The sequence below is a fragment of the Salvelinus namaycush genome, chromosome 40 (assembly GCF_016432855.1).
Source record: "Salvelinus namaycush isolate Seneca chromosome 40, SaNama_1.0, whole genome shotgun sequence".
NCBI classification, from domain to species: domain Eukaryota; kingdom Metazoa; phylum Chordata; class Actinopteri; order Salmoniformes; family Salmonidae; genus Salvelinus; species Salvelinus namaycush.
Window position 1 is genome coordinate 790,599 of NC_052346.1, and position 72,089 is coordinate 862,687.

Consider the following 72,089-nt stretch of genomic DNA (forward strand, 5'->3'; position numbering starts at 1 on the left):
TCTTGTGGCTTTACCTGTCACGTTTGTCTACTTCGTCCTCCTCCTCAGACGAGGAGAGGCGAGAAGGATCAGTGGACCAATATGCAGCGTGGTAATTTGACATAATGATTTATTTGACAAGACGAACACTGACACGAAATACACTTGATAATTTACAAAATAACAAACGCACGTAGACAGACCTGAACTAACGAACTTGCATAAACACGAAGAACGCATGAAACAGGTACAGACTACATAAACGAACGAACAAACCGAAACAATCCCGTGTGGTGCAACATACACAGACACAGGAGACAACCACCCACAACAAACAATGTGAAACAACCTCCCTATATATGGTTCTCAATCAGAGGAAAACGTAAAACACCTGCCTCTGATTGAGAGCCATACAAGGTCAATTAAACCTGACACTTAACATAGAACAAACAACACAGACTGCCCACCCAGCTCACGTCCTGACCCACTAAACACAACTATACAAAAGGAAAACAAGGTCAGGAACGTGACATTACCAGTGAAAGAGTTTATTTTCCACATTGCACAGTTGTCTCCCTTGGATTTTTATGGAGCAGCTGAGTAGTAGTTTTTATTTTCCTTCCTTACTTCAGAAGTTACGTTGTTTTTGAGACATCAATAATATTCAGTCATGTTCAGCCTTTGTTATCTAACCTTAAACATAACCGGAATAAATTGGACCCCTATGGCAAATTTAAAGTTTTCGGTCTGCTGGCAGAATAAACAGCTCAAAGGCAAAGAAAATACACTTGACGTGTATGTTCAAAGTCTACAAACAGAATAAATTCCCAACAACCTTTTAGTTGTGTATTGGTTCGGTAACATTTAAGAATTTAATGGTATGTAGCCTGAAATGTTTTGGGACAAATATGGTTGTTCTGTGGAATGTATCATTAACGTTAGTTCTGCACAGTCACGGTTTATGTATACAATCGGAATGTTTTTGTTTGTCTACATGGGCTGTCAGGTGATACATGTCAAATAGAGCTATTTTACACTGCTCAAAAAAAGAAAGGGAACACTTAAACAACACAATGTAACTCCAAGTCAATCACACTTCTGTGAAATCAAACTGTCCACTTAGGAAGCAACACTGATTGACAATAAATTTCACATGCTGTTGTGCAAATGGAATAGACAAAAGGTGGAAATTATAGGCAATTAGCAAGACACCCCCAATAAAGGAGTGATTCTGCAGGTGGTTACCACATGCACATTTGTGGCCTGCTGGAGGTCATTTTGCAGGGCTCTGGCAGTGCTCCTCCTGCTCAAAGGCGGAGGTAGCGGTCCTGCTGCTGGGTTGTTGCCCTCCTACGGCCTCCTCCACGTCTCCTGATGTACTGGCCTGTCTCCTGGTAGCGCCTCCATGCTCTGGTTACTACGCTGACAGACACAGCAAACCTTCTTGCCACAGCTCGCATTGATGTGCCATCCTGGATGAGCTGCACTACCTGAGCCACTTGTGTGGGTTGTAGACTCCGTCTCATGCTACCACTAGAGTGAGAGCGCCGCCAGCATTCAAAAGTGACCAAAACATCAGCCAGGAAGCATAGGAATGAGAAGTGGTCTGTGGTCACCACCTGCAGAATCACTCCTTTATTGGGGGTGTCTTGCTAATTGCCTATAATTTCCACCTTTTGTCTATTCCATTTGCACAACAGCATGTGAAATTTATTGTCAATCAGTGTTGCTTCCTATGTGGACAGTTTGATTTCACAGAAGTGTGATTGACTTGGAGTTACATTGTGTTGTTTAAGTGTTCCCTTTATTTTTTTGAGCAGTGTATTTGCACACCTCCTTTTCTTAATAAAGGCCTATATTTGCATAGCAAATTATCATTTGTTTACCTATTTACCCATCTTATGTAAATGTAGTCTACTTAATACAGGACCAGGTAAAGGCAGAGCATTAATAAACAATGTTAAAAAGCGAAGAGAGAAACTTCAAGTTATATCTGCTCTTTTTGTAAGATTCCTTTGGATGCCCCCATTTTCTGATCAGAAAAACAACCTGACAAAGGGTAAGCTCACTGTTCGTTCTTGGTATGTTATGGTATTTTACTGCTATCACGTTTCAGGAGAAGACCCAGATACAGACAGTGTCGAAGTAACAAAAGTTTATTACTAGACAGGGGGCAGGCAAAGCGATAGGTCAAGGGCAGGCAGAGGTCAGTAATCCAGACCAGAGTCCATAAGGTACAGAATAGCAGGCAGTCTCGGGGTCAGGGCAGGCAGAGGTAAATAATCCAGGGTGGTGTGACAAGGTACAGAATGGCAGGTAGGCTCAGGGACAGGGCAGGCAGAATGGTCAAAAACTAGAAAACAGGAACTAGAACAAGACAGGAGCAAGGGGAAACACTGGTAGGCTTGACGGACCAAACGAACTGGCAACAGACAAACAGAAATCATAGCTATAAATGCACTTGGGATAATGGGGGATATGGGTGAAACCTGGAGGGGGTGGAGACAAGCACAAGACAGGTGAAACTGTCATGCCTGCTCCCGCTCCCTCTCTCTGGCGCTCGAGGGTCTCAGAGCAGCGCGAAACGGTGCTGAAATAGTTGACCACGCACTGATGGGGTATTGCTTCAAATCATATTGCTTCTAAAGTGAAATATGCTTTAACCTGTTTGGGCTGCAAGGGGCAGTATTGAGTAGCCAGATAAAAGGTGCCCATTTCAAACGACCTCGTACTCAATTCTTGCTCGTACAATATGCATATTATTATTACTATTGGATAGAAAACACTATCTAGTTTCTAAAACCATTTGAATTGTTTCTCTGAGTGAAACAGAACTCATTCTGCAGCACATTTCCTGACCAGGAAGTGGAAAGTCTGAAATCGATGCTCTGTTCTTCTTCCTGCCTATAAATGGGCACGAGACCTATTAGTATACATGCACGTCATACACCTTCCCCTGGGTGTCAAGAGGCTGTGAGAGAAGAAATGAGGTGATTATCTTGGTCTGAGATGGAACACATCATCTTGGAATGACGTGTCCCCCATTTTCGGTACTCTGAAGAGCGAGAGGTGGACAGTGGGATTGCCTTTTGTTTAGCTGCCGTTATAGGCGACTATTATCTCCGGCTTTGATTTTATTTGATACATGTCACCATATCATCGTAAAGTATGTTTTTTCAATATAGTTTCATCAGATTATTGAAATTTTTTCGGGAGTTTTGCCGTGTTCCGTTCTCTTCCGTTTGTTGACATGGAGAGCTTTGTGCCATTAGGCTAGCGCGCTTGCTAAATGAAGAGGGAAAGTTGCCGTTCTAAATCCAAACAACGACTGTTCTGGACAAAGGACACCTTGTCCAACATTCTGATGGAAGATCAGCAAAAGTAAGAAACATTTTATGATGCTATTTCATATATCTGTCGTAGTCGTCGGCGCCCAAGTGTTTCTGGCTATTGTGCTAAGCTAATATAACGCTACATTTTGTTTTCGCTGTAAAACACTTAATAAATCGGAAATATTGGCTGGAATCACAAGATGCCTGTCTTTCATTTGCTGTACACTATGTATTTTTCAGAAATGTTTTATGATGAGTAATTAGGTATTTGACGTTGGTGCTTGTAATTATTATGGCTGCTTTCGGTGCAATTTCTGATTGTAGCTGCAATGTAAACTATGATTTATACCTGAAATATGCACATTTTTCTAACAAAACATATGCTATACAATAAATATGTTATCAGACTGTCATCTGATGAAGTTGTTTCTTGGTTAGTGGCTATTTATATCTTTATTTGGTCGAATTTGTGATAGCTACTGATGGAGTAAAAAACTGGTGGAGTAAAAAAAGTGGTGTCTTTTGCTAACGTGGTTAGCTAATAGATTTACATATTGTGTCTTCCCTGTAAAACATTTTAAAAATCGGACATGTTGGCTGGATTCACAAGATGTGTACCTTTCATATGCTGTATTGGACTTGTTAATGTGTGAAAGTTAAATATTTAAAAAATATATATTTTGAATTTCGCGCCCTGCACTTGAAGTGGCTGTTGTCATAAGTGTACCGACGCCGGGCTGCAGCCATAAGAAGTTAAATGCCACAAAGTCACAAATAATTGAACACACACACACAATTCTTAACTCTAAAGCTTTCATATATAATAATTTCTGCCCCCTCGAAATCATATTCATTATATAAATAAGCCCATGTGCACCTTGATATTGGTGTGCGCCATGAGGCCGTGCCTAATGGGGAAAAAGGGTGCACCATAAGGCCGTAACTAACGGGGAAATATTTTAGTAATAATAAAAATATTGGCAATATTGATTTAAATAAGTCATTGTTTATTTAGTGGCACCACAAATGTGAATGAATATTTACAAAACACAAGACAAAATTGCACCAAAAATATCACCTTTATTTAACTAGGCAAGTCAGTTAAGATCTAATTCTTATTTACAATGACGGCCTACCCGGCAAAACCGAGATGACTCTGGGTTTTGTGCGCCGCCCAATTGGACTCCCAATCACGGCCGGATGTGATACAGCCTGGATTTGAACCAGAGATTATAGTGATGCCACCTGCAATGAGATGCAGTGCCTTAGACTACTGCGCCACTCACGAGCCATGACCAATATGATACGTACAGTGGGGCAAAAAAGTATTTAGTCAGCCACCAATTGTGCAAGTTCTCCCACTTAAAAAGATGAGAGAGGCCTGTAATTTTCATCATAGGTACACTTCAACTATGACAGACAAAATGAGAAAAAAAAATCCAGAAAATCACATTGTAGGATTTTTTATGAATTTATTTGCAAATTATGGTGGAAAATAAGTATTTGGTCAATAACAAACAAGCAAGATTTCTGGCTCTCACAGACCTGTAACTTCTTCTTTAAGAGGCTCCTCTGTCCTCCACTCGTTACCTGTATTAATGGCACCTTTTTGAACTTGTTATCAGTATAAAAGACACCTGTCCACAACCTCAAACAGTCACACTCCAAACTCCACTATGGCCAAGACCAAAGAGCTGTCAAAGGACACCAGAAACAAAATTGTAGACCTGCACCAGGCTGGGAAGACTGAATCTGCAATAGGTAAGCAGCTTGGTTTGAAGAAATCAACTGTGGGAGCAATTATTAGGAAATGGAAGACATACAAGAGCACTGATAATCTCCCTCGATCTGGGGCTCCACGCAAGATCTCACCCCGTGGGGTCAAAATGATCACAAGAACGGTGAGCAAAAATCCCAGAACCACACGGGGGGACCTAGTGAATGACCTGCAGAGAGCTGGGACCAAAGTAACAAAGCCTACCATCAGCAAGGGCATTGAAGATGAAACGTGGCTGGGTCTTTCAGCATGACAATGATCCCAAACACACCGCCCGGGCAACGAAGGAGTGGCTTCGTAAGAAGCATTTCAAGGTCCTGGAGTGGCCTAGCCAGTCTCCAGATCTCAACCCCATAGAAAATCTTTGGAGGAAGTTGAAAGTCCGTGTTGCCCAGCAACAGCCCCAAAACATCACTGCTCTAGAGGAGATCTGCATGGAGGAATGGGCCAAAATACCAGCAACAGTATGTGAAAACCTTGTGAAGACTTACAGAAAACGTTTGACCTCTGTCATTGCCAACAAAGGGTATATAACAAAGTATTGAGATAAACTTTTGTTATTGACCAAATACTTATTTTCCACCATAATTTGCAAATAAATTCATTAAAAATCCTACAGTGATTTACTAGAAAAATGCCCTTTACTTTAAGATTGTGAAATGTCAGAATAATAGTAGAGCGAAATATTTATTTCAGCTTTTATTTCTTTCATCACATTCCCAGTGGGTCAGAAGTTTACATACACTCAATTAGTGTTTGGTAGCATTGCCTTTAAATTGTTTAAATTGGGTCAAACGTTTTGGGTAGCCTTCACACAATAAGTTGGGTGAATATGGCCCATTTCTCCTGACAGAGCTGTAGTAACTGAGTCAGGTTTGTAGGCCTCCTTGCTCGCACACGCTTTTTCAGCTCTGCCCACAAATTTTCTATGGGATTGAGGTCAGGGCTTTGTGATGGCCACTCCAATACCTTGACTTTGTTGTTTTTAAGCCATTTTGCCACAACTTTGGAAGTATGCTTGGGGTCATTGTCCATTTGGAAGACCCAATTGCGACCAAGCTTTAACTTCCTGACTGATGTCTTGAGATGTTGCTTCAATGTATCCACATAATTATCCTTCCTCATGATGTAATTTATTGTGTGAAGTGCACCAGTCCCTCCTGCAGCAAAGCACCCCCACAACATGATGCTGCCAACCCCGTGCTTCACGGTTGGGATGGTGTTCTTCGGCTTACAAGCCTCCCCATTTTTCCTCCAAACATAATGGTCATTATGGCCAAACAGTTCTATTTTTGTTTCATCCGCCCAGAGGACATTTCTCCCAAAAGTACGATCTTTGTCCCATGCGCAGTTGCAAACTGTAGTCAGGTTTTTTTATGGCGGTTTTGGAGCAGTGGCTTCTTCCTTGCTGAGCGGCCTTTCAGGTTATGTCGATATAGAACTCGTTTTACTGTGGACATAGATACTTTTGTACCTGTTTCCTCCAGCATCTTCCCAAGGTTCTTTGCTTTTGTTCTGGGATTGATTTGCACTTTCGCACCAAAGTACGTTCATCTCTAGGAGACAGAACGCGTCTCCTTCTTGAGTGGTATGACGGCTGCGTGGTCCCATGGTGTTGTACTTGCGTAGTACAGATGTACAGATGAACGTGGTACCTTCAGGCATTTGGAAATTGTTCCCAAGGATGAACCAGACCTGTGGAGGTCTACAAATTATCCCACGATGTCAAGCAAAGAGGCACTGAGTTTGAAGGTAGGCCTTGAAATACATCCACAGGTACACCTCCAATTGACTCAAATTATGTCAATTAGCCTATCAGAAGCTTCTAAAGCCATGATGTCATTTTATGGAATTTTCCAAGCTTTTTAAAGGCACAGTCAACTTATTGTATGTACACTTCTGGGCCACTGGAATTGTGATACACTGAAATAATCTGTCTGTAAACAGTTGTTGGAAAAATTACTTTTGTTGTGCACAAAGTAGATGTCCTAACCGACTTGCCAAAACAATGGTTTGTTAAGAAGAAATTTGTGGAGTGGTTGAAAAACGAGTTTTAATGATTCCAACCTAAGCGTATGTAAACTTCCGACTTCAACTGTATGTTTTCATGGAAAACAAGGACATTTCTAAGTGACCCCAAACTCTTGAATTGTAATGTATATGCAACCGGTCAAAAGTTTTAGAACACTTACTCATTCAAGGGTTTTTCTTTATTTCTACTATTTTCTGCATTGTAGAATAATAGTGAAGACATAAGCTATGAAATAACACACATGGAAACATGTAGTAACCAAAAAAGTGTTAAACAAATCAAAAAACAAATGTTTTATATTTGAGATTCTTCAAATAGCCAACCTTTGCCTTGATGACATTTTTGCACACTCTTGGCATAACTTTGCAGCTTTGCACACTCTTGGTTACTAAATGATTCCATATGTGTTATTTCATAGTTTTGATTTCGCCAGTATTATTCTACAATGTAGAAAATAGTAAAAATAAAGAAAAACCTTTGAATGAGTAGGTGTTCTAAAACTTTTGCCTGGAAGTGTGTGTGTGTGTGTGTGTGTATGTATATATATATATATATATATATATATATATATATATATATATATATATATATATATATATATATATATATATAACCCCTTTTGGGGGGGGACAAAACTACCTCCACACTTCCATTCATTTGTATGTGTTTCCTTCAGACTAGTCCTGTGACACTTGTTGGGGTCATAGAGCAAAACGGAGAATTTCCCCTTTTCACAGCCGGTCACATTAGCTTGTAGCCCAAACGGTTCGGATGCTACAAACAAAAGTTGGCACATCAGCGGTACCGACTTCAGACGAGTCCTGTGACATTCCAAAACAAAACCATCCATGCAGGAATCACAAGGCACTGTCAGGCCTTCAGTCTGATTTTCCATGGAGGTCCACACAACACAGAGTAGGGTGACGTTGCCCGTAAATGCTGATCTTGGGTCATTTATGCATTTCCCCCACTAATGGTTAAGACTAGGATTGGGGGAGGGGAAGCTTATCCTAGATCTGTACCAGGTGAAACTTTACCTCGGTACTGTCAGTACCAATATCAGTTTGCATTTCCTTTTAAAGCCTACATAAAGTTCCAGGTAGACACACTTGCCAGTAGGCTGCCCTTTAATGTAGGACCTGGTGTTTTTCTGTGCTGTCTAAACTATTAAAACAAATTCCAATTATAACTGGTATAATGTCAGGTGTCAGAGCAGTGTGCAACAGCCAGAGATATGGATGGCTATACTCAGCACCCTCAACAGAACACTTACTTTAAAGATTTAATATTGGCCGAAATAGAGCAAGTGAAGTGTCATTGCAAAGCAACCAAACAAATCTAAATTTTCGTTCCACTTCTTCTTATTGAAATAAGTGAGTTTAGTGAGTGCTGTTTCATCTCAAAGCAATAAAACAACATCTAATGCACATTGTTGTTCTTGTTGTCCTTTTTCTCCTCCAAGTGTGTCTGAGGTGGAGCTGTACTATAAGGAAGACACAGAGGAGATTCTCTATAACCTTGGCTTCGGCAGAGAGGAAGCTAACATAAATTCTAAGATCCCCCAGCGCTACTTCAGCCCCGCTTCCCGCACCACAAGGATAGACATCACTGTGTACAGACTGATGAAAGCGGCTATTTTTACCTGCTCTTTCCCTGCAGGTTGTTTCCATCAGGCCGTAGGGATGGACAGCATCTTCTCCCTCTAAAGACACGTCTCAGGCCTCGATGTCCATCTGACTGGGGGCTGTGAACTCACCGACTCCTCTCTCATTAAAGAGGCAGCCAGGAGCGTAAGCTAGCCCAACTGACATGGACTCAGGACCACACCCACTGCCCTGGGTCTGTGTACACAGAAAGGCTATGGCAAGGGAGAAACCCACATGACAGGGTATATAGATAAGGACAAAGATCATGGCTGGATGGACAGTCTCACATCTGGGAGTATGTTTGTGGAGAGAGGTGTCGTGTCTTTGGCTATGCCGGATTAAGTAATACAACATGCTATTCTATAAAATCATTTCTCTGTAATTAATATTACCTGATTAAGCTAATCAGGTAGAAAATTAACTAGAAAGTTGGGGCACCACGAAAGACTGTTTATAGAGCTGTTATCTTCCGAATAAACTCTTAAAGACCTGGTAATTTTTTACGTCAATAGCAGTCAATTCCTAATCATCACCTTGTTTAGTCTCATCTGAAAGTGGTAAATTCTTGGTTATCTTCACAAACCCTGGCTAACAAGTTGAATCAGCAATACAACATTGGGTTTAATCATTTATTTACTAAATACCTAACCAATCACACAGAATCACATATACCGAATGGATCATACATTGATAACAAATTGTCATAAAGAAAACGTCCCTGGTGGACGGAACAGATACGACGGCTGGCTACACAAAGAGAAGGGGTTGGGTTTGAGTGAAAGAGTGGGAAGACTTGAGTAACAAAGGGAGAAGCTATGCTATCATAGATAAAGTATCTTATGCATTCTAAATTACCGCCCATTTGGAAAAGGAAAATGCAATAAATATTTACACTGAGCTGCGCTTCAATAGATTGGTGGTAGATGGAAGGCCGTGTTGCCCAACAGAGATTTTCCTTGTCCTTTGAAGAGTGTCTCTGGTGGTAAACTGGATATGTTGTAGTAATGTCATTGTGTGGTGGACGGGATAGGTCGTCTGTCCTTTCCTAGCCCACGTTTACAGCGGCCGCTGCTAACTCAACGGCTAGGAGGTATCACTTCTGGAGTGAATAAGAGTTCAAAGTTCATACCAAGTTGCCATGCTATATTCTGGCTGGTATAGTCAAAATTCATCCTTCCGGCACGTAGGTCGTCACCTTCGCATTGAAATTCTATGCTAATTTCGTGAGGACTTGCTGAGGTTGGCTTAGTTCTGTAGGTGGTCTTTGTCCTTCTAACATAGGGCTCTCACCCTAATGTACCCGGAACAGCTTATTATCTGAACACTTTCAACATAGGATTGTCGCCCTAATGTCATCGGAACAGAACATTATATTTTCGTAAAGGGCTTATATAGTGGAGGGAGAGAAGGGTGTGTTTCATAGTTTATAACCAATGTCTCTTCACTGGGGCGGGCTACTGTTTGAGCAGAGCTTTAACCTTATGAAAACCCAATTCTCTCATTTGGAAGCTAAAATTACATTTTCATCTTTTCACAAATATTTAAACATCTAAATTGCACAACAATTCCATGTGAATCTGATAACAATTATGTGTAGAATTCCAAGATACAGTTTGTCATCCTATCATTAATAAGAATGTCTCAGATGACAACCTAACTGACATCATATTCATTAAGTACCAACGCATATTTTCAACTTTTTATTTATATATTTATTTCACCAGGTAGGCAAGTTGAGAACAAGTTCTCATTTACAATTGCGACCTGGCCAAGATAAAGCAAGGCAGTTCGACACATACAACAACACAGCGTTACACATGGAGTAAAACAAACATACAGTCAATAATACAGTAGAAAAATAAGTCTATATACAATGTGAGCAAATGAGGTGAGATAAGGGAGGTAAAGGCAAAAAAAGGCCATGGTGGCGAAGTAAATACAATATAGCAAGTAAAACACTGGAATGGTATATTTGCAGTGGAAGAATGTGCAAAGTAGAAATATAAATAATGGGGTGCAAAGGAGCTAAATAAATAAATACAGTAGGGGAAGAGGTAGTTGTTAGGGTTAAATTATAGATGGGCTATGTACAGGTGCAGTAATCTGTGAGCTGCTCTGACAGCTGGTGCTTAAAGCTAGTGAGGGAGATAAGTGTTTCCAGTTTCAGAGATTTTTGTAGTTCGTTCCAGTCATTGGCAGCAGAGAACTGGAAGGAGAGGCGGCCAAAGGAGGAATTGGCTTTGGGGGTGACCAGAGAGATATACCTGCTGGAGTGCGTGCTACAGGTGGGTGCTGCTATGGTGACCAGCGAGCTGAGATAAGGGCGGACTTTACCTAGCAGGGTCTTGTAGATGGCTTGAAGCCAGTGGGTTTGGTGACGAGTTTGGTGACGATGAAGCGAGGGCCAGCCAACGAGAGCGTACAGGTCGCAGTGGTGGGTAGTATATGGGGCTTTGGTGACAAAACGGATGGCACTGTGATAGACTGCATCCAATTTATTGAGTAGGGTGTTGGAGGCTATTTTGTAAATGACATCGTCAAAGTCGAGGATCGGTAGGATGATGGTCAGTTTAACGAGCGTATGTTTGGCAGCATGAGTGAAGGATGCTTTGTTGCGAAATTGGAAGCCAATTCTAGATTTACCTTTGGATTGGAATTGTTTGATGTGAGTCTGGAAGGAGAGTTTACAGTCTAACCAGACACCTAGGTATTTGTAGTTGTCCATATATTCTAAGTCAGAACCGTCCAGAGTAGTGATGCTGGACGGGCGGGCAGGTACAGATCGGTTGAAGAGCATGCATTTAGTTTTACTTGTATTTAAGAGCAGTTGGAGGCCACGGAAGGAGAGTTGTATGTCATTGAAGCTCGTCTGGATGGTTGTTAACACAGTGTCCAAAGAAGGGCCAGAAGTATACAGAATGGTGTCGTCTGCGTAGAGGTGGATCAGAGACTCACCAGCAGCAAGAGCGACATAATTGATGTATACAGAGAAGAAAGTAGGCCCAAGAATTGAACCCTGTGGCACCCCCATAGAGACTGCCAGAGGCAAAGACAACAGGCCCTCCGATTTGACACACTGAACTCTATCAGAGAAGTAGTTGGTGAACCAGGCGAGGCAATCATTTGAGAAACCAAGGCTATTGAGTCTGCCGATGAGGATGTGGTGATTGACCGAGTCGAATGCCTTGGCCAGGCCAATGAATACGGCTGCACAGTATTGTTTCTTATCGATGGCGGTTAAGATATCGTTTAGGACCTTGAGCGTGGCTGAGGTGCACCCATAACCAGTTCTGAAACCAGATTGCATAATCCAACAACTGGTTGGATTACCAAAATATGGTTCCTTTCCCCCCACCTTTTGATGTTCCCAGACTCTATATGTTTAAAAAAGGCTCTTCAAGAGTCCTTCTGCAGAGTCAAGAGAGAGAGGGAAGGGAGAAAGGTATTTATGGGGGGGGGGGGGGGGGGGGGGTGTCATAAACCTACCCCCAGGCCAACGTCTTGACAGTCCCCCCATGTTGGGTTCAATCTTGCGATTAACCTGCACGTTTCAAACTAACATAAAAATGGCTGTGGGTTGTCCTGGTTGTGGACCATCGTTGGGGTCCCCCCTCTGGTGGTTGACCCGGGTGGTCTCTGCGAATGAAGAAGTCCGCTCCAAGCATGGCAGCGGATGTCCAGTTGGTGATCGCTGTTGCAGTCCCCCCTCTGGTCGTCGACCCGGTTAGGGTGTCTGCAAATGAAGAAGTCCGCTCCAAGCCTGGCAGTGGATGGCCGGAGTGGGATAACCGTTCTGGACCCCTCATCTGGTCGTCCAGACTGGAAGATCTGGGCAGTAACTTAGGCAGATGTTAACAACGCACGCACGCACACTCATGAAATATATCATTACATTTCCTCCTAAATGAGCGGCGTTGTGGCACTAACTGATGGTTGTATGGGGAAGTTGTTTATGGCTCTATCACATTCTACGTGCCGAAGAAAATGTAACAAAATGAAATGAAAGCATAAACAAAACAATCTATCTACGTCCATGGTCTTGGCAAAATGACCCTATCATGGCATTGTCTAATGTCATATCTAGGCCTTTCCTACTTGGTGTGTTGCTTAGGCACTATCCTAAATTGATAACTATATGATAAGTCTACAGCTGTAAGGCACTAGTTTTGTGCAGTCTACAGGGATGACCTATGGACTTCTGGGAAGGAAACTGGTGAGTGCTGTAGCTGTAGAGTCAAAGGCCTCAAAATAAATGTTAAACTTTACTAAGGCTGGTATTTTGCTCGGACCCTTAAGTGATCCTAGCATAAATCCTAATTGGATGTTCTGTTGTGCATGTGCTATCTGCAGCATTAGTTCTAGGCAAATATTGCAATTCTTCAGCCATTCCTGGTCCTGTGACCAAAAACGAGCTACATATGGACAGTACCAAAATAAATGAGCTAATGACTCTGCCTCCTCACAGCTAAATCTGCAGAGCTGGGAAGATTGTATCCCCCATATATATATAAAAAAAAAGCTCTGACAAAGGCCGTGAGGCCGATACGTAAGCTTATTAAAGATCAGTGATACTATCAGAGCAGTGTTCGATTTCCTTTTTACTTCCTGTTACCATGCACCCGCAAAAAAGATTGTTCAGATGTGTGGATTTAAGTATAACTTTTGTATGACTGATGCCTTTAGTGAGAGGTCTAACGGTTTAATATATAATAATTTCTGCCCTCCGAATTCATATTCGTTATATAAATAGGCCCTTAAAAAATGTTCTGGCTTGCCATTCCAAATAAAATTGAATATTTTTTGGTTCATATAATTTAAAAAAGAGGTCACTAGCTGTAGGCAAAACCATAAGCAAATAGATAAACTGTGATATGACTAAAGAGTTCATCAGGGTGATTTTTCCACAAATAGACAGGTATTTTCCTTTCCATGGTAGCAAGATCTTATCTATTTTTGCTAACTTTCTATAAAAATGTATTCGAGTGAGATGTCTTTCTATTGGGATTTTATACAGAGTACGTCCACATCCCCGTCAGACCATTTTATTGGTAAACTACATGGTAATGTAAAATGTGAATTTTTTTGTGATCCAATATGTAATATAGTAGATTTATCATAATTGGGTTTTAATCCAGAGGGGTTAGCAAAAGTATCTAGATCCTCTAAGAGGCCGTGGAGGGATTCTAATTGTGGTTTTAGCGTACAATGAACACCCCCTAGTCACGCCCTGACCTACAACACCATAGAGAACCAAGGGCTCTCTATGGTCAGGGCGTGACAATCACAGAGAAACTGAAATGAGCGTACAATGAAACCTTTGTTTTTAAACCATGGATTTCTAATCCCTTAATATTATTGTTGGATGTCATTTTAACAGCTAACATTTTGATGGCAATAATAAATAGATATGCCGATAGTGGTCAACCTTGTTTTACTCCTCTAGACAGTTTAAAACTTTCTGAGATGTGGCCATTATTTACTATTTTACACCTAGGGTTACTATACATAACTTTAACCCATTTTATAAGAGGCAAAATCCCCAAAATTGAAATATTCTTGGCATTTATATATAAACTCCAGTCGTACTTTATCAAAAGCCTTTTCAAAATCAGCTATGAAAACCAGGCCTGGTGTCCCCAATATTTCATAGAATTCTACTGTTTCTAGTACTTGTCAAATCAAATCAAATTTTATTTGTCACATACACATGGTTAGCAGGTGTTAATGCGAGTGTAGCGAAAAGCTTTTGCTTCTAGTTCCGACCATGCAGTAATATCTAACAAGTAATCTAACAATTCCACAACAACTACCTTATACACACAAGTGTAAAGGAATGAATAGGAATATGTACATAAAAATATATGCATGAGTGATGGCCGAACGGCATAGGCAAGATGCAGTAGATGGTATAGAGTACAGTATATACATATGAGATGAGTAAGGTAGGGTATGTAAACATTATATAAAGTGCCATTGTTTAAAGTGGCTAGTGATACATTTATTACATCAATTTTATTATTAAAGTGGCTAGAGTTGAGTCAGTATGTTGGCAGCAGCCACTCAATGTTAGTGATGGCTGTTTAATAGTGCTCCGTGGGATGCTCAAAGTTTCTGATATTTGTTTATAACCCAACCCTGATCTGTACTTCTCCACAAATGTGTCCCTGACCTGTTTGGCGAGCTCCTTGGTATTCATAGTGCCGCGTGCTTAGTGGTGTTGCAGACTCTGGGGCCTTTCAGAACAGGTGTACATGTACTGAGATCATGTGACACTTAGATTGCACACAGGTGGACTTTCTTTTACTAATTATGTGACTTCTGAAGGTAATTGGTTGCACCAGATCTTATTTAGGGGCTTCATGGCAAAGTGGGTGAATAAATATGCACGCACCAATTTTCCATTTAAAAAAAACATATATTTTTTTGAAACAAGTCATTTTTTAAATTTCACTCACCAATCTGGACTATTTTGTGTATGTCCATTGCATGAAATCCAAATAAAAATCCATTTCAATTACAGGATGTAATGTAACAAAATAGTAACAACGCCAAGGGGGTGAATACTTTTGCAAGACACTGTACCGTGGGTCAATCAATCCTCAGTCACTGATTAAAGGGGAAGTTCAATATTATACAACTTAAAGGTCACAAACAGTCAAAATCATGTATTTCATCAGATTGGATGACATTTGGATGAAACCAGATCATAGTACGATGACAAAAGAATGAAAAGTGACTGTTGCTGGTACATCGATAATGTTTGACCATACGGTTACTGGCTTCCTCGAAAAGCTAAGGCTTTGTGAGAGACCACATAAAGCCGGTCATTTTAATACACCAATGGTAATATCTTATACTCTTACCTAATTTAAATAAGTACTGCCTTGTAGCCATCATTGCAGAAGGCGTGTTCGCAGAAGGGTGTGGTTTACATAGCTAGCTAGCTAGTTAGTCTACTGGTGCCAAAATGTGACTGCAGGGTGTCAGCAAATACAATTAATTTTAGATGATTAGACTACTTTCAGGTTGAGGAACCATCTAACATTATGTTGTACTGAATTTCCCCTTTAACTATGATATTGTGTCATATATTTGATATGAATCAATGTCCGTCCTCAGTAGTCCCAGCTGTGCCTTCGTATATTCTCCATCTTTCCTCCAACTCACTCTTAAAGAAGCCGCTCTGTGAACAAAGTCCTTGATTTAGTACACAATTAAAACAGACATGCACAGGTCTAATTGTTAGCAATAAACAATTGTTGAATGTTACTTTGTTAAAATATACTGATATTTAAAAAAAAAAAAACGTTTACCTTTATTTAACTAAGCAAGTCAGTTAAGAACAAATTCTTATTTACAATGACGGCCTAGGAACATTTATGTTGTATGGTCTTAAAGACTGTAGATGAAAAGCAGCAGTCGCTTAGTCTAACATAATACACATTCACAAGATGCTTAACAATTACATAAAGAACAGTAAGACCCAGAAGATGAACCAGTAAGAACCAGGAAATGTACCAGTAAGAATCAGTAATTAACAAGTAAGAAGTAATAAATTAACCAGTAAGAACCAGGAAATCAACTCGTTTTTAAGAACTATGAAATGTACCGTCCACAAGCAGATGACCAGCAAGGCAAGGATGAGGAGGCCTAGTAAGAGACTGGCCACGATGATGGACAGCTCAATGACTGGTTTCAGTTTGTGGCTATGATGGGCCTCCAGGACAACCTGGAGAACATAGATCCAATTATGTAAGTGATAAACAATGCCGTGGATGTTATTCCTAGTGTACCATGAATGAAATGCTTTTTGAAATTAGTGCCTATTTTAAGTAGAAATGTAATTTAAATGTACAGTGCCTTGCAAAAGTATTCACCCCTTGGCGTTTTTCCTATTTTGTTGCATTACAACCTGTAATTTAAATAAATTTTTATTTGGATTTCATGTAATGGACATACACAAAATAGTCCAAATTGGTTAAGTGAAATTTCAAAAAATTCGAAACAATTTAAATTGGAAAAGTGGTGCGTGCATATGTATTCACCCCCTTTGCTATGAAGCCCTAAATAAGATCTGGTGCAACCAATTACCTTCAGAAGACACATTAGTTTTTAAAAAGTCCACCTGTGTGTAATCTTGGTGTCACATGATCTGTCACATGATCTCAGTATATATACAACTGTTCTGAAAGGCCCTAGAGTCTGCACACCATGAAGCAAGGGGCACCACCTAGCAAGCGGCACTATGAAGACCAAGGGGCTCTCCAAACAGGTCAGGGACAAAGTTTTGAAGAAGTTCAGATCAGGGTTGGGTAATAAAATAATATCAGAAACTTTGATCATCCCAAGGAGCATCATTAAATCCATTATTAAAAAATGGAAAGAATATGGCACCACAACAAACCTGCCAAGAGAGTGACGCCCACCAAAACTCACAGACCAGGCAAGGAGGGCATTAATCAGAGAGGCAACAAAGAGGCCAAAGATAACCCTGAAGGAGCTGCAAAGCTCCACAGCGGAGATTGGAGTATCTGTCCATAGGACCACTTTAAGCTGTACACTCCACAGAGCTGGGCTTTACGGAAGAGTGGCCAGAAAAGAAGAAGCAAACATGTCTGGTGTTTGCCAAAAGGCATGTGGGAGACTCCCCAAACATATGGAAGAAGGTAGTCTGGTCAGATGACACTAAAATTGAGCTTTATGGCCATCAAGGAAAACGCTATGTCTGGCACAAACCCAACACCTCTCATCACCCCGAGAATACCATCCCCACAGTGAAGCATGGTGGTGGCAGCATCATCCTGTGGGGATGTTTTTCATCGGCAGGGACTGGGAAATTGGTCAGAATTGAAGGAATGATGGATGGAGCTAAATACAGGGAAATTCTTGAGGGAAACCTGTTTCAGTCTTCCAGAGATTTGAGACTGGGACGGAGGTTCACCTTCCAGCAGGACAATGACCCTAAGCATAGTGCTAAAGCAACACTCAAGTGGTTTAAGGGGAAACATTTAAATGTTTTTGGAATGGCCTAGTCAAAGCCCAGACCTCAATCCAATTGAGAATCTGTGGTATGACTTAAAGATTGCTCTACACCAGCGGAACCCATCCTTCTTGAATGAGCTGGAGCAGTTTTGCCTTGAAGAATGGGCAAAAATACCAGTGGCTAGATGTGCCAAGCTTATAGAGACATACCCCAAGAGACTTGCAGCTGTAACTTCTGCAAAAGGTGTTTCTACAAAGTATTGACTTGGGGGGGAGAGGGGTGAATAGTTATGCACTCTCAGGTTTTTTGTCTTATTTCTTGTTTGTTTCACAATAAAACATATTTGTATCTTCAGTGGTAGACATGTTGTGTAAATCAAATGGTACAACCCCCCCCAAAAATCTATTTTAATTCCAGGGTGTAAGGCAACAAAATAGGAACAATGCAAAGAGGGTGAATACTTTCGCAATCCACTGTATATTGAATTAAAAGACTGTTATATTCAATAATGTGCCCTTTAATATAGACCACATGGAGAGTTCAATGAATCAGATTTTGTTTATATGAGGAAAGACTTGCTAAAGTGGCTAAATTAATTATTCTGACATGTCCCTCTGAGCACCCTCTGTGACTTCCAGGCAGATTGTAACACAATTAACCCCAACATTTCTCCAAATTGTCACCATCATTGTAAAGCCTTAGTTATTTTGTTGCTTTAACAAAGTTATTTCTGAAGATTATTATTATTAATTTAGTGTGATTAGTGATACATTTTAAGGTAAAAAAAACTATCAACCTGTCCCTCATTTTAACCTCTTGAGATTGGAAAACATGTTGAACATGTGCTCTTTATGACAAAACGCTAAAATCAGGTGAAGTCTTTTTTTTTTTTACCAAGTTACACATTTCAAAAGGCACCAAATTGGTAGAATGTCCAAAATACCTTGAAGATAACAGGCTAATGTATGTACAGTATTGTACTGTAGCAACCCTAGCCTAGCGAAGATTACGATCTCTTGCAAGTGGGTTTACCCTATTGGAGCAGTGGTTAGCAAGTTTGCCTATGGTCTGGGAGACCTGGGTTTGACACCCACAAGGGACATTTCACAGTTGCCATTCACTCATTAGAGTTGGGGATTCTCATGAAAATTAAAAAGTGTTTGACTTACCACTGTGATGGGATCTTCTTTTAAGAACCAAATAAATGGGTCCTTCTTGGGTGATATGACAGCAGTGGTCTCTAACAGCATGACACTATGTCTTCCCTTGGAGAGAGAACACAGGGAAATGTCACCACAATACTTATTAATTTATGTAAAAACCTATACAATTAGTATACACTGCACAGTCCTCACCGGTGAGATGTCTAAAACTCCCGAATTCATTTCGACCTCCATTTCAATGGTGACATCTTTCCCAATGTCCATGTCTCCAAGCTCACACACCGCGTACAGACACAGAGCATCCTCTTTCATACAATACTGGACAAAAAGACAACGTCCTTACAATTGTTCATAGTTTTGCTCATCAATGGCCCAGTTCTGATTTGAAATATGTACACAGTTAAATCCACATTTGTCCCATTGACATGAATACATGTTTTCAACATACTGTAAGTTTGAGTTTCAGCATTCTGGTCACAAAGTGGCTTCCAAGCAAAGCATTGTAACAAACGTACTTACCATATGTCTTCTACTTCTTTTCGAGAAGAAGTAGGAGAAAAGTTCATTCAAGGGATTGGAGTCAGGCAGATCACACTCATTCTCAAGAACACTGGTCCAGTTTCTCACATTGGCCATATAGGATGTACTAGTCCAATTGGTGTCAGTGGTACTGGAAGTATTAGTCCAATAAGGGTGAGTGGTGCTGGACCAATTCGTCCAATAGCTGTCAGTGGTAGTTGTCACATTTAACAAAACACTGTCAACAGTACTTGCTCTCTGGCTTCCATACATGTTGCCATGTGTACTGCTGGTCCCATCAGTGGAGTTTCGAACGTAACACCACCCAGAAGATGACTGTATGTGAGAGACAAAGTAATGTGAACACCAGGATAAGTCAATTCTAAACATAAGAGACATGGATCATGTTCATTAGGATAAGCAGGGGTCTTTAACCTTTCTTGCCCAGGGACCCCCACCTAGGCAAATCAGCAACATAAGGACCCCCATCATCTGTTAGCAAACAAAAATCCTCACATCTTTTCTTATCATCAGGTGAATGATACTGGCAAGGAGAAGTAATCAACATTTAAATATGAATTGATTTAGTAGACAGTTTTTCATTATTATGACCTCCCTACACAGTGCCGAGCCGAATTAGGCAACTGCCTATGGTGGCATTTTCTGAGTTAAACTGGCCAAAACGCACCTACAACAACACATAAAACATCACAAAATTCTGCCCCCAAAATATTTCTCAACCACTGGCATATGGGCTTTTTAGGCGAGCGCTGATGCCAGCCTGTGATAAGCCGTGTCCACTGTACTAAGGAGGGGCTTGCGAAAGTGGATTGCGAAAGTACTTACCCACGTGGCATTATTCCTATTTTGTTGCCTTACAACCTGGAATTTAAATTGATTTTTTGGGGGGGTTTTGTCATTTGGGTTGTATCATTTGATTTACACAACATCCATACCACTTTGAAAATGCAAAATATTTGATATTGTGACGCAAACAAGGAATAAGACAAAAAAAAACGAAAACTTGAGCATGCATAACTATTCACCCCCCCAAAGTCAATACTTTGTAGAGACCCTTTTGCAGAAATTACAGCTGCAAGTCTCATGGGGTATGTTTCTATAAGCTTGGCACGTCTAGCCACTGGGATTTCTGCCCATTCTTCAAGGCAAAACTGCTCCAGCTCCTTCAAGAAGGATGGGTTCCGCTGGTGTAGAGCAATCTTTTAGTCATACCACAGATTGTCAATTGGATTGAGGTCTGGGCTTTGACTAGGCCATTCCAAAACATTTAAATGTTTCCCCTTAAACCACTCGAGTGTTGCTTTAGCAGTATGCTTAGGGTTATTGTCCTGCTGGAAGGTGAACCTCCGCCCCAGTCTCAAATCTCTAGAAGAATTTCCCTGTATTTAGCGCCATGATCATTCCTTCAAATCTGACCAGTTTCCCAGTCCCTGCCGTTGAAAAACATCCCCACAGCATGATGCTGCCACCACCATGCATCACTGTGGGGATGCTGTTCTTGGGTTGATGAGAGGTGTTGGGTTTGCGCCAGACATTGCGTTTTCCTTGATGTCCAAAAAGCTCAATTTTAGTCTCATCTGACCAGACTACCTTCTTCCATATGTTTGGGGAGTCTCCCACATGCCTTTTGGCAAGCACCAGACATGTTTGCTTATTTTTATCTTTAAGCAATGGCTTTTTTCTGGCCACTCTTCTGTAAAGCCCAGCTCTGTGTAGTGTACGGCTTAAAGTGGTGCTATGGACAGATACTCCAATCACCGCTGTGAAGCTTTGCAGTTTCTTCAGGGTTATCTTTGGTCTTTTTGTTGCCTCTCTGATTAATGCTCTCCTTGCCTGGTCTGTGAGTTTTGGTGAGCGGCCCTCTCTTGGCAGGTATGTTGTGATGCCATATTCTTTCAATATTTTAATAATGGATTTAATGGTGCTCCGTGGGATGTTCAAAGTTCCAGATATTTTTTTATAACCCAACCCTGATCTGTACTTCTCCACAAATTTGTCCCTGACCTGTTTGGAGAGCTCCTTGGTCTTCATGGTGCCGCTTGCTAGGTGGTGCCCCTATCTTAGTTGTGTTGCAGACTCAGAGGCCTTTCAGAACAGGTGTATATATACTGAAATCATGTGACACTAAGATTGCACACAGGTGGACTAATTATGTGACTTCTGAAGGTAATTGGTTGCACCAGATCTTATTTAGGGGCTTCATAGCAAACGGGTGAATACATATGCACACACCACTTTTCCTTTTTGCATTTTTTAGAATTTTTTGAAACAAGTAATTTTTTTCATTTCACTTTACCAATTTGGACTATTTTGTGTATGTCCGTGACATGAAATCCAAATAAAAATGTATTTAGATGACAGGTTGTAATGTAACAAAATAGGAAAAACTACAAGGGGGATGAATACTTTTGCGAGGCACTGTGCAATACCCTCCAAACAGATCCATGCATCTTCAAAGTGGTAGGCATGTTGTGTAAATGAAATGATACATCCCCCAAAATCCATTTTAATTCCAGGTTGTAAGGCAACAAAATAGGAAACATGCCAAGGGAGTGAATACTTTCGCAAACCACTGTAACTGACATGTAACATTAGCTAATGTTTCATCCCCTCTCCACTGAGGTGTATGAATTAGGTACGCTAGCTAGTAGCTATCATAGCCAGGTCAGCTCTAGCTATCTGTCAGATAGCGATATGAGGTGCATATTTTTACTAACAGCTGTTGTTTGTATGGAAATGTTTTGTAGCCTTTGGTCTGGTCAAAAGTGTGCCAACGTTAGCTATAACTTTTGCCTCAATCTAACTAGACCAGATTCAAACGTTGAAACCATCATATTGTGACGTTTTCTTCAGTGCAATGTGAGTTTTTATTAGTCAGTATGGCAAAGTAATGTTATTGATCTGTCAGTTTCCCTAGCTAATTCCCTACTTTACACTGACAAAGTAATAAACAGCTCTAACGTTTCAGGCTTCACTGTCATGGTGCACAGTTGAGGTCTGCGCCAGACCGATTTCTTTATCCTGCTCCTTTCTGCACCTGCAGCTTCTCATACCACACCCTGCTCGCATCAGCTGGCTTTCTGTCTGACTCCCACCCGCTACCGCAAGGACTGGCCCCAAACCCAACTGCAGTCCAGTAATGTTATTTTAGGCTTATGTGACACAGCTCACTTGCCAGCCATGGTCCCGGCAATATGAAATGTGCAAAAATAACATTACCTGAGATTCTCTTATAGCCTAATATGAGGGCCATCTTTATTACTGGGCTAGATCAGCCAATATGCTAGATGTAGTTTGAAGAGAGCAAAGTTGGAGAGACTTTCACTTTCTCTTGAGATATTTTTATAGCCTACCTTTTAGGAGTGGGAAGATTTTCAGATGGAGAAATATGGGTGATCAATTAAGGAATTTCTGGGCAATGTAGTAAACTATAGCCTAATCATAAGCCTATTTAGGAAGTACATTTCCTTGGAAAGATAACTGCCCCGTGCTTCTCTGAAAAGTGTGTGGCCTTTTCTGTAGCCTACAGGCTGGATTTAAAATGTATGACAATGTCATGAGATGGAAACTTTTCACATCATGCAGGTTTTTTCCTGAAATAGCCTAACCTAAATAGCGCCCAATCTACAAAAAAATGCTCTGACATGTTAAACTTCTTATGGCTGCAAGGGGCAGTATTGAGTAGCCAGTTAAATGGTGCCCATTTCAAACGGCCTCGTACTCAATTCTTGCTCGTACAATATGCATATTATTATTACTATTGGATAGAAAACACTCTCTAGTTTCTAAAACCGTTTGAATTATTTCTCTGAGTGAAACAGAACTCATTCTGCAGCACATTTCCTGACCAGGAAGTGGAATGTCAGAAATCGATGCTCTGTTCAACTTCCTGCCTATACATGGGCATGATACGTAAGAGTCTACGTACACTTCATACACCTTCCCCTGGTTGTCAAGAGGCGGTGAGAGAAGAAATGTCGTGTTTATCTTGGTCTGAGGTGGAATTAAAGCTCTTTGTATGACGTGACCGTCCATTTCCTGTTTCTGGAGCGCGCGAAAGGGGACATGGATTTGCCTTCTGTTTAGCTGTCGTTATGGACGACTAACATCTCCGGTTTAGATTTTATTTGATACATGTGACCATATCATCGTAAAGTATGTTTTTTCAATATAGTTTAATCAGATTATTGAAATTTTTTGGGAGTTTTGCCGTGTTCCGTTCTCTGACTTTGTTGACGTTGGAGAGATCCGTGCCACTTGGCAAGTGCCCATGCTAAATGATGAGGGAAATTTGCCGTTCCAGATCCAAACAACGACTGTTCTGGACAAAGGACACCTTGTCCAACATTCTGACGGAAGATCACCAAAAGTAAGAAACATTTTATGATGCTATTTCTAATATCTGTCGTGCATGTGAACTGGTCGTCGGCGCCCAAGTGTTTCTGGCTATTGTGGCTACGCTAATATATATAGTATTTGACGTTGGTGTCTGTAAATATTATGGCTGCTTTCGGTGCAATTTCTGATTGTAGCTGAAATGTAAACTGATTTATACCTGAAATATGCACATTTTTCGAACAAAATATATGCTATACAATAAATATGTTATCAGACTGTCATCTGATGAAGTTGTTTCTTGGTTAGTGGCTATTTATATCTTTATTTGGTCGAATTTGTGATAGCTACTGATGGAGTAAAAAACTGATGGAGTAAGAAAAGTGGTGTCTTTTGCTAACGTGGTTAGCTAATAGATTTACATATTGTGTCTTCCCTGTAAAACATTTTAAAAATCGGACATGTTGGCTTGATTCACAAGATGTGTACCTTTCATATGCTGTATTGGACTTGTTAATGTGTGAAAGTTAAATATTAAAAAAAAAAATCTTTTGAATTTCGCGCCCTGCACTTTGAGCTGGCTGTTGTCATAAGTGTACCGACGTCGGGCTTGCACGCCAAACAGGTTAACAAACAACTTATCCTAAAAACAGGACAGGTCAAAGTAAAATGGACAATATGGAATGGACAATCAGGCTACTCACAACTACTGTTCAGGAGTTTCATCCCTTGGTCGAAAATGCCATGATCAGTGGTTTCAAGTTTGTATCCATCAATGTTTTACGAACTGATCATAGACAAAACGAAAATACTTCTGCATTTCCCGCTGTGTAAACACATTGCAAATAGGCTCTGGATAACTCCTCCTGATAAAGTTGGGTAGTTGATATTCAGAGCTTAAATAGCCAAATTGATTAGTTACAGGAATCAGGACTAACAAAGCCAATGCAATGGCCTGTTTTACAAATGGTTGGCATACCACATGGATCGGCGTTCATAAAATTCCATTGTGCTATGACATGGAAGGCTTCACCCCAATAAGCATGGACCAACGCCGACGTCTTTTGGACATCTTTTTTTGTACAGACTGGCCGTCTCTTTTCAGTGTGTTTTACAAACGGTAAGCCTACCACATAGATGGGCATTCCTAAAATTACATTTCAGGCAACACTGTAGGCTATACCCCAGTATGCACGAACCGATGCTGAGTTCAAAGTCCACGGATATTGGTTTTTGGTCCAGTCTAGACCAAATCTGAACCAATCATAGACTTCTATGTTTGGTTTAGATTTTTTCCGGTCTGGACCAGCCTTGATTTGGCCTATACGTAAATGTCTATGAATTAGGTATTCTCAACTTTCCTTCAAAACTGAAAATTTACCTGATTTCAACTTCTGGGGAAAAAAGCATTTTCACCTTTCATTCAGAATTTAAATTGAACATCTGGAAAATATGTATTGTAGATGTATTTTCAATGTCATTTGGTTTACTGTGACTATTCTAGTTTTCTTTTGTTAGGGGGGGGAATGATGCCTTCGTGCCTGTGTGTTTCTTGTCAGACAAATCCAAGTAGTCCTTCCCTATTTATGTTTGTTTTTCCTGTTTGGTGTCTTAAGCACCTAGCCATATCCATCTGATAGGGAGCCTATCATTCAAGTTCACTATTTACTGAAGTAATCCAATGCAAGGTTATTCATGTAAAAAGAAAACTAGGTTGGGTAGAAGTTATTATTTTACAGCATGATATAATGTTTGTATTATACTGCATCTGTTTGCTACTAATTTGGTTCGTATGAATGACAGACCATATGACGCCTCGGAGCTACAAGGGGGCAAAAGGGGGCTTAGCCCCCTCAGTTCAAACTCTATCCCCCTCAGTTTTAGTTTTATGTCCCAATATGAAAATAGCAAAAAAGTTTAAATGATTGTGACAGGTTGGCGCCCAAAAATCTGTATCTCTCAGCTGCACTGTGTCAGCACCATGGACAGGGCCCGCTGTTGTGTGTGTGTAGGCAGCCTGCTCTCATAGACTAGACGTAAAATAGTCAAAGTAAATCCATGGCATCCACAGCTAAATGCGAGAACTAATTTTCCACTTTGACAAACGTGTACAGTCAGAACAGAAGAAGCATGCTACACCCGAGGAAAGATCAACTAATCCATCTGGCATTTGAGGGGGATCTTACAAGAAGATTTCAGGGAGAATGGAATGATCGATTACTCAGGAAGATCCAAAGAGTTGCAACTATTTTGAAAATGTAAGATTGAAACAATCCAGCTGGTTGTTTTTTTTAATCAAAATCTTGCTTTAGTGTGTAGGGCCTGTCGATGGTGCAGACAGAGAAATTATATTTTGTGCCTTTGAACCTGTCACTTCCTGGTCAAGAGCATATTTTTTTATGTTTATTGTGGTATAGTGTGATATAAGAGGAATTCAATATAATTCCAATGCAAGAACTCAATAGCTACATATTGGTATGTTTCATCATAGAAATAGATAGGCTACATTCTATTATGGATTTCTTGGTAGCCTATTGATTGGCATTACTGTAAATGGAACTGTACGTATTGGACACATGTTTATGGTAGGCTGAAATTGCTTCATTGATTACATGGGTCGAATTTGATTCACAGAAGTGTATTGTGCCATATCACAACGTGTTGCTGAACTCGTGAGCGAACTGCATGCTTTTCCATGTTTGAAGTGAGCCTGTATAGGCCAATTTATTTGGCAAGACAGCTGTGCATGGCTGCATCATACTGTAGTAGTCTGTAGGCTATGTTTTGGTTATTCGGATCTCCATTCGAGCCTCAATATAGATTGTGTCATGCCTTTATCGATCAGATATTTTGTTTACTAGGCCTACTTGGTACCTCTGTTTTATTCTGTTCGCATTCGTTCACATTCGCAGTTGTGTCTGTATTCTTAGCCAAACTGCTATTCAGTATTTTTGTTTGTATGCATGAATAACTAGGCTACTACCTTCAGCATTTAGTTTGCATTATTTTGGTAAGACAGCTGTGTGTATGGCTGCATTCACATAGGCTGTTAGCAATAGTGTAATTGCTCATCTAAATAGCATTGCTGTAGGGTCTGTCCATTGTGCTGATCCAGCGCAGCAGAGATATTCTACAGATTTGAAAAGCACTGAGTCTCTGCATTTAAACTTTATGTTTATCATGGTATAGCGTTATTATATAAACAGAATTCAATATAATTCCAATGCAAGAACCCCCAAAAATGTTGCCGTCTCGGCAATTTCAACTGCCCCCTTAGTCACTTTATCCTGGCGCCAGGTCTGCCATATATATGACTGTCTTCATCTGTGCAATTATGTTCTGATTCAGTGTTCTATAACATTAACTGAGAAACGCAAGCACATACCTGTATGTCCAAAATGTTGAGCAGTCTGTATGGATACGGTGCTAAAGCTTTGGGGATATCAATTTCCACTCTTGTGCCGTGCGATATGCTTGGACCAACATTGACAACCTGAGTGCGATATTAAAAGATAGATGTCTAGGTATGAACAATAATACCATAAAGCGCCAAAACTTTACATTAGAGCCCTAGCCAGAATTTATGACAATTACATTTTTCTAACAATCCTGTTAACAAATGGAATTCTCACCTGGCTGTGCTGTTATTATAGAAACACATTTAACAACAATACCTTGAAAGTGTAGTTGAACCTCTCAGCGGAGCAGTGTGGCTCCTCAAAGTCCCCAAACACAAACTCTGTTCGGGATACAAAACTACAGCCACAGGGATATAGATAATTACAAATACATTGATAAATCAACATTTTATCAGTGTTTATAAAGTAGTATGCTAGAATATTCTACATAATAGAGTGATACCATGTCTTACCCGTGGATGTTTAGATTCACTCCATATCTCAATAGCAGAGTCAGATTAACAATATTGTCATGGAGAAGATCTTCATTTTCAAAATTCTCCCTGTATAGAGAGAGACATGTTCAGGTGTAATGTTTTAGGAGGGACTGATTTATTCAATATAAATTATATATATGTATACAATGAGTGTACAAAACATTAAGAACACCTGCTCTTTGCAACTCAATATTAGGAAGGTGTTATTTATGTTTTGTACACTCAGTGCACAGTAGATGTAAATAACACCAAAATAATTGTTTAAGATTCAAAACAGCCACCTTTGTTGATTTTTCACATTATCAAGTGGGAAAGCAAGTGAAAACAGGACAGTGTTAAAACATATAATGGACAGTAAATATTTACCGGGTTGCATTTATTATAATGTCCAGGTCACCAGGTTCACTGTCAGCACTGACATCCAGCAGAAAACTGATATTAACCTTAGAGGGCAAGATATAGAGACATAATATCATGAGAAATTCTAAATATGTCGCGTCAGATAATGACATTATTTCACAAAAATACATCAGGGTAGGCACAAAACAGAAGAAAATGTAGTGAAATGAGGAGATACTACTGCTAAATGAGGAGATACTGAAATGTTTTGTTCAGTATGCTCTTCTGAACACGACCCAGGACCACTTTTGATGACCCAAGAAGTGTATTATGATAATAAAATACAAGGGAATTAAAAGTAAATCGACTGAAAAACCTTGCAGAAGAGGGCTTAAGTCTTTTTGTACTTTCTGTGCAAGTACTTAAAGGCACAGTGCAGTCAAAAACATGATTATCCTTTTTTTTATATAATAATACTGTGAAATTGTGAAAAATATGATAATGCCCTTTTAGTGTAAGAGCTGTTTGAAAAGGCTGCATGACATTTCAGGCTGTTTTGGTGGGATGGAGTTTTGTCCTGCCTGGTGATATCACCAATAAGAAAGAGAGTTTCCAACCTCTCACAGGGTAGGATCACAGGGTAGGATTAAAAGTAAAAAACATACATTTTCAAAACCTGCAACAAGTTTTTAGCTCAAGGGAGGAGATGTTCTTGCTCCCTACATCACCGCGAATGTCATTTTTGAAAATCACTGTTTTTAGAATGTTTAAACATTTGATGATGTCATCAGGTAGAACTTTTTAACTTTACATTGTTTCCCACAAAACGTCAAAATGCGCTGTTTTCACATATGTTAACACAGATAATGAAAGTGAAGTTGAAAAGTGGTGGAGTTGCCCTTTAAGTATATACTTTGGCTAAGGCGTTGAAAAACAAATTTCCCACGCTGCAATCTAGCCCGACACTTGTCTTCTCTTCCTCTGCGATTTTACAGCTCACGTATTTCTCCCCCTGCAACCACATGTGCAACATTCGGTTAGACCCCATTCAGTTTGCAATATGCCCCATGTGCATGAGCCAAGAGCTCTCTGTATCAAGGGATAGTTCAAAACACATCATCATCATCATTTTGCTCTGTGCTGAAAGGGATCTTAAAAACTTGACTGCTGACGTACACAATTTTAGGGTTCATATCAATAGTGGACTAATGAACTAAATACTATGTTTGACAGTAGATAAAACATCTCTGGTAGGTGGTAAGGTTGTGTTAGCAACTAGCAGAGCTCCTACAGCATCCAACACTTTGATGAAGTAGAGATTGCTGGGGTATCTCAGGTGAAGCATGGGGCGGAAGGCAGCGTCGCCAGCATTGGACAGTGTAACGTTCAGTAGAATGGTCTTCCCCTCCCCCAGGGCAACGTATGGCATGTCTCTGTGTGTCCTGAGAAGGAGAAAGAGAGAAAGAGAGTTATAAAGAGAGATAAAAATAAATATCGTCAAAGTTGTTACAAGTAGACCTCAGAGTCCAGCTGTGGTTCTGTCTGAATGAGTAACAGTTACTAGCACATACAGTAAAGAGCAATCAAGACATGTAGAGGGTGACAAATCTCATGGCTCTGATCGAAAGATGCAAGGCAGAGATGAGAGAAGAGGAAAGGAGAGTGATACACACGCACACACCCACATATATAATATAATATATAACCTACTACCATTTTCATGCACTCATTATCAATAGGTTGCCCCCATTTCCCTGTATTCACAGCATGAAATGACTTACAATCGTGCTCTTCAGATATAATTCACAGAGTGAAATGAAACAAGTAAATACAAGAGTAAAGATTAATATAGATGATCTGAGGGAGAAGGAGTTCACCTCGGTAACAGCAGCTGTGCAGACACTTGCAGATTGGTGGAACAGTTGGCCCAGGCACAGTACCTGGTGAATACAGTCTGTGGGAGGCTGTTACCTTTAGTGAGTTAATTAACTACTTCCTTTTCAGGTGCAAAGCACAATGCAAGAAACACTACTAAAAAATGCCGGAAATGTACATGTTAGAAATGTGTTGAAAATAAAATAATCACACAATTTTTGCCTTTTTAGTTCCTATATACATATATCAAATTTAACCTTTATTTAACTAGGCAAGTCAGTTAAGAACACATCCTTATTTACAATGACGGCCTACCGGGGAACAGTGGGTTAACTACCTTGTTCAGGGGTAGAACAACATATTTTTACCTTGTCAGCTCGGGGATTTGATCCAGCAACCGTTCGGTCACTGGCCCAACACTCTAACCACTAGGCTACCTGCCACCCTAATGTTCCACATACTATGGAACATGTTAGAATTTCCAATGGAATATGTTAATCTTGTGTGAAATTTCCGGTAGAGAAAGTTGAAAACCCACCCATATATGCTGTACCAGTGCCATATCATGTCCAACTAGGAACTATCAGGATACTAAACGATAAACCATGCATTAATTAAATACTGCACAATAATATAGCACACCACTGGATGGCCGTATTTGAATATTTTGAAAATGCATTCCTTCTCCCATCCTTTAAGTATAGTCCTTATCTAAATTGACCCATTGTCAAGTCTCGCTCTCCTTAGCTATTGTTTTAACCAGGACAACATTTTCCCAGGAAAACCCACTTCCCTTTCAAACCAATGGAGAAAACCACTCAATTTACCACGATCTTTGACAATGGGTCAATTGGGTGACAATCCTGCTTTCCCCTATCCAATCACGTGTTATCTTTGATTATTTCAAGGAAACAGAATAAAGGAATGGTGGATTTCAAAGTTTTTGAACAGGGCCCCAGTCTTTGATCTCCACCTCCACCTACCTTGTTGGTCAGCAAGTTGCTGTACTCCCCTCCCCTCTTGAGCATAGGCCTGAGAGGGGGAAAGCTCTTGGAGTTACCCCTCACCACATTGTGCTCTCCCAGCTCATACTGCAGCTCAAAGTGGATGGGGGTGAAGATGTCCCGAATGTCTCTCTGGAAAGGGGAGGAAGGGGAAGGAACAAGACTGTACTGTAGATATATTCACCACTACTTTCAGGTGGATTGCAGTTAAGTAATGGGTAAACTGCTTATTCTCTTTGGCATACTATGAGCAACATTTTTTCTCATGTAAAAAATCACAGATGCCTAAAAATACTATAAAACTAACTTGAAACATTTATTTAATATTGTAATAATGTGACGTGCACGGATGCACACAATACAAATGTGAGTTACATTATTTGGAACTTGCATCATATAATATGCCTTCCCTTCTATTTGAAATTGTTCTGTTATTATTTGACACGTGCATACTACGGGTGAGAGTTCAATGCACATGGTTTCCCTGAGCTGGTTCATTTTTCAAATTTTGGTTTTCAAGAAGGAAGCTGTGGTATGTTCAAGACCTGGGTATCATGACCCCTCTGATGCACAGTGACCTCCAGAAGCCTCTTTTAGGAGAACCTGTTTTGGTCTCGTTTTGCATCAACCATTCAACATCCTTAACATACTATATGTTATACACCACATGTTGTCAACATCACCTACAATTCTACAGACACACCACACACACATTCTGACGAGCAGATGTAGGCCTACTTCACCTTTTGAAAAATACTTTCGCACATACTTGATATCAATAGCTTGCTTCTACAAAATCACATCTACTGTAGTAGAACATCAATAGATAAAACAGGTTATATCTATTGCATCTTAGCCTATGCACTCTGACATTGCTTATGTGTATATTCTTATCCCATTCCTTTACTTAGATTTGGGTGTACTAGGTATTTGTTTAGGAATTGTTAGATATTGCTGCAATGTCGGAACTAGAAGCACAAGCATTTCGCTACACTTGCAATAACATCTGCTAACCATGTGTATGTGACCAACACAATTTGATTTGATTTGAGAGCCTCTCTGGGGCAGAGATTACCTGACTAACCCCTTTCCATCTAACACTGTCCCCCCCATTCCCTGCCCTTGTCCCCTCCATCCTCCAGTCCCCTCACCCTCAGAAAGGCCAGGTGGGTAACACAGGTCATGTGACCATGCCTGGTCTGGATGCTGCCTGCTGTGGCATTTGATAACGCTGTGCCGTTGGTGGTGAAGAAGAATCTGGACTGGAGCCCCTCTATGTGCTTGACATCAGCCGTCAGGTTGTACAGTATTTCTGCATGTGTGACACAGATATGGGATCATTCTTTCAGAGCACCACTGATAGTTCAAGAACAGTTACAGTGGGGCAAAAAAGTATTTAGTCAGCCACCAATTGTGCAAGTTCTCCCACTTAAAAAGATGAGAGGCCTGTAATTTTCATCATAGGTACACTTCAACTATGACAGACAAAATGAGAAAAAAAAATCCAGAAAATCACATTGTAGGATTTGTAATGAATTTATTTGCAAATTATGGTGGAAAATAAGTATTTGGTCACCTACAAACAAGCAAGATTTCTGGCTCTCACAGACCTGTAACTTCTTCTTTAAGAGGCTCCTCTGTCCTCCACTCGTTACCTGTATTAATGGCACCTGTTTGAACTTGTTATCAGAATAAAAGACACCTGTCCACAACCTCAAACAGTCACAATCCAAACTCCACTATGGCCAAGACCAAAGAGCTGTCATAGGACACCAGAAACAAAATTGCAGACCTGCACCAGGCTGGGAAGACTGAATCTGCAATAGGTAAGCAGCTTGGTTTGAAGAAATCAACTGTGGGAGCAATTATTAGGAAATGGAAGACATACAAGACCACTGATAATCTCCCTCGATCTGGGGCTCCACGCAAGATCTCACCCCGTGGGGTCAAAATGATCACAAGAACGGTGAGCAAAAATCCCAGAACCACACGGGGGGACCTAGTGAATGACCTGCAGAGAGCTGGGACCAAAGTAACAAAGCCTACCATCAGTAACACACTACGCCGCCAGGGACTCAAATCCTGCAGTGCCAGACGTGTCCCCCAGCTTAAGCCAGTACATGTCCAGGCCCGTCTGAAGTTTGCTAGAAAGCATTTGGATGATCCAGAAGAAGATTGGGAGAATGTCATATGGTCAGATGAAACCAAAATAGAACTTTTTGGTAAAAACTCAACTCGCCGTGTTTGGAGGACAAAGAATGCAGAGTTGCATCCAAGGAACACCATACCTACTGTGAAGCATGGGGGTGGAAACATCATGCTTTGGGGCTGTTTTTCTGCAAAGGGACCAGGACGACTGATCCGTGTAAAGGAAAGAATGAATGGGGCCATGTATCTTGAGATTTTGAGTGAAAACCTCCTTCCATCAGCAAGGGCATTGAAGAAGAAACGTGGCTGGGTCTTTCAGCATGACAATGATCCCAAACACACCGCCCGGGCAACGAAGGAGTGGCTTCGTAAGAAGCATTTCAAGGTCCTGGAGTGGCCTAGCCAGTCTCCAGATCTCAACCCCATAGAAAATCTTTGGAGGGAGTTGAAAGTCCGTGTTGCCCAGCAACAGCCCCAAAACATCACTGCTCTAGAGGAGATCTGCATGGAGGAATGGGCCAAAATACCAGCAGCAGTGTGTGAAAACCTTGTGAAGACTTACAGAAAACGTTTGACCTCTGTCATTGCCAACAAAGGGTATATAACAAAGTATTGAGATAAACTTTTGTTATTGACCAAATACTTATTTTCCACCATAATTTGCAAATAAATTCATCAAAAATCCTACAATGTGATTTTCTGGATTTTTTTTTCTCATTTTGTATGTCATAGTTGAAGTGTACCTATGATGAAAATTACAGGCCTCTCTCATCTTTTTAAGTGGGAGAACTTGCACAATTGGTGGCTGACTAAATACTTTTTTGCCCCACTGTACATTACATAGATATGTGATATAAAATATTTTTACAATTGTTTTTAAGAAATGCTAAACAAACAATAAGCTACAAAACCAATAAACCACATTTGTATGACAGAGATAATCTAAATCAACAGAAAAAAGTGGCATGTGTGAACAACGTGGCACAGATTAGCTATGAAAAAGTTAAGGCTGCTGTGTGATATGGTGGGGTGGGGTGTGTAAAGGTGGAGTGGGGTGTGGTGGCTCACCGATGAGCCCAGAGACACGTTGCGCGTGCAACTGGAAGCACACAGTGGTTTTGAGGCATACGGCAGGCTGGCCGTTCTCTGTACACAGGGCATGGGTGCGGTTCACAGTAGGAGGAAGAAGTATCATCGCCTCCACCACAACAACCGCCCGTGTCCTACCACCCAGAGACGGAAAAACACATAACACAAACACACATACGCACACACACGCGCGCACACAATGCATACACGCACACACACACACAAAATGAAAGGGAATCCAAAAAAGTATATTCTTCAGACTCTCAAGTTCAGATTGTTTAACTGTGTCTACTGTCACTGTTACTGTACCTCAGAACAACAGCAGAGTCGGACAGAAAGGCTCCCACGGCCACATCTGTGGACAGATATTGGGAGAGGTAATGTTACCTTACTACCAGTTACACTAATCTCTAAGAGTATATGAATATTAAATATTATTTAAAAAGTAAATTGGTTTGTTTGACAGAAGAAAAATGTAGGCTATATTAATATGAACGAATAGCTTAAAGAGAGATAGATAGAGGAAGGAAGGAAGGATGGGGTTGTTGGGGGATCAGAGTGTCTTACCTGGGTAACCGTTTTCATCAACATCAATGCCCCCAGACACAGACTGGCCAAACATCTTGAAAGCACTACCCAAAGCAGACCCAGCAATCCTCTGTTTATATGGGAAGAATGAATATCATATTCTTGTGAGTTGGAAAGATCTAAGCACCATTGTCATTGTTTCCTCCCTTATTCATTGTCTCGTCACCAATAGTGATGTACTCATACTGGATGTGTGATTGAACAAACCAACAAGCTTCAGTTGTACTGTAACACACAAGCTGAGTAAAAAAAAAACGGTTTTAGGGAATTCAGTCAGAACTGATATTTCCAGCAGTTCAACTCAACTCTTAGAAAAAAAAGCGTTATTCTGCTGTCCCCATACGGGAACCCTTTTTGGTTCCAGGTAGAACTATTTGGGATTCCATGTAGAACCCTCTGTGAAAAGAGTTCTACCTGGAACCAAAAGGGTCCTTCAAAGGGTTATACTGCGAGGACAGCCGATGGAACCTTTTTAGGTTCCAGATAGCACCGTTTTTTTAAAGAGTTTGGGGACAGACGCACGCACAGACACACATACACACTCATTCCTATGCACACACACTAACACCGTTTGGAGACATACTTGAGAAAAGTGTTGTTCAAGTCCCGTCTTCCTCCCATTGTAGATATAAATAGCACCATGTAGGTCATCCTCTTGTGGTGCCCCAACAGCAACATCTGCAAAGCAGTTAGGCAGTCTCTATTCATTTTAATCTATTCTCATATGTTGAGATTCTGTCACTGGCCAAACTAGCTTAATAATTTGACTTTTGTGTTTCACTCTGCAGCTGTGTTAATATGACTTCTATTTGGATTAATGAGAGGTACAATTTTCCATACTCATTGAAAACCATTTAATGGTTAATCCATTTTTGGACCCAAATTTCATATATACATTTACCTGGATAGCCATCATCATCAATATCTCCAAGACTTGTGATACTTTCCCCAAACCGGGCTGCATATGAATCTCTCCCTGCTAATGTAAACTCCATCTCCTTCATGTTAGCCTGAGGAAGGGAAAAAAATAGATTTTTGGAAATTGACATTTCAACAGCATTGTGTCTAGATACCAATTGGAAATTGGAGGAAAACCGCAATCCTCCAACCAGGATTTCTGGAAAACCTGAGAATTTAGGGAAAGTTACCAGAATTTTTAAACCCTATTGCTGTGAGAAAGTACAAAGGGGTAAATTAGATCTACCAGCCCTCCACCATACAATATGACAATTTGCTCACCTGTCCCTGGTTCATGTAGATGTGCACACGGCCCTCCTCCCTCACGGCGCTGAACATTGGAGCTCCCACCAGCAGGTCAGACAGGCCATCAGTGTTCAGGTCCACCGCACACACAGTGGCCCCAAAATAGGAACCCAGCTGTGAAAAGGATGCAAAAGAAAAAAAACATATCTTGGACCGGTTTCCAAGAAAGAGATGAAGCCTGTATTGGACTAAAACTCATTTTCAATGGAGACTCTCTAATGAAAGTGCTTTTTAGTCCAGCACTAGACCTAATCTGTGTCTGGGAAACTGCACCCTTGTGCAACAAACCAAAAGACTTGAAGATATGAAGTCTTTAAAGCCTTATGATTGGATATGTAACGATAGTCTATTTCGTCCTCCTCATCGGACGAGGAGAGGCGAGAAGGATCGGACCAATATGCAGAGTGGTTCGTGCTCATGATGATTTATTAAAACCGAAACTGAACACAGAAATACAAAACAATAAACGAAGTGCAGAAAACCGAAACAGTACCGTGTGGTGAAAACACTAACACGGTAGACAAACACCCACAAAACACACGTGAAACCCCGGCTGCCTAAGTATGATTCTCAATCAGGGACAACGATTGACAGCTGCCTCTGATTGAGAATCATACCAGGCCGAACACACAAAACCCCAACATAGAAAACAACACCTAGACAACCCACCCAACTCACGCCCTGACCATACTAAATAAATACAAAACAAGGGAAAACAGGTCAGGAACGTGACAGGATAAGGTAACCCAATGGTAGTTCAATACTCTCTGCACGTCAGAGAGCATCCATTGGATAATGTCAGCGTTGTGATTGATGGCAAATATTCCCCTTCAGAAAATGATCAAACGCGTTGAGACGGACCATTTCAACAAAAACACAAGATCACCAAAATATAGACAAAACATCATCCAGCGTAGCCATAACATGACAAAACATAATCACCCTATGTACAGTTGAAGCCGGAGGTTTACATACACTTAGGTTGGAGTCATTAAAACTAGTTTTTCAACCACTCCACAAATTTCTTGTTAACAAACTATAGTTTTGGCAAGTCGGTTAGGCTTTCTATCTACTTTGTGCATGACACAAGTCATTTTTCCAACAATTGTTTACAGACAGATTAGTTCACTTATAATTCACTGTAATACAATTCCAATGGGTCAGAAGTTTAGATACACTAAGATGACTGTGCCTTTAAACAGCTTGGGAAATTCCATGATGTAATGGCTTTAGAAGCTTCTGATAGGATAATTAACATTACTTGGAGGTGTACCTGTGGATCTATTTCAAGGCGTACCTTAAACTCAGTGCCTATTTGCTTGACATCATGGGAAAATCAAAAGAAATCAGCCAAGACCTCAGAAGAAAAATTGTAGACAACCACAAGTCTGGTTCATCATTGGGAGCAATTTCCAAACGCCTGAAGGTGCCACGTTCATCTGTACAAACAATAGTACGCAAGTATAAACACCATGGGACCACGCAGCGGTCATACCGCTCAGGAAGGAGACGCGTTCTGTCTCCTAGAGATGAAAGTACTTTGGTGAAAACAATCCCAGAACAACAACAAAAGACCTTGTGAAGATGCTGGAGGAATCAGGTACAAAGGTATCTATATCCACAGTAAAACGAGTCCTATATCGACATAACCTCAAAGCCGATCAGCAAGGAATAAGCCACTGCTCCAAAACCGCCATAAAAAAGCCAGACTACGGTTTGCAAATGCACATGGGGACAAAGATGGTCTGGTCTGATGAAACAAAAATAGAACTGTTTGGCCACAATGACCATTGTTATGTTTGGAGGAAAAGGGGGGAGGATTGCAGGTCGAAGAGCACTATCTCAACCGTGACACAAGAGGGTGGCAGCATCATGTTGTGGGGGTTCTTTGCTGCAGGAGGGACTGGTGCACTTCACAAAATAGATGGCATCATGAGGTAGGAAAATTATGTGTATATATTGAAGCAACATCTCAAGACATCAGTCAGGAAGTTAAAGCTTGGTCGCAAATGGGTCTTCCAAATGGACAATGACCCCAAGCATACTACCAAAGTTGTGGCAAAATTTCATAAGGACAACAAAGTCAAGGTATTGGAGTGGCCATCACAAAGCCCTGACCTCAATCCTATAGAACATTTGTGGACAGAACTGAAAAAGCGTGAGCGAGCAAGGAGGCCTACAAACCTGACTCAGTTACACCAGCTCTGTCAGGAGGAATGGGCCAAACTCATTGTGGGAAGCTTCTGGAAGGCTACCCGAAACGTTTGACCCAAATTAAACAATTTAATAGCAATGCTACAAAATACTAATTGAGTATATGTAAACGTCTGACCCACTGGGAATGTGATGAAAGAAATAAAAGCAGAAATAAATAATTCTGACATTTCACATTCATAAAATAAATTGGTGAACCTAACTGACCTAAGACAGGGCATTTTTCTTGGATTAAATGTCAGGAATTGTGAAAAACTGAGTTTAAATGTATTTGGCTAAGGTGTATGTACACTTCCGACTTCAACTGTAGACAAAACATGGTAATGACCCTCCCTCACCTTTTGACCTTTGACCTCAGAGATGATGCTCAGTGTCCTGGACTCTATGCTAAAGATGTAGGCCTGGGGAAGAGACGGAGAGGGACGGTCACTTACATTTGGAGACTGCACTGTCTGATGCTGAGGCATGAACTAATGTTTAAGAAAGGGATAGTTTTTTTGTCCATGCTTATAGCAATGGTTATGTGGCCCTACAGATCAGGGTTCAATAACTTTTGGCCAAAAGGCCCATTTATGATTAGTGAGGATGTCCTGTGGGAAAGTTCTTGAGAAAAAATAATTTGAATGATCAGACACTGAACTATAACAAAACACCCTCAGAAATCACATATTACCCTGTATGAAAACGATCATAAGACATCTGTTACTTCTCTGTTCCTTAATCACTGATCTGACATGACAAATTTAGAGAAGGATATGCAATAGAACAGGGCTGCCCAACCCTCTTCCTGGAGATCTAGTGTCCTGTAGGTTTTCAGTCCAACCCTAATTTAGCATATCTGATTCAGCTAGCTAGGGTCTTGTTGATCAGCTAATTAGTAGAATCAGGTGTGTTAAATTAGGGTTGGACTGAACCCACAGGACGCTAGATTTCCACAGAGGTGGGTTGGGCAGCCCTGCAATAGAACATTTGCTTACGCCGATAGGGTAATCTCTGGTTTTTCTGTAGATGACAATGGGTTGGAAAGGGATGCAGTGTTAACTCTTACTCTACCAGTCTGCCCATACTGGGGGGCTCCTCCCACTACCTCAGTGGAGTCTGGGTGCAGGAAGTGGCCAGCGCTGACTGAGTACCCTAAAACAAGAGAAAGACACTGCATCAGTTTCACTGCTTACATACATACACAATGGATTATTCTAACCTGTCAGGAGATGAGTGTGATGTTCACGTGAAAGAAAAGAGCAGGGGAGTTTAGGGCTAGGACTAGGAGAGAGAGAGAGACGGAAAGGACAGTATGGTCACCCTACTGTACATGCATTGAATGTCAGTCACTTTGAGATGATAGAAAGCCAAGATATGAATATAACTAGTGTAAAGGTTATGTCAGTTCACTTCCCTAATTCACTTACCCAAATAACTTCCATAGAGGACAACGTTATCATCCAAGTAGGCAGAAGTGACCTGGCTGGATATGTTGTGGACCAAAACAGACCCAGTCCAATACAAGGTTCCAGGGGCTCCCATTACTACGAGGTCCTGTTAAGCAAAACAGTACACACCAATGTAACTAATCTCAATTTAATGTGCAATATTACAGTGAGCATTTGCAATAAGTTAGAATTCTCTGAGAGCAGACATATTTCAAGCATACCCCAATAAGGACATTTGAAATCCCTGCTTGACATGATGCATAGTCATTGCCAAACTGTTTTTGGTGATCTATTTCAAAACAAAGCAAATGTGTAAGGACAACAATGGTTGATACAAACTATTCATAGTGGAGGATAAAAAACACTAGAGATGGTATATCAACATTAAACAAGGCAATGCACAATTACTAAACCATGTTCTTTAATTCATTCATTAATCTATTTGTTCATTCATACAGGAAGACAATATTCCTGGACAGTCATGTTGAGTGATGCAATATGGCCATACCTCTGTAACATGGAATCAAAGGACTTGATTGACTCAAGTCCGACTCCAATTTGTAGCAGACGCCATGTGGCAACTTATCTTCTTTTTTGGTGAAGAAGACATTTTTCCAACGATGTCCACAGGCCTGAAATGTAAAATGAAATACTCATATTAACAAATAATGTTGGTTTATTAAATTTCAATACCGAGGTGTGTCTTTACTCAATGTAACAAGTCTAGTCAAGACTGAAATGAACCCCAACAGACAGAGACAGAAACTGTGCAAAAGTTTAAATTGTACACATCATATAGGAATCTCTCTCTCTCGTTCTCTCTCTCTGTTTCTCTCTCTCACTCGAACACACACACACACACACACACACACACACACACACACACACACACACACACACACACACACACACACACACACACACACACACTACACATACCATCACAAGTCCATCCTGCTGCCGCCTGGAGAGGCTCACTCCAAGCCACTGGTTTTCAACCTCCGCAGAACAGTGTCTGCCACAGGGCATGTCACTCATGACACCTACATGGAGAAATTAAACAACAACAGCAACATGTGTCATCAACCCAGGACAAGAATGAGTTTATCAGGAAATCAACCACGCAACAAACTAGCTCCTGGCAACTGCAAATTAGGTAGTTAGAGGAGAAACCCTGGGTATTTAAGTATCTGAAGACTGCTTCTAGTGCAGACTGGGTGTTACTAATAAATAATAAAGTATTCAATTTGCTTAGCCTTTTTATTACAGAAAGAATCTCAAAGCATGAAAAAAGCCAAACAAACAAAAAACAAATGCTATTTAGTTAACAAATGTAGTTGATTACAATATGTTGGGCTACATCTCAGACTTAACTTTGATCGTGATCTTAACGCCAAAAGATCCAAACCTCTTGACGAGGTCACTAGGTGTTGGGTTAAGGTCACTACATTAACCCTTCCTTCCAGAGATCAGGTCCCCATGCTCACGTGTACATGCCAATGGCCTCACGGGCGCAATCCCACTTCCGACACCAATGTAGCAGATTTGGAGGTTAGCCCTGACCATGACTCAAACTCGGGTCCAGCAACTATCAAGCCAACACCTTAACCTTTACGTCAAGAGGTCCGAACATCTCAATGAGGCCGCTAGGTTTGTCACGGTTGCTACAATATTTTAGCAGAATCTATTATCCTCAATCTACATTGAAATGACTAAAACCAAATAAAAAAATAGGGTAGAAATGTAAATGGACCTACATTTATATAGTTTATTCACTCTGTCCAGTTTACTAACAATCACCAAAACGAAAGCAAGACAATCAGGGAGCATTGAAAATAAAATTAAAAAGATGGATAGAGGACTATTTTTTGCAAGTTTTGAAAGCAAGGAAATATAACACATTTTTAGTGCGGCCCTCTGGACTTTAGTAAAGACCAAAAATGGCAAAATGAGTTTCACATCTCTGGTGCAAAAGGACACTGGGGGGGGGGGGGGGGGGGGGACACTGAAGCTGTTAATATTGTGGAGATATTAGTACAACACCTACAGTAATAACCGCATAAAGTGCTTGACTGACAGAAGAAGATCCCAGGGTTCGAATCCCAATAAGGCTGTCCCTAAAATGTGAGATGAATGATGAAAAAGCTGTACTTAAGGTATCTAAAGATTGTTGATGCAGTAAATCAACAATAACATGGATTAAGTATGACGACAGTTAATAATTGATTAATATACTAACCGAGTTCAATCTGTTCACAGTCCTTCTTGTCTGTAATTTTGCACTTGTAGATTGCTCCAGGATTCCTGACAGTCTGGTTGAACTTTGAATTTGCAACTGGTGCGCCAACTATTACCCTATAACAGACAGAATTTGACAGTCATGAATGTGTAGAAGATAATGGGAAGATTAAAAACAATTTCAGACTAAAATAAACATTCCCTTCTGTTGCACACTCAATCATTTACATTTTCATCGCATTAACATTTCAACACGCACCATGTCTGTTGCTGATGCTTGTGAAGCAACACAGAATATCCAAAAAATGATCCATTAGGACCACTGAGTGGAATAGCGTGCGGTATGTCTAAATTGTACAAATCGGCATGACGTAAGAGAAAGCAAAACAACATGTTTAGCCCTATGCTGTATAACCCTAGCCCGTATGTAGTCATTTTTTTACAAATGTAGTAGCGTTCCAAAGATCAAAAATGAAACAAATTTATCTTGCTCAAACATCTGTGGGGGCTTTCGTCCCTTGCTGCTCCATCCTCGGATACACGGTAATAGTGCAGTATGAGGAGGATGCACTAAAATGTAGTAGGCAGAAAGTTTGACAGAAAGTAAGGTGGAGTCATAACAACACAGAGGCCACCCTCACTTCCTCAATTTGGCACATTAAAACAATAGCCTGTCAATGTGCTTCTATGATTAATTTTTAAGTCTCCATTAACCCGCACAGCTTTTTATCTCAAACAACACAATTGTAAAAAAATGTAATTCATGTTGTGACTTAGCCTGAAACAAGGCAACATTATGTTGTCACTGAAATAAGTATGTTTTGTTTGAGTACATGAGCTTGTTTGGGAAGTGAGAAGGCAAATTCAAAATATGTGTTAGGAGTGTGTATCGGAGGCGAAGTCAGGTGCAGGAGAGCAGAGTGTGGTGAACAGGCGCACTTTTATTCCCGGTCAAAATGACAGCACAAAAATAACATAAAATGTGCCCAAAACACGGAACATAGACAAAAAGTAATGTGCGTAACAATATCCACAATATCAAAATACACGTAACACAAACAATCCTACACAAAGACATGGGGAACAGAGGAATAAATACATATGAATTGATTGGGGAATGAAACCCAGGTGTGCAGGGAACAAGACAAAACAAATGGATACATGAAAAATGGAGCGCGATGGCTAGAAAGCAGGTGACTTAGACCGCCGAACGCTGCCAGAAGGAGAAGAGGAGCCGACTTCGGCGGACGTTGTGACAATATGGGAATTGTAATGTCTCTGTCTTTTCTCCCTGGAAGTGACTAAAATAATTGAGTGTTTGATGAACCAGCATCCTGTTTAATTGCTATTCATATGATTTTGATGACATCAGGATCAGGTATCTGGACAGGCCTATTCTCACATAAATCCTTATTTAAATCAGGTCAAAGGCAAAAACACAGAAATTGTCCAGAATACAGACTGGATCTAAACTTGTTCACTCTTTTGTCGCAAAGAATTGTCCTTATATATATCAGGAAATTCAAATGAGCCTTGTGAATGACTGAAAATGAGCAGTTCTCTTTCTCTCTATGTGAGGGCAAGGCTTGCAAATAAAATTATATTCTCTCTCGCTCGCTCAAACGCTAGGCCTGAAATGCAGCCATACACACCAACAACTGTTGTTTTATATAGCTTAATAACACAAGATATACAGTGGGGAGAACAAGTATTTGATACATTGCCATTTTGCAGGTTTTCCTACTTACAAAGCATGTAGAGGTCTGTAACACTTCAACTGTGAGAGACAGAATCTAAAACAAAAATCCAGAAAATCACATTGTACGATTTTTAAGTAATTAATTTGCATTTTATTGCATGACATAAGTATTTGATCACCTACCAACCAGTAAGAATTCCGGCTCTCACAGACCTGTTAGTTTTTCTTTAAGAAGCCCTCCTGTTCTCCACTCATTACCTGTATTAACTGCACCTGTTTGAACTCGTTACCTGTATAAAAGACACCTGTCCACACACTCAATCATACAGACTCCAACCTCTCCACAATGGCCAAGACCAGAGAGCTGTGTAAGGACACCAGGGATAAAATTGTAGACTTGCACAAGGCTGGGATGGGCTACAGGACAATAGGCAAGCAGCTTGGTGAGAAGGCAACAACTGTTGGCGCAATTATTAGAAAATGGAAGAAGTTCAAGATGACGGTCAATCACCCTCGGTCTGGGGCTCCATGTAGATCTCACCTCGTGGGGCATCAATGATCATGAGGAAGGTGAGGGATCAACCCAGAACTACACAGCAGGACCTGGTCAATGACCTGAAGGGAGCTGGGACCACAGTCTCAAAGAAAACCATTAGTAACACACTACGCCGTCATGGATTAAAATCCTGCAGTGCACGCAAGGTCCCCCTGCTCAAGCCAGCGCATGTCCAGGCCCGTCTGAAGTTTGCCAATGACCATTTGGATGATCCAGAGGAGGAATGGGAGAAGGTCATGTGGTCTGATGAGACAAAAATAGAGCTTTTTGGTCTAAACTCCACTCGCCGTGTTTGGAGGAAGAAGAAGGATGAGTACAACCCCAAGAACACCATCCCAACCGTGAAGCATCATTCTTTGGGGATGCTTTTCTGCAAAGGGGACAGGACGACTGCACCGTATTGAGGGGAGGATGGATGGGGCCATGTATCGCGAGATCTTGGTACCTATGTATCAAATACTTATGTCATGCAATAAAATGCAAATTAATTACTTAAAGATCATACAATGTGATTTTCTGGATTTTTGTTTTAGATTCCGTCTCTCACAGTTGAAGTGTACCGATGATAAAAATTACAGACCTTTACATGCTTTGTAAGTAGGAAAACCTGCAAAATCGGCAGTGTATCAAATACTTGTTCTCCCCACTGTATATTGATCTTCACTAGGCTAAGGTTACAAATTAACAAAACATTTAGTTAATTTGTGAACTGGGGTGTTCTAACGGTCAGATCCGCTGCCTTCAGCCAGCGCATATAGGTCTCCAGTGTTGGGGTGGGTTCAATTCTGGCCCATACCCCAATTGAGTTGATGTAGTTACACATTTCATATATGTATAGTCCAGGTTTAATTTACTCTTGATCTTAGGAAATAAATAGGAAACAAATAAGAACAGTCAGTAGGCTACACCAACATTCGTTCCCATTCATACAAAGTGTTGAATCAATTGCCATAGTAGATTTGCTGTGGTAAACAAGGACATAGTGTATTTCCATTGCACTGAATGCTTGTCAATTAGATAAATTGTCCTATGTCTATTAAAAAATGACTAAGTTGTTGGGATGACAATACCAACCACAGGGCAAACATATCTTGAAAGACGTTGGTTGCAAGCATCTTTTAGGGAGCAATAGTGAGGTGACCAATAATGGTTGCAATAGATATCAGCTGTGCGGGTGAATTTAGCTCGTATTGATGGTTTAACGAGACATCAGCTGGCGATAATAAGGATGCTGCCTTTTGGGGCAGAATTTCTAGCCAGGATGCAAAAATTGGCATACAAATTGGCATACAGTTGAAGTTGGAAGTTTACATACACTTAGGTTGGAGTCATTAAAACTAGTTTTTCAACCACTCCACAAATTTCTTGTTAACAAGCTATAGTTTTTTCAAGTCGGTTAGGACATCTACTTTGTGCATGACGTAAGTCATTTTTCCTAAAATTGTTTACAGACAGATTATTTCACTTATATTTCACTGTATCACAATTCCAGTGGGTCAGAAGTTTACATACACTAAGTTTACTGTGCCTTTGTGCTTGGAAAATTCCACAAAATTATATCATGGCTTTAGAAGCCTCTGATAGGCTAATTTACATCATTTGATTCAATTGGAGGTGTACCTTTGGATATATTTCAAGGCCTACCTTCAAACTCAGTGCCTATTTGCTTGACCTCATGGGAAAATCAAAAGAAATCAGCCAAGACCTCAGAAAAACAATTGTAGACCTCCACAAGTTTGGTTCATCCTTGGGAACAATTTCCAAATGCCTGAAGGTACCACGTTCATCTGTACAATCAATAGTACGCAAGTATAAACACCATGGGACCACACAGCCATCATACCGCTCATGAAGGAGATGCGTTCTGTCTCCTAGAGATGAACATATTTTGTACGAAAAGTGCAAATCAATCCCAGAACAGCAAAGGACCTTGTGAAGATGCTGGAGGAAACAGTTACAGAAGAATCGATGTCCACAGAAAAGCGAGTCCGATATCGACAACCTGAAAGGCCGCTCAGCAAGGAAGAAGCCACAGCCCCAAAACCGCCTTAATAAACTTCTTATGGCTGCAAGGGAAAGTATTGAGTAGCCAGTGAAATCGTGCCCATTTCAAACGGCCTCGTACTCAATTCTTGCTCGTACAATATGGATATTATTATTACTATTGGATAGAAAACACTCTCTAGTTTCTAAAACCGTTGGAATTATTTCTCTGAGTGAAACAGAACTCATTTGGCAGCACTTTCCCTGACCAGGAAGTAGAATGTCAGAAATATATGCTCTGTTCAACTTCCTGCCTATACATGGTCATGACACGTAGGAGTCTACGTACACTCCATACGCCTTCCTCTGGGTGTCAAGAGGATGTGAGAGAAGAAATTTTGTGTTTATCTTGGTCTGGGGTGGAATAAAAGCTATTTCTTTGACGTGACCGTCCACTTCCGGTACTCTGAAGCGCGCGACTTGGAAGTGGGATTGCCTTCTGTTTTGCTGCCGTAATGGACGACAACTATCTCCGGCTCGGATTTTATTTGATACATGTGACCATATCATCGTAATGTATGTTTTTTCAATATAGTTTAATCAGATTATTGAAATTTTTTCGGGAGTTTTGCCGTGTTCCGTTCTCTGACTGTGTTTACGTTGGAGAGATCCGTGCCACTCGGCTAGTGCCCATGCTAAATGAAGAGGGAAATTTGCCGTTCTGAATCCAAACAACGACTCATCTGGACAAAGGACACCTTGTTCAACATTCTGATGAAAGATCAGCAAAAGTAAGACCCAATTTATGATGTTATTTCATATATCTGTCGTGCATGTGAACTGGTCGTGGGCGCCCAAGTGTTTCTGGCTATTGTGGCTACGCTAATATAGCGCTACATTTTGTTTTCGCTGTAAAACATTTAATAAATCGGAAATATTGTCTGGAATCACAAGATGCCTGTCTTTCAATTGCTGCACACTATGTATTTTTCAGAAATGTTTTATGATGAGTAATTAGGTATTTGACGTTGGTGTCCGTAAATATTATGGCTGCTTTCGGTGCAATTTCTGATTGTAGCTGAAATGTAAACTATGATTTATACCTGAAATATGCACATTTTTCGAACAAAACATATGCTATACAATAAATATGTTATCAGACTGTCATCTGATGAAGTTTTTTCTTGGTTAGTGGCTATTTATTTCTTTATTTGGTCGAATTTGTGATAGCTAGTGATGGAGTAAGAAACTGATGGAGTTAGAAAGGTGGTGTCTTTTGCTAACGTGGTTAGCTAATAGATTTACATATTTTGTCTTCCCTGTAAAACATTTTAAAAATCGGACATGTTGGCTTGATTCACAAGATGTGTACCTTTCATATGCTGTATTGGACTTGTTAATGTGTGAAAGTTAAATATTTTTTAAAAATATCTTTTGAATTTCGCGCCCTGCACTTTGAGCTGGATGTTGTCATAAGTGTACCGGTGTCGGGCCAGCCAGCCTAACAGGTTAAAAAAAAGCCAGACTACAGTTTGCAACTGCACATGAGGACAAAGATTGTACTTTTTGGGGAAATGTCCTCTGGTCTGGTGAAACAAAAATAGAACTGTTTGACCATAATGACCATCGTTATGTTTGGAAGAAAAAGGGGGTGGCTTGCAAGCCGAAGAACACCATCCCTACCGTGATGCACGGGGGTGGCAGCATCATGTTGTGGGGGTGCTTTACTGCAGGAGCGACTGGTGCACTTCACAAAATAGATGGCATCATGAGGTAGGAAAATTATGTGGATATATTTAAGCAACAGCTCAAGACATCATTCAGGAAGTTATAGCTTGGTCGCAAATGGGTCTTCCAAATAGACAATGACCCCAAGCATACTTCCAAAATTGTGGCAAAATTGTTTGAGGACAACAAAGTCAAGGTATTGGAGTGTCCATCACAAAGCCCTGAAAAAGCGTGTGCGAGTAAGGAGGCCTACAAACCTGACTCAGTTACACCAGCTCTGTCAGGAGGAATGGGCTAAAATGCACCCAACTTATTATGGGAAGCTTGTGGAAGGCTACCCGAAACATTTGACCCAAGTAGAATTTTTTTTAGGCAGTGCTACCAAATACTAATTGAGTGTATGTAAATTTCTAACCCACTGGGAATGTGATGAAAGAAATTAAAGCTTAAATAAATCATTCTCTCTACTATAATTCTGCCATTTCACATTCTTAAAATAAAGTGGTGATCCTAACTGACCTAAAACAGGGAATTTTTATGAGGATTAATTATCAGGAATTGTGAAAAACTGAGTTTAAATGAATTTGTCTAAGGTATATGTAAACTTCCGACTTCAACTGTAAATAGAGTATACAACAATCTCAGCTGTGTTGATTTTGCTGCGAAGAGACAGAGTCTTTCATTCTGTTATTGACCCTATGTAGACTGTTTCTGGCCACAAGTTCAGGAATGGCAAAAAAGCATGAATAAACCCTGCAAATAGCAGTGTCGGGCGATTTGAAATGCCATAGTCCATCAACAAGGTTTGATCTTTAGGTTCAAAATTCAATTAAAACATCAACGAACAGTCGACACATATGGCACAGTTTCACACCCTGATCTGTTTTGCCTGTATAAGTGCTTGTCTCCACCCCCCACCAGATTTCTCCCATGTCCTCTTATTATCCCCTGTGTATTTATACCTGTCTTCTCTGTTTGTCTGTTGCCAGTTCGTTTCGTTCGTCAAGCCTACCAGTGTTTTTCCCCTTGCACCTGTGTGTTCTAGTTCCTGTTTTCTGTTTTTTCCCGGTTTTGACCATTCTGCCTGCTCTGACCCTGAGACTGCCTGCTGTTCTGGACCTTTTGCTCCCTATCTGGATTACTGACCCTTGCCTGCCCTTGACCTGTTGTTTTGCCTGCACCTGTACGAGGAATAAACTTTTGTTACTTCGACACTGTCTGCATCTGGGATTTACCTGAAACGTGATAGTGCGAACTGGCCATAACCGACCCAGCAGACTCCCTGCAAGGAGCCACCATTGGATGACACAAGCAGTTACTGCAATGTCTTATGGAGGGACTCCATACACTGGCAGAACGCCATGACCAGTCATTCGAGACTATGCTGGAGCAATTCCGCGGATTCCCCTCTGGGCAACGGGTCACACACTTAATCTCCCAGCCTACCCCAGTGTGCCAAGAACCCTGCTTACCTACTCCAGAGCATTACGCTGGAGATTCCGGAACCTGCCGGGCTTTTCTCTCCCAGTGCTCACTCATTTTCGAGCTGCAGCCTTCTTCGTTCCCCTTGGACTGCTCGAGGATAGCGTACCTCATAATGCTGATGTCTGGGAATGCACTCGCTTGGGCTACCGCGGTGTGGGAGCAACAGTCTGCCGTCTACCTTTGTCTAGTGGAGTTTGTGGCGGAAGTTTGGAAGGTGTTTGATTCTCTGTTGTCCGGGAGAGAGGCTGCTCGTAAGCTGCTCCAGCTTCTTCAAGACTCCCATAGTGTGGCAGACTACATGATGGATTTTTGCACGTTGGTGACTGAGAGTGCCTGGAACCCGGAGTGCCTGGAATCGAGAACGTAGGAAGGAGAAGGAATCTGTGCCCTGTCGCCTTTGTTCGCCCTCAATTCCCACCTCGCCTCCGAAGAATCCCAGAGACCCCCGAAGTCTATATGTCCAAGTGAACCCGACATCCCCCAAGTTCTCTCGGGAATCCCCGAGGGCTGCCGACTCGCCTCCTTCGGAGTGCTGGCACCTGGGCAGGGCTAGATTGACTCTGGTTGAGTGCTTACGCCGACTCCACACCCAGAGCTGTCTATATTGTGGAGCTACAGGACATATTGTAGCTACCTGCCCATTAAAAAGCCAGGCTCATCAAGAAGGGGCGAGTACAAAATAAGTTTGGTTCGTCCTTCTGCCTCCCCCGCCGGCGCAAGGTTCTTCTTTGTGGAAAAGAAGAACAAAACCCTGTGCCCGTGCATCGACTACAGGGGCCTCAACGACATCAAGGTGAAGAACCTTCACTCGCTACCACTCATCTCCTTGGCCTTCGAGCCACTCCAGGGGGCCACCGTGTTCTCCAAGCTGGACCTACGGAACACCTACCACCTGGTGCGGATACGGGAAGACGACGAGTGGAAGACTGCCTTCAACACTGCCAGCGTTCACTACGAGTATCTGGTCATGCCATTTGGCCTTACCAATGCCCCACCATGTGTTCCAGGCTCTGGTTAATGATGTTCTCCGCGACATGTTGAACTGGTTTGTCTTCATCTACCTTGACAACATCCTCGCTCCAAGTCCGACAGGTTACCCAACGTCTCCTGGAGAACCAGCTTTTTGTGAAAGCGGAGAAATGTGAATTCCATCGCTCCACCATCACCTTCCCTGGTTACATCATCGCTGCAGGGAGTGTACAAATGGGTCCCAGGAAGTTGAGAGAGGTGGTGGATTGGCCCCAGCCTACATCCAGGGTGTGCTGTAACGTTTCCTGGGATTTGCCAACTTTTATCGCCGCTTTATCTGGGGTTACAGCACACTTCCCCCCTGTCTGCACTCACCTCTCCCAATTTTCCGTTCACGTGGTCCCCAGCTGCTGACCGCTTGTTCCGGGATCTCAAACATCATTTCACCATAGCTCCCATCTTGGTTCATCCTGACCCGTCCCGCCAGTTTGTGGTGGAAGCCGATGCTTTGGATGTTTGAGTGGGGGCTGTCCTGTCCCAGCATCTGCCCTGGATCTCAAGTTTCATCCCTGCGCCTTCTCCCATCACCTCAATGCCACAGAGAGGAATACGATGTGAGGAATCGTGAGCTTCTCGCGGTGAAGTTGGCGTTGGAGGAGTGGAGGCACTGACTGGAAGGGGTCGGAAGATGAGTTCATTGTGTGGACCGACCACAAGAACCTGGAAAATCTCTGCACCGCTTAAGCATCTCAATTCCAGGCAAGCTATATCCCCGCGGCTACACCCTAGGACCGCAAGGGGGTCCCAGATAACCGGATGTTTGTGCCTGATGCTGTCTGCTCCTCGGTCCTGGAGTGGGCCCACTCCTCCAGGCTTGGCTTCCAGCCGGGGTCCCGTTTGACCCTGGCTTTTGTGCGACAACCCTTTTGGTGGCCTACCATGGTCCCGGATGTCTCCACGTTCGTCGCCGCCTGCACGGTCTGTGCGCAGAACAAGACTCCCGGGCAAGCTCCGGCTGGTCTTCTTCAACCACTGCCTTTCCCTCTCCATCCCTGGTCTCACATATCCCTGGACTTCATCACGTGTCTTCCCCCATCTGATGGCAACACTACAGCCATCCTGACTGTAGTGGACCGGTTTTCCAAAGCTTCCCACTTCATTCCTCTCCCTAAGCTACACTCTGCCAAAGAGACGGCCCAGTTCATGGTGCAGCACGTCTTCCGGATCCATGGACTCCCAATGGACATGGTCTCTGACCGGGGTCGTCAGTTCTCCTTCTGGAAGGCGTTCTGCACGCTCATAGGTTCATCGGCCAGCCTGTCCTGCGGGTTCCACCCCAGTCCAACGGACAGTCGGAGCATGCCAACCAAGACTTGGAAATTACTCTTCGCTGCCTGGTCTCGCCAACCCCACCACCTAGAACCAGGACCTAGTGTGGTTCGAATACGCCCACAACACCATTCCTTGCCACAGGTACCTTGCCACAGGCCCTTTGAGTGTCCCTGGGCTATCAGCCACCACTCTTTCCTGATCAAGAGGAAGAGGTCGGCATACCTTCGGCCCAGATGTTTTTCCACCGCTGTAATTATGGCTGATGAGGATCTCCATATTGCAAATGTACAGTCCTTACTAGACGTTGCTATTAAAATAGGCCGATGGCCTTAGGTCGTCCCCCAGGGCCCTGTCTGCCGGGAAGTCATCAAATAAAGTATCTCTGACATTTGGTTACCGCGTTACAATTTTTTTTTAAATTGAAATTTTTCCGCTGTACCGGGATATTCCACCAGATGGAGACTGGCTGCTTATTGCAAATGGACAAAACATCAACAAACTGACATGGCCGTTTCTTGTGAACGGAAAAGACTTCGAAGACGAAATTCGGTGAGCACAGGTTTGGCCAAATGTACTTTTAGCCCAGAAACAAGATGGCATTGAGGCCTCAACGTAAGTTAACTTTTGTAGGATAGCATTTTCACTTTTGGATAAATAGCGTGCCCAATTTCAACTTCCTTCTACTCATCCCCAGAATATAAGATATGCATATTATTAGTAGATTTGGATAGAAAACACTCTGAAGTTTCTAAAACGGTTTGAATCATGTCTGTGAGTATAACAGAACTTATGTAGCAGGCAAAACCCCGAGGACTAACCATTCAGATTTTTTTTTTTTAAGGTCACTGTCTGTTCAATGAAATTTCATTGGGATACTAGATTTCTAAGGGACTTGTTTGCAGTTCCTACCGCTTCCAATGGATGTCACCAGTCTTTGGAAATTGGTTGAGGTTATTCCTTTGTGCAATGAAGAAGTACGGCCATCTTGAATCAGTGTAACGTTATGTGTACTGTTTGAGAGTTGCGCAAGACTAGAAAAGTAGCGTTAGTTTGTTGTCCTCCTATATTGAAAACAGATAGACCCGTCTTCAATTTGATCGATTATTAACGTTTAAAAATACCTAAAGATGTATTACAAAAGTAGTTTGAAATGTTTTGGCAAAGTTTACACGTAACTTTTGAGATATTTTGTAGTGACGTCGCGCAAATTGGAAGCTGTTTTTTTCTGGATCAAACGCGCCAAATAAATGGACATTTTGGATATATATGGACGGAATTAATTGAACAAAAGGACCATTTGTGATGTTTATGGGACATATTGGAGTGCCAACAAAAGAAGCTCGTCAAAGGTAAGGCATGATTTATATTTTATTTCTGCGTTTTGTGTTGCGCCTGCAGGGTTGAAATATGCTACACTCTCTTTGTTTACTGTTGCGCTATCATCAGATAATAGCATCTTATGCTTTCGCCGAAAAGCCTTTTGAAATCTGACATGTTGGCTGGATTCACAACGAGTGTAGCTTTAATTTGGTATCTTACATGTGTGATTTAATGAAAGTTTTATTTTATATCATTTTATTTGAATTTGTCGCTCTGCATTTTCCCTGGCTTTTGGCCAAGTGGGACGCAAGCGTCCCACCTATCCCAGAGAGGTTAACCTTTCTAGGACACACTTTCCGCTAGCGGAACCCCCCCCCCACAAGATTCCGCTGAAAAGGCAGCGCGGGAAATTCAAAAATATTTTTGGGAAATATGTAACTTTCACACATTAACAAGTCCAATACAGCAAATTAAATATAAACATATTGTTAATCTACCCATCGTGTCCGATTAAAAAAATGCTTTACAGCGAAAACACAACATATGATTACGTTAGATCACCGCCAAGTCCAAAAAACACACAGCCATTTTCCCAACCAAAGATAGGAGTCACAAAAAGCAGAAATAGAGATAAAATTAATCACTAACCTTTGATGATCTTCATCAGATGACACTCATAGGACATCATGTTACACAATACATGTATGTTTTGTTCAATAATGTGCATATTTATATCCAAAAATCTTAGTTTACATTGGCGCCATGTTCAGAAATTCCTCCAAAATATCTGGAGAAATTGCAGAGAGCCACATCTAATAACAGAAATACTAATCATACACTTTGATGAAAGATACATGTTTTACATAGAAATAAAGATACACTTGTTCTTAACTTCTTTAATATAGGGGGCAGCATTTTCACTTTTAGATGAATTGCATGCCCATAGTGAACTGCCTCCTACTCTGTCCCAGATGCTAATATATGCATATTAGTATTACTATTGGATAGAAAACAGTCTGAAGTTTCTAAAACTGTTTGAATGATGTCTGTGAGTAAAACAGAACTCATATGGCAGGCAAAAACCTGAGAAAGAATCCAAACAGGAAGTGAGAATTCTGAGGCTGGTCAATGTTCAACTCATCGCCTATTCAATTCCCTGTAAGATATGGATCTGTTTGCACTTCCTACGCCTTCCACTAGATGTAAACAGTCTGTAGAACGTGGAATGAAGCCTCTAGTGCGATGTGGGGCCGGATGGGAGGTGTTGGTCTGGAGTCATTGGTCTGGCAGAATGCCAGTTCCTGGTCATGCGCTTTCCTCATGATATCGCCTTGTGTTCCATAACTTCTACAGACACGAAGGAATGCTCCGGTTGGAACGTTATTGGATATATATGATAACAACATCCTGAAGATTGATTCTCTACTTAGTTTGACCAGTTTATTCGACCTGTTATATAACTTTTTGAAGTTTTCGTCTGAGTTCGCCTGCAGCGTTTGGACATGTGCACTAAACATGCTAGCAAAAGTAGCTACTTAGACATAAGTAATGGACATTATCGAACAAAACAACATTTTATTGTGGAACTAGGATTCCTGGGAGTGCATTCTGATGAAGATCATCAAAGGTAAGGGAATATTTATGATGTAATTTTGTATTTCTGTTGACTCCAACATGGCGGAGAAATTTTGTTATTTTTGAGCGCCGTCTCAGATTATTGCATGGTGTGCTTTTTCCGTCAAGTTTTTTTGAAATCTGACACAAAACTTTTCTAAATTCTAAATTTAGAATTTAGAAAAGCAAAAGTAGTTCCGCTACCTAAGAATAGTAAAGCCCCCTTTACTGGCTCAAATACCCGACCAATCAGACTTTTTTTTGTTACCTTTATTCATCTAGGAAATACCAATCAGCCTGTTACCAACCCTTAGTAAACTTTTGGAAACCAGATAGAATGCTATTTTACATTAAACAAATAGACAACAGACTTCAGGAAAGGACATTCAACAACACTACACTTACACAAATGACTGATGATTTTGATGAAAAAATGATTGTGTGAGACTTCAGTGTGGCTTTTGACATCCTCATTTATAGTCTGCTGCTGGAAAAAATGTATGTGTTATGGCTTTACAACCCTTGCTATATTGTAGATAAAGAATTACCTGTCTAACAGAACACAGAGGGTGTTCTTCAATGGAAGCCTCTCCAACATAATCCAGGTAGAATCAGGCATTCCCCAGGGCAGCAGTCTAGGCCCCTTACTTTTTTGAGTAAAGCCAGTGTGTCTATGTATGCCCATAACTCAACACTATTAAATCACTGCAACACTTAACTTCTTTCAGCTAGGCTGCACTAATTTTATGTTTGGAAAAATAACGTTCCCAAGGTAAACAGACTATTTCTCAGGCCCAGATCGTAGAATATGCATATCATTTACAGATTAGGATAGAAAACACTCCAAAGTTTCCAAAACTGTCAAAATATTGTCTGTGAGTGTAACAGAACTGATTTTGCAGGCGAAAACCTGAGGAAATCCAACCCGGAAGTGCCGTTTATTTGGAAAAATTTTTGTCTGCCTTTCAGGACCGGAACGAGCCTGTGGTTTTCTGAACATAACGCGCAAACCAAATGGCGATTTTGGTTATAAAACTAATCTTTATCGAACAAAAATAACATTTATTGTGTAACTGGGAGTCTCGTGAGTGCAAACATCCGAAGATTATCAAAGGTAAGCGATTCATTTTATTGCTTTTCTGACTTTCGTGACCAAGCTAATTTCCAGCTAGCTGTTCTTACTGTTTTGTCTAGTGATTGATAAACTCACAAACGCTTGGATTGCTTTCGCTGGAAAGCATATTTTCAAAATCTGACACGATAGGTGGATTAACAAAAAGCTAAGCTGTGTTTTGATATATTTCACTTGTGATTTCATGATTATAAATATATATATATATTTTTTAATTTGGTGCTCTGCAATTCAGCGGTTGTTTACGAAAATGATCCCGCTAAAGGGATCTGTGCGTCAAGAAGTTAACTGCTCGGGCTCCTGAGGGGTGCAGTCCCATAGGGTGGTGCACAATTGGCCCAGTGACATCTGGGTTTGGCTAGTGTAGACTGTCATTGTAAATAAGAATTTATTCTTAACTGACTTGCCTAGTTAGGTAAAGGTTAAAAAAAAAAAAAAATTGCAATTTTGTAATGTGTTTTGTTTGGTAAATTGTTTTGTAAATATTAATTCACATTTGTGGTGCCACTAAATAAACAATTAAAAAATACACTTTTTTTTGTTACTACTTGATCAGATCAAGCTGCAACTGGAGTGTAGCTTAGTAAAACTGTTTTTATTCTAAGAGAAACAAAAATGACCTAGATACAATGTACAGTATTATTGTAACGGCTGTCAATGTCGTTCTCCTCCTCAGACGAGGAGGAGCATGGATCGGACCAAGATGCGGAGGGATAAGTATTCATGATTTAATGGCAAACCAACAAACACTACAAATTAACAAAACAACAAACGTGACTAACCTGACACAGTCCTGTGTGGCCCAAACACTGACACAGGAACAAACACCCACAAAACACAAGTGAAACCCAGGCTGCCTTAGTATGATTCTCAATCAGGGACAACGATAGACACCTGTCTCTGATTGAGAATCATACCAGGCCGAACACAAAATCCCAACGTAGAAATAGAAAACATAGACTGCCCACCCAAAACTCACGCCCTGACCAATAAACACATACAAAACAGGTCAGGAACGTGACATAACCCCCCCCTTAAGGTGCGAACTCCGGACGCACCAGCACAAAGTCTAGGGGAGGGTCTGGGTGGGCATCTGACCACGGTGGTGGCTCAGGCTCTGGGCGAGGTCCCCACCCCACCATAGTCACTCCCCGCTTCCGTATCCCCCTCCCAATGACCACCCTCCAACTAAACCCACCTAAATGAAGGGGCAGCATCGGGATAAGGGGCAGCAGCTCCGGGATAAGGGGCAGCAGCTCCGGGCTGAGGGACTCTGGCAGGTCCTGGCTGAGGGACTCTGGCGGGTCCTGGCTGAGGGACTCTGGCGGGTCCTGGCTGGCGGCTGGCTCTGGCGGATCCTGGCTGGCGGCTGGCTCTGGCGGATCCTGGCTGGCGGCTGGCTCTGGCGGATCCTGGCTGGCGGCTGGCTCTGGCGGATCCTGGCTGGCGGCTGGCTCTGGCGGATCCTGGCTGGCGGCTGGCTCTGGCGGATCCTGGCTGGCTCTGGCGGATCCTGGCTGGCGGCTGGCTCTGGCGGATCCTGGCTGGCGGCTGGCTCTGGCGGATCCTGGCTGGCGGCTGGCTCTGGCGGATCCTGGCTGGCGGCTGGCTCTGGCGGATCCTGGCTGGCGGCTGGCTCTGGCGGATCCTGGCTGGCGGCTGGCTCTGGCGGATCCTGGCTGGCGGCTGGCTCTGGCGGATCCTGGCTGGCTCTGGCGGATCCTGGCTGGCGGCTGGCTCTGGCGGATCCTGGCTGGCGGCTGGCTCTGGCGGATCCTGGCTGGCGGCTGGCTCTGGCGGATCCTGGCTGGCGGCTGGCTCTGGCGGATCCTGGCTGGCGGCTGGCTCTGGCGGATCCTGGCTGGCGGCTGGCTCTGGCGGATCCTGGCTGGCGGCTGGCTCTGGCGGATCCTGGCTGGCGGCTGGCTCTGGCGGATCCTGGCTGGCGGAAGGCTCTGGCGGATCCTGGCTGGCGGAAGGCTCTGGCGGATCCTGGCTGGCTGGCTCCGGCAGCTCCTGACTGGCTGGCAGCTCCTGGCTGGACGGCTCTGGCTGGTCCTGGCTGGACGGCTCTGGCAGGTCCTGGCTGGACGGCTCTGGCAGGTCCTGGCTGGACGGCTCTGGCTGGTCCTGGCTGGACGGCTCTGGCTGGTCCTGGCTGGACGGCTCTGGCTGGTCCTGGCTGGACGGCTCTGGCTGGTCCTGGCTGGACGGCTCTGGCTGGTCCTGGCTGGACGACGGCTCTGGCTGGTCCTGGCTGGACGACGGCTCTGCAGGCTCAGTCCAGACGGGCAGTTCATGCGGCGTTGGGCAGACGGGCAGTTCAGGCGCCGCTGGGCAGACAGCCAGCTCTGACCGCTCGGGACAGACGGGCAGCTCTGACAGCTCAGGACAGACGGGCAGTTCTGGGCAGACTGGCAGACCTGTAGGGAGGAGACGGAGAGACAGCCTGGTGCGTGGTATAGGCACTGGCTGCGCTGGACAGGTGGGAGCAGCTGGAGAGAGAACCCGGAGAGACAGCCTGGTGCGGGGGGCTGCCACCGGTGGACTGGTACTTGGAGGTGGCACCGGGTATACCGGACCGTGAAGGAGGACACGTGCTCTTGAGCACCGAGCCTGCCCAACCCTACCAGGTTGAATGGTGCCCGTAGCCCTGCCAGTGCGGCGAGGTGGAATAGCCCGCACTGGGCTATGCTGGCGAACCGGGGACACCATCTGTAAGGCTGGTGCCATGTATGCCGGCCCGAGGAGACGCACTGGTGGCCAGATGCGTTGGGCCGGCTTCATGACATCCAGCTCGATGCCCAACCTAGCCCTCCCAGTGCGGCAAGGTGGAATAGCCCGCACTGGGCTAAGCACGCGTACTGGGGACACCGTGCGCTTTACCGCATAACACGGTGTCTGACCAGTACGACGCCCTCTCACTCCACGGTAAGCACGGGGAGTTGGCTCAGGTATCCTACCCGGCTTTGCCACACTCCTCGTGTGCCCCCCCCCCAAGAAATTTTTGGGTCTGACTCTCGGGCTCCCAACCGCGTCGCCGCGCTGCCTCCTCATACCAGCGCCTCTCTGCCTTCGCTGCCTCCAGCTCCGCCTTGGGACGGCGATATTCCCCTGGCTGAGCCCAGGGTCCTTTGCCGTCCAGGATCTCCTCCCATGTCCATTCCTCTTCTCTCCATTGCTTTTGTTCTTGCCGTCCTTCTCCAATCCGCTTGGTCCTGGTTTGGTGGGTGTTTCTGTAACGGCTGTCAATGTCGTTCTCCTCCTCAGACGAGGAGGAGCATGGATCGGACCAAGATGCGGAGGGATAAGTATTCATGATTTAATGGCAAACCAACAAACACTACAAATTAACAAAACAACAAACGTGACTAACCTGACACAGTCCTGTGTGGCCCAAACGCTGACACAGGAACAAACACCCACAAAACACAAGTGAAACCCAGGCTGCCTTAGTATGATTCTCAATCAGGGACAACGATAGACACCTGTCTCTGATTGAGAATCATACCAGGCCGAACACAAAATCCCAACGTAGAAATAGAAAACATAGACTGCCCACCCAAAACTCACGCCCTGACCAATAAACACATACAAAACAAGAGAAAACAGGTCAGGAACGTGACAATTATAGTCTCTAAAAGGAAAAAATTACCACCGTCTCTTGCGCATGTCATTTTCCTTTCATAATGCATCCTTATTTACAAAGCAATTATTATTATTAGATATTCTCACAGCGCACATTTGTAAATCCCAAACTCTAAAAGTAATTGGAAAGGGATGTACACATTATTTGTGACATTGTAACCACAATTGTCACGCCCTGACCTTAGTTCCTTTTTTATGTCTCTATTTTGCTTTGGTCAGGGCGTGAGTTGGGGTGAGCATTCTATGTTTTTTTTCTATGTTTTCTTTTTCTATGTGTTTGGCCTGGTATGGTTCCAGATCAGAGGCAGCTGTCTATTATTGTCTCTGATTGAGAACCATACTTAGGTAGCCTTTTCCCACCTGTGGTTTGTGGGTAGTTGTTTTCTGTTTTGTGTTTTTTCACCTTACAGGACTGTTTCGTGTCGTTCACTCTCTTTGTTGTTTTTGTCATTCAGTGTTCAGTTTATTTAATTAAATTACAATGAACACTTACCACGCTGCGTTTTGGTCCACTCCTTCCCAGGATGATCGTTACAACAATAAAAATGGAAACAAGATGCTTTATTTTATTTACAGTAGTGATGGACAGCTGGAGGCATTTTTAAACAGGTTTTCACAAGAGTACTGTAGTACTGTACCAGGTGTAGCCCATCATGCAAACAATGTTTCCTATTAGCAGGACAATAGACTTTTCTTCATAGCCTGGCAACTGTAGGTGTGAAAATCCACCAATTTGCAATGTATTCGAAGCTTAAGTACTCTAAAGTGTTACATTTCTAACTCAATACCTCATGCAACCGCAAAATGTCGGAGAGCCATATAGATTGCAAAATAGTTGTGAAGAGATTCCATGGCACATGGTTAATGAATTGACACCTTATTCTTCATAGCCCAGCTGCTGTAGGTGTGAAAATCCCACAATTTGGTTTGGGTCATTGTCTGCATTTGGAGCAGAAAAAAATTAATTTACCCTAACAGCTAACATTAGGTACAATACTAGAAATGTATATGTAAATAGGCCTAAACATAATAAAATACTTGAAAAGGAAGCAACAATGAATTTTTGTGGAACACATAGCAGTCTGTGAGGTGAAGGCTACAATATTTTATGTACCTTTTGCTTTGTAAATAGCTAAAGTTACCATCAAAAATCAAATATGGGCCTGGACCCTGGCGAGAAATTGCTCCCCACACATGGAGTTTGAGGAGATGCTTGGGACTCAGCTTTCTTGATCTTCTTCCTTTTATCTGTAGCAATTTTGATGGCCTTTGCCGAACGCATCTTCATCCACTAGTGAGTCGATTGACTGAATAGTCAAATCAAATCAAAGTTTATTTGTCACGTGCGCCGAATACAATTACAGTGAAATGCTTACTTACAGGCTCTAACCAATAGTGCAAAAGGTATTAGGTGAACAATAGGTAGGTAAAGAAATAAAACAACAGTAAAAAGACAAGCTCTATACAGTAGCGAGGCTATAAAAGTAGCGAGGCTACATACAGACACCGGTTAGTCAGGCTGATTGAGGTAGTATGTACATGTAGATATGGTTAAAGTGACTATGCATATATGATGAACAGAGAGTAGGAGTAGCGTAAAAGAGTGTTGGCGGGTGGTGGGTGGGACACAATGCAGATAGCCCGGTTAGCCAATGTGCGGGAGCACTGGTTGGTCGGCCCAATTGAGGTAGTATGTACAGTCGTGGCCAAAAGTTTTGAGAATGACACAAATATTAATTTTCACAGTCTGCTGCCTCAGTTTGTATGATGGCAATTTGCATATACTCCAGAATGTTATGAAGAGTGATCAGATGAATTGCAATTAATTGCAAAGTTCCTCTTTGCCATGCAAATGAACTGAATCCCCCAAAAAACATTTCCACTGCATTTCAGCCCTGCCACAAATGGACCAGCTGACATCATGTCAGGGATTCTCCCGTTAACACAGGTGTGAGTGTTGACGAGGACAATGCTGGAGATCACTCTGTCATGCTGATTGAGTTCGAATAACAGACTGGAAGCTTCAAAAGGAGGGTGGTGCTTGGAATCATTGTTCTTCCTCTGTCAAACATGGTTACCTGCAAGGAAACAAGTGCCGTCATCATTGCTTTGCACAAAAAGGTCTTCACAGGCAAGGATATTGCTGCCAGTAAGATTGCACCTAAATCAACAATTTATCGATCATCAAGAACTTCAAGGAGAGTGGTTCAATTGTTGTGAAGAAGGCTTCAGGGCGCCCAAGAAAGTCCAGCAACTGCCACGACCGTCTCCTAAAGTTGATTCAGCTGCAGGATCGGGGTACCACCAGTACAGAGCTTGCTCAGGAATGGCAGCAGGCAGGTGTGAATGCATCTGCACGCACAGTGAGGCAAAGACTTTTGGAGGATGGCTTGGTGTCAAGAAGGGCAGCAAAGAAGCCACTTCTCTCCAGGAAAAACATCAGGGACAGACTGATATTCTGCAAAAGGTACAGGGATTGGACTGCTGAGGACTGGGGTAAAGTCATTTTCTCTGATGAATCCCCTTTCCGATTGTTTGGGGCATCTGGAAAAAAAGCTTGTCCGGAGAAGACAAGGTGAGCGCTACCATCAGTCCTGTGTCATGCCAACAGTAAAGCATCCTGAGACCATTCATGTATGGGGTTGCCTCTCAGCCAAGGGAGTGGGCTCACTCACAATTTTGCCTTAGATCACAGCCATGAAGGAAGAATGGTACCAACACATCCTCCGAGAGCAACTTCTCCCGACCATCCAGGAACAGGTGGTGACGAATGCCTTTTCCAGCATGATGGAGCACCTTGCCATAAGGCAAAAGTAAAAACTAAGTGGAACGGGGAACAAAACATCGATATTTTGGGTCCATGACCAGGAAACTCCCCAGACCTTAATCCCATTGAGAATTTGTGGTCAATCCTCAAGAGGCGGGTGGACAAACAAAAACCCACAAATTCTGACAAACTCCAAGCATTGATTATGCAAGAATGGGCTGCCATGATTCAGGATGTGGCCCAGAAGTTAATTGACAGCATGCCAGGGCGGATTGCAGAGGTCTTGAAAAAGAAGGGTCAACACTACAAATATTGACTCTTTGCATCAACTTCATGTAATTGTCAATAAAAGCCTTTGACACTTATGAAATGCTTGTAATTATACTTCAGTATTCTATAGTAATATCTGACAAAAATATCTAAAGACACTGAAGCAGCTAACTTTGTGGAAATTAATATTTGTGGTCATTCTCAAAACTTTTGGCCACGACTGTACATGAATGTATAGTTAAAGTGACTATGCATATATGATAAACAGCAGCAGCGTAAAAATAGGGGTTGTGGGGGGGAACACAATGCAAATAGTCCGGGTAGCCATTTGATTACCTGTTCAGGAGTCTTATGGCTTGGGGGTAAAAACTGTTGCGAAGCCTTTTTGTCCTAGACTTGGCACTCCGGTACCGCTTGCCATGCGGTAGTAGAGAGAACAGTCTATGACTGGGGTGGCTGGGGTCTTTGAACATTTTTAGGGCCTTCCTCTGACACCGCCTGGTGTAGAGGTCCTGGATGGTGGGCAGCTTAGCCCCAGTGATGTACTGGGCCGTACGCACTACCTTCTGTAGTGCCTTGCAGTCACAGGCCGAGCAATTGCCGTACCAGGCAGTGATGCAACCAGTCAAGATGTTCTCGAAGTTGCAGCTGTAGAACCTTTTGAGGATCTCAGGACCCATGCCAAATCTTTTTAGTTTCCTGAGGGGGAATAGGTTTTGTCGTGCCCTCTTCACGACTGTCTTGGTGTGTTTGGACCATTCTAGTGTGTTGTTGATGTGGACACCAAGGAACTTGAAGGTCTTAACCTGCTTCACTACAGCACCATCGAGGAGAATTAAATAGTCTTGCTGGAAATGTAATACAATGTACAAATGTACAGCGTACAGTAAATACCAGCAGTTGATTTATTTAAGCATTATTTTTAGCATTATTAGGCTTACTTTACAGTATTATACTCTACTGTACTTGTTAATTTTCCTAGGCTTTCGCGTTCGGCGTAACACAGACATCTGATGATAGTGTTTGCGAATAGCACTGTCTGTGACCAAAATCCCCAAGTCTACCAGTGTTTTTGAAATGTCTCCAGTAGATTTTTTGTTCCTCCTGAACGCCCTTATCTGCTCAATTAAATGAATAGAGAGCCTGGTCATGGTGCTACAGTATGTTGTTACAGCATAATCAAAGTGAGGACAATCGGTGATCTTCTGTATATTTATGGCCTATTGTAAGCTGAAAGTCACACCTTTCCAGTACACCTCACCCTGCCCCAAACTCCACCCTTAACAGCAAAAAGAGAAACATTATCTGAGGGCAGAGATATGGGCGACAGCCAGGCGGTCCAGAGCGGTATTGGCAGAGAGTCACTCGTCATTGGCAGAGAGTCAGGTGGAGAATGACGCGTTGAAGAGGGTGAAGAACGAGCACCATTATGGGCTATTAGCAGGACAATAGACTCTTGCCAAGAAGGAGGATAGGGGGAGAATTGTATCGTCAAATGTATTTCATAGATAGTTTGGCTGTATCACAACCGGCCGTGATTGGGAGTCCCATAGGGTAGCACACAATTGGACCAGTGTCGTCCGGCTTAGGGGAGGGTTTGGTCGGCCGGGATGTCCTTGTCCAAAAAATAGGCACAGTGGGCTTTTGGTTTCTCTCCCTCTAAAAACAGAAATAAATATTTTGGCCTTTCTAAATAGTCTTTTGACCTTTATTCAGATTTTAATCGCTTTCTTTTTGTTATTTGAAAACAAAATGTATTATTTTTTAAACAAAGCGATTATTGTTATTATTAATTTACAATTATATAAAATCCCCTTAGATATTCTCACAGATCAGATTTGCCCTAACGAAAAATGCCCCTTAAGAATTAATTTAGAATCCTCCAATCCTCTAAATTTAATTTTTGGTGGAGTGTCGCGTAATTGAAAAAAATATTGTTAGACTGACTGTAGACCTACCGTAGGCAGCATGATTCTCACTAGTGTTGCGTAATGTGCTGTTAAAAGTTGTGTAGGTCTTATTTATTTAAAAAGCATATTGAAGTTAGAAGCAATAGGATTTGAAGCAATAGCCTACCCGTGTGTGGTCAACTTTTTCAGCACCGGTTGACGCTGCTCTTAGACAATCATGGGTCTTTTTTAATTTTTTTAATTTTTTAATTTTAATTTAATTTTAATTTAAAAAAATTTTTTAGGGGTGGATCAGCTTAATATTGCGGAAAGAATGTTGCTTCCAATGTAATTGTCTGCATCATTTCCAATCCCCCATATTTTTTTGGGTAAATATATATATCCATACACGTATGCATACATATACACATATATACATACACATACCTATATAGACATACATACTTTTTAAAAGAATATACCTTTATTATTATTCCCCGCAAACCCTACCACCGATCCCCCAATTGGAGTAAACTGATAAACATTTCTGTTTTTAACTTCAATTTATACATCTTATACACATTTTACAGACACAGTCTACTTTATAATAGTTCTCTCTTGTTTGTTCTTAGTCCTTCCTCTATTTCTGTTGTCCATCCAATTTGATTTCCACTTGTAACTGTGCTATTTCACAAAAGCTCCGCACCTATACACATTTCACAGATCCCGTATGCCCTACATTGTTTATCTTGTTATTAGTCCCACCCTTCAGCTCCACTCAACCCTTCCCATCTATCTTCCAACATCATCCATTTCGGATTTTTATTTGCCATATATTTTTCAACTGTGCTGTGATGCTTCACAAAAGATTTGAATCTTCCTATCCTCATAGCTTCCACGGATTGTAAATTAAAAATAAACATTTTTGCTAAAATAATTATTATATTATTGATTGATTGACTATGGCTTTTCAAATCCCCCAGTATTGCTATCTGTAGCGTTAGTTCTACGCAAATGTTGCAATTCTTCAGCCATTCCTGGACCTGTGACCAAAAACGAGCTACATACGGACAGTACCAAAATAAATGATCTAGTGACTCTGCCTCCTCACAGCAGAAACTGCAGAGCTGGGAAGATTGTATCCCCCATATATATAACATTCTATTAGTTGCAAGAATTTTGTACAGTAATTTAAATTGAAAAATTCGAAGTTTTGAATCCGGCGTTGTTTTGCGTATCAATTCATAAACCATGTGCCATGGAATGGGTACATCGAAAATCTCTTCCCAACTATTTTGCAATTTATATGGCACAGCTGTCAGTTTTTTGGTCCTTAAATTAAATTGGTATATGTTTTTATTTATCACACTTTTCTTTAACCATTTATGTTCTTTAATATAGGGCCGACATACAAGTTCCTTACTTTTTTCCCCTTCTACTTGCCTCTTCCATTTTTGTGGTATTGCTGCAATTAATTGGTTGTAATTTTGGGTAGAGCAGACATTTCCATATGTCTGTGTTAGCTGCATGTGTGACATTACTCCACCAGTCCTATTTATGATATCATTCACAAAAATTATACCTTTTTTAAACATTTCTTCAATAAATACAGTTTTTTTATCAATTACTATATTTGAATTTAACCACAATATTTGTTGTACTATTTGTTCCGTCCTTTCAGGTGGATTAAACTGAAATTGCAACCAACTTTCTAAGGCTTGTTTAAAAAATAAAGATATTTTGGAGATTATTTCCTTTTCAAACAACCGAAAGTGAGCAGGTGTAATCTGAATAAAGGGAAAAAGGCCCTTCTTGAACATAGGATGAGACATTCGTACCAATTTACTAGAGAACCAGTTTGGATTTAAGTATAACTTTTGTATGACTGATGCCTTTAGTGAGAGGTCTAATGCTTTAATATTTAATAATTTCTGCCCTCCGAATTCATATTCGTTATATAAATAGGCCCTTTTAATTTTATCTGGCTTGCCGTTCCAAATAAAATTGAATATTTTTTGTTCATATAATTTAAAAAGCAGGTCACTAGGTGTAGGCAAAACCATAAGCAAATAGGTAAACTGTGATATGATTAAAGAGTTAATCAGGGTGATTTTCCCACAAATAGACAGGTATTTTCCTTTCCATGGTAGCAAGATCTTATCTATTTTTGCTAACTTTCTATAAAAATGTATTGGAGTGAGATCATTTCTTTCTTTTGGGATTTGTATACCGAGTATATCCACATCTCCGTCAGACCATTTAATTGGTAAACTACATGGCAATGTAAAATGTGTATTTTTTTGTGATCCAATACGTAATATGGTACATTTATCATAATTTGGTTTTAATCCAGAGAGGATAGCAAATGTATCTAGACCCTCTAAGAGGCCGTGGAGAGACTCTAGTTGTGGTTTTAAAAGAAAACATGAATCATCAGCGTACAATGACACCTTAGTTTTTAGGCCCTGGATTTCTAATCCCTTAACTTCTTGCGAATATAGGGGGTGCTGTTTCGACTTAGCATAAATTGGTCTCCAGATTAAACTGCCTAGTACTCAATTCTTGCTCGTACAATATGCATATTATTATTATTATTGGATAGAAAACACTCTCTAGTTTCTATAACCGTTGGAATTATGTCTCTGAGTGGAACAGAACTCATTCTACAGCACTTTTCCTGACAGGGAGTGAGATTTCAGAAATCTTGGCCTCTGGTCCCAGGTCAGTTTTAATGTCCCTGTGAATGCTATGGGGATACAAACACTGCCTACGCCTTCCTCTAGATGTCAGTAAGTGGTGACAATTTGAATGGAGTCGATTGCGCAATCAGGGCCTGTATAAAAGACCAAAGAGCGGAAGTACATGTCTTTTCTTCCCTGCGCTTGGCGCACGATGGACGTCGGACTGGCCTCTTTCCAAGCTTTGGTTTAGCCAGTAATAGTGCGATTTTCTGGCATTTCTTTGTGACGCACTTCCAAGAGCTGGGCACTTTTCTAGTACATGCCGAACGTTAGTGGCCATTTCGACGGGACAAGAGGACATCTTTCGACCAAAAGACGATTAGACCGGAGAAAGGATACATTGCCCAAGATTCTGATGGGAGTTCAGCTAATAGTAAGAACTATTTATGATGATAAATCGTTGTTCTGTAGAAAAATGTTAAACGCATATTCCGCCATTTTCTTTGGGGTAGCTTCGCTTTGGCGCACCCTGTATTGCACAGTAAGGATAATTTAAAAAATGTAATTCAGCGATTGCATTAAGAACTAATTTGTCTTTCAATAGCTGTCCACCCTGTATTTTTTAGTCAAGTTTATGAATATTTATTCATTAGACTAGATCACTGTCCAATATGGCGCCCGACATTTTCAGGCCAGTTTTGCTACTATTCTCATTGTATAACCACGGTTTTTTGTGGCTAAATATGCACATTTTCGAAACAAACTCTATATGTATGTTGTAATATGATGTTACAGGAGTGTCATCGGAAGAATTCTGAGAAGGTTAGTGAAAAAATTAATACATTTTGGTGGTGATAATGCTATCGCTCTTTTTGCCTTGAATCAATGCTCGGGTAACGTTTGCACATGTGGTATGCTAATATAACGATTTATTGTGTTTTCGCTGTAAAACACTTAGAAAATCTGAAATATTGTCTGAATTCACAAGATCTGTGTCTTTCCATTGCTGTGCGCTGTGTATTTTTAAGAAATGTTTTATGATTAGTAATTAGGTAATACACGTTGCTCTCTGTATTTATTCTAGTCGAGTTGTGATGGTGGGTGCAATTGTAAACTATGATTTCTACCTGAAATATGCACATTTTTCTAACAAAACCTATCCTATACAATAAATATGTTATCAGACTGTCATCTGATGAGGTTTTTTCTTGGTTAGTGGCTATCAATATCTTTATTTGGCCGAATTGGTGATAGCTACTGGTGGAGAGAAAAAATGGTGGACAAAGAAAAATGGTGTCTTTTGCTAACGTGGTTAGCTAATAGATTTACATATTGTGTCTTCCCTGTAAAACATTTTACAAATCAGAAATGATTGCTGGATTCACAAGAAGTGGATCTTTCATCTGGTATCTTGGACTTGTGATTGAATGATATTTAGATGCTAGTATTTACTTGTGACGCTATGCTAGCTATGCTATTCAGCTTTTTTACTGGTGGGGGGGTGGGGGGTGCTCCCGGATCCGGGTTTCTGAGTCGGTAGAAGTTAATATTAATATTTGATCTAATTTTAACAGCTAACATTTCGATGGCAATAATAAATAGATATGCCGATAGTGGACAACCTTGTTTTACTCCTCTAGATAGTTTAAAACTTTCTGAGATGTAGCCATTAATTACTATTTTACACCTAGGGTTACTATACATAATTTTAACCCATTTTATAAGAGATTCCCCAAAATTGAAATATTCTAGGCATTTATATATAAACTCCAGTCGTACTTTATCAAAAGCCTTTTCAAAATCAGCTATGAAAACCAGGCCTGGTGTCCCCGATATTTCATAGTGTTCTATTGTTTCCAGTACTTGCCTTATATTATCTCCAATGTATCGTCCATGTAAAAAACCTGTCTGATTAGGATGAATAATATCTGACAAAACTTTTTTTATTCTATGCGCCAAGCATTTTGCTAGGATTTTTGCATCACAACACTGAAGTGTAAGAGGTCTCCAATTTTTTAAATGGACTGGATCTTTATATATACCACTTGGGTCCTGTTTCAGTAATAATGATATCACACCTTCTTGTTGCGTGTCTGATAATCTATCATTTATATAGGAGTGGTTAAAACAAGCTAATAATGGTCCTTTGAGTATATCCCAAAAAAATGGTATACTTCCACTGGTATGCCATCCAGCCCTGGAGTTTTCCCATCCTTAAAGGCCCCAATTGCATCAAGTAGTTCCTCCTCTGTAATTAGGCCTTCACATGAGTCTTTCTGTACAGATGTTAATTTTACATTATTATTAGGGAAAAAATCCATACAATTAGTTTCAGTTAGTGGAGATGGAGGAGCCTGAAACGAAAACATATTCTTAAAGTACTTTACTTCCTCTTTCAAAATATAATTTGGTGAATCATGCGTGACTCCATCATTTGTAACAAGTTTTAATACGTTTTTTTTGGTAGCATTTCTATATTGAAGATTGAAAAAGAATTTGGTGCATTTTTCCCCATATTCCATCCAGTTCGCTTTATTTTTATAATATATTACACTGGATCTTTCTTGAATAAGTACCTCCATTTCTTTTTGTTTTTCCTCTAACTTATTCTGTGCCTCTATGGTACCATTTTTATTGTTATCTAACTGTACTGTTAGTCCTTCAATTTCCTTTGTTAATATGGACTCTTTTGATCTAAATTGCTTTTGTTTTATAGATGAGTACTGAATTGCATGGCACACTTAAATGTGTCCCATACAATATGGGGATCTGCTGTACCTATGTTATGTCTAAAAAAGTCAGTTATAAATTCTTCTGTCCTAGTTCTAAACAATTTATCATCTAGTAGGCTTTGATTAAATTTCCAATATCCTCGCCCACGTGGAAATTCTGTAAGAGTAATATATATGCCAATTATGTGATGGTCCGACCGCATTCTGTCCCCTATCAAACACTTTTTAACTTTTGGTGCCAGAGAGAATGATATAAGAAAGTAGTCAAGGCGACTAGCTTGATTAAGCCTCCGCCATGTATATCTCACTAGGTCAGGGTATTTAAGTCTCCATATATCCACTAATTCCAATATATCCATGACATTCCTGATTTCCTTAAGTGCCTGAGGGTGATAGTTTGTAGTGTGATTTCCTTTCCGGTCCATAGAGGTATTTAAGACCGTATTAAAATCTCCCACTATAATAATAGAGTCTAGTGTTGCTTGTAGAGTTGATACATTCTTATATATATTGTCAAAGAAGCTTGGATCATCATTATTCGGACCGTATAGGTTAATAAGCCATATCTGTTTATTGTCCAATAACATATTTAAAATAATCCATCTACCTTGAGGATCTGTTTGGACAAGTTGCACATTTGGATCAAAATTATTGTTAATTAAAACCATCACCCCTTTTGAATTTATTTGCCCATGGGAGAAATATATTTCGCCCCCCAGTTCTTTTCCACAAAACTTCATCTAAAACTGTTGAATGGGTTTCCTGTAAACAATAGATATTATAATCCTTCTCTTTTAGCCAGGTAAATACTGATCGTCTTTTCTTATTATCTGCTAAGCCATTACAATTGTAACTGGCTATACTTATTTCACCACTTACCATAATGAGACACACCTTTCAATTATTTTTATCAAAATATATGTTTGTAAACGTCCTATTAAAAAGTAACATAATGATTGAGTGTCTATATAGTTGTACCATGATATTTGCATTTCTACTAAGTAAACCTCCAATTGGTCCCTACTATTCCACCCGCTAAAAGCCCTCATCTCGAGTTGGGTTGTCATCCCAATGCCCGGCAGACCACCCTCGACCCCCTGTATCCCATAGCCCTGGATCGACACCACACCATCCACACATACTGTGCCTTCTGTTTACTTAGTTTTTATCTTCACTATGTAGAAATAGTGCTTATGTGTTCAATTAGTTATATGTGAAGATTTATAGAAAAGCTATATTTTTTATTGTATTGTTACAATCAATAACCTGGGCTAGAATTGTGTTTATTTTCCTTATCTATGAGAACTTTGTAATTTTTAAAATAACCATGGAGTAGTCTTTGTGTCTCTGAACAACTGGTTATCAATATATAGTTTCTCAACGACGAGAGCTACCCGTTTCGCTTTTAACTTTTACTGCCTCAGAAACCCGGATCCGGGATCACCCCCCACCCCCCCCACACTGATTAGCATCACTAGCATAGCGTCACATTTAAATAGTAGCATCTAAATATCATTAAATCACAAGTCCAAGACACCAAATGAAAGATACAGATCTTGTGAATAAAGTCACCATTTCAGATTTTTAAAATGTTTTACAGGGAAGACAAAATATGTAAATCTATTAGCTAACCATGTTAGCAAAAGACACCCTTTTTCTTTGTCCACCATTTTTTCTCAACACCAGTAGCTATCACCAATTCGGCTAAACTAAGATATTGATAGCCACTAACCAAGAAAAAACCTCATCAGATGACAGTCTGATAACATATTTATGGTATAGGATAGGTTTTGTTAGAAAAATGTGCATATTTCAGGTATAAATCATAGTTTGCCATTGCAGCCACCATCACAAATCTCACCAAAGCGACTAGAATTACTACAGAGAGCAACGTGTATGACCAATTTACTCATCATAAAACATTTCATAAAAATAGACAAAGCATAGCAATGGAAAGACACAGATCTTGTGATTTCAGACAATATTTCAGATTTTCTAAGCGTTTTACAGCGAAAACACAATAAATCGATAAGTTAGCATACCACATGTTCAAACATTACCAGAGCATCGATTCAAGCCAAAGAGAGCGATAACGTAATCATCGCCAAAATATATTAATTTTTTCACTAACCTTCTCAGAATTCTTCCGTTGACACTCCTGTAACATCATATTACAACATACATATATTGTTTGTTCGAAAATGTGCATATTTAGCCATAAAAAACCGTGGTTATACAATGAAAATAGTAGCAAATCACGCCTCAAAATGTCGGACGTCATCTTTCAGAGTGATCTAGTTTAATCGAAAGCTAATCATATACTTGACTAAAAAATACAGGGTTGACAGGAATCGAAAGACAAATTAGTTCTTAATGCAATCGCTGATTTACATTTCTAAAATTATCCTTACTGT

The 72,089-nt window shown here is 41.3% G+C and overlaps 2 protein-coding genes across 2 annotated transcripts; both read right to left on the minus strand.

Moving 5' to 3' along the window:
- Window positions 1-15,321: 15,321 nt before the first annotated feature.
- Window positions 15,322-29,591, minus strand: LOC120033570 (integrin alpha-4-like). The gene is made up of 11 exons (XM_038979972.1): window positions 29,313-29,591; window positions 28,935-29,033; window positions 28,049-28,125; window positions 27,659-27,748; window positions 27,462-27,543; window positions 27,173-27,280; window positions 19,432-19,767; window positions 19,105-19,230; window positions 18,919-19,014; window positions 16,376-16,495; window positions 15,322-15,949 (listed from the first exon to the last, which is right to left on the minus strand). Exons 1-11 carry the CDS (start codon window positions 29,448-29,450, stop codon window positions 15,869-15,871), a joined length of 1,353 nt encoding a protein of 450 aa, XP_038835900.1. The 5' UTR covers window positions 29,451-29,591; the 3' UTR covers window positions 15,322-15,868.
- Window positions 29,592-29,894: 303 nt separating this feature from the next.
- On the minus strand, window positions 29,895-50,834 carry LOC120033164 (integrin alpha-4-like). The gene is made up of 16 exons (XM_038979447.1): window positions 50,687-50,834; window positions 40,572-40,675; window positions 40,141-40,264; window positions 39,854-39,921; window positions 39,612-39,738; window positions 39,251-39,336; window positions 38,541-38,603; window positions 35,965-36,102; window positions 35,627-35,735; window positions 35,309-35,403; window positions 34,705-34,795; window positions 34,447-34,492; window positions 34,117-34,271; window positions 32,052-32,212; window positions 30,880-31,032; window positions 29,895-29,975 (listed from the first exon to the last, which is right to left on the minus strand). Exons 1-16 carry the CDS (start codon window positions 50,832-50,834, stop codon window positions 29,895-29,897), a joined length of 1,749 nt encoding a protein of 582 aa, XP_038835375.1.
- Between the last annotated feature and the right edge of the window lie 21,255 nt (window positions 50,835-72,089).

Coding starts and splice junctions, on each gene's coding strand:
- LOC120033164 (XM_038979447.1), bottom strand. CDS start 50,834: ATGCTGGGACAGGACAGCCCCCACTCAAACATCCAAAGCATCGGCTTC. Junction 40,676..50,686: donor GGTCAGCAGCTGGGGACCAC/GTGAACGGAAAA, acceptor TTCTCCATGTAG/GTGTCATGAGTGACATGCCC. Junction 39,337..39,611: donor CCTCTATGGAAGTTATTTGG/GTAAGTGAATTA, acceptor CTCTTGTTTTAG/GGTACTCAGTCAGCGCTGGC.
- LOC120033570 (XM_038979972.1), bottom strand. CDS start 29,450: ATGCCATACGTTGCCCTGGGGGAGGGGAAGACCATTCTACTGAACGTT. Junction 28,126..28,934: donor TTTTCAACGCCTTAGCCAAA/GTATATACTTAA, acceptor TTGCCCTCTAAG/GTTAATATCAGTTTTCTGCT. Junction 16,496..18,918: donor AAGAAGATCCCATCACAGTG/GTAAGTCAAACA, acceptor TATGTTCTCCAG/GTTGTCCTGGAGGCCCATCA.